This window comes from Azolla caroliniana, unplaced genomic scaffold (genome assembly GCF_043228905.1).
Source record: "Azolla caroliniana isolate FFs.n. ecotype wild unplaced genomic scaffold, voAzoCaro1.0.p SCAF_11, whole genome shotgun sequence".
Taxonomy (NCBI): Eukaryota; Viridiplantae; Streptophyta; class Polypodiopsida; order Salviniales; family Salviniaceae; genus Azolla; species Azolla caroliniana.
The window spans coordinates 17989396-18060289 of record NW_028230446.1 but is presented as its reverse complement, the minus strand read 5'-3'; the positions used below and the strand labels follow the sequence as shown (position 1 = coordinate 18060289).

General features: G+C 36.7%; 8 protein-coding genes across 10 annotated transcripts in view; 6 read left to right on the top strand and 2 right to left on the bottom strand.

The window, feature by feature from the left end:
• The window catches only part of LOC147858221 (Nucleic acid-binding proteins superfamily), an 8860-nt gene extending 4975 nt beyond the window's left edge, over positions 1-3885 (top strand). The window contains exons 6-13 of one of the 2 annotated variants that reach the window (XM_087327883.1): positions 1-80; positions 166-298; positions 381-515; positions 1765-1937; positions 2016-2090; positions 2185-2323; positions 2643-2924; positions 3421-3876. The exon at positions 1-80 is cut by the window's left edge and continues 61 nt beyond it. In XM_087327883.1, coding sequence (XP_087184009.1) covers positions 1-80; positions 166-298; positions 381-515; positions 1765-1937; positions 2016-2090; positions 2185-2323; positions 2643-2924; positions 3421-3567 — 1164 coding nt within the window. In that variant the 3' untranslated portion in view covers positions 3568-3876. Of the gene's footprint in view, positions 81-165; positions 299-380; positions 516-1764; positions 1938-2015; positions 2091-2184; positions 2324-2642; positions 2925-3420 lie in introns of both variants that reach the window. The other variant, XM_087327884.1, reaches the window with a different exon arrangement.
• A 791-nt stretch (positions 3886-4676) lies between these two features.
• On the bottom strand, positions 4677-12317 carry LOC147858220 (putative hexosyltransferase MUCI70). Its single transcript, XM_087327885.1, has 9 exons — positions 11899-12317; positions 8016-8150; positions 7708-7906; positions 7515-7624; positions 7260-7444; positions 5998-6101; positions 5630-5823; positions 5348-5547; positions 4677-5255 (listed from the first exon to the last, which is right to left on the bottom strand). The coding sequence occupies exons 1-9, from the start codon at positions 12146-12148 to the stop codon at positions 4938-4940; spliced, it is 1695 nt and encodes a 564-aa protein (XP_087184011.1). The 5' UTR covers positions 12149-12317; the 3' UTR covers positions 4677-4937.
• Positions 12318-15385: 3068 nt separating this feature from the next.
• Positions 15386-20520, bottom strand: LOC147858219 (cysteine proteinase inhibitor 12-like). Its single transcript, XM_087327891.1, has 4 exons — positions 20267-20520; positions 16032-16245; positions 15802-15950; positions 15386-15710 (listed from the first exon to the last, which is right to left on the bottom strand). Exons 1-4 carry the CDS (start codon positions 20471-20473, stop codon positions 15576-15578), a joined length of 705 nt encoding a protein of 234 aa, XP_087184017.1. The 5' UTR covers positions 20474-20520; the 3' UTR covers positions 15386-15575.
• Positions 20521-25158: 4638 nt separating this feature from the next.
• On the top strand, positions 25159-28362 carry LOC147858218 (uncharacterized). Its single transcript, XM_087327877.1, has one exon. It carries the CDS (start codon positions 25256-25258, stop codon positions 28028-28030), a length of 2775 nt encoding a protein of 924 aa, XP_087184003.1. The 5' UTR covers positions 25159-25255; the 3' UTR covers positions 28031-28362.
• Positions 28363-30497: 2135 nt separating this feature from the next.
• LOC147858217 (elongation factor G-2, mitochondrial-like) lies at positions 30498-40525 on the top strand. Of its 2 annotated transcripts, XM_087327881.1 has the most exons (20): positions 30498-30982; positions 32748-32969; positions 33424-33545; positions 33633-33783; positions 33861-33932; positions 35957-36052; positions 36865-36953; positions 37038-37104; positions 37254-37292; positions 37371-37431; positions 37514-37623; positions 37904-37978; positions 38057-38125; positions 38198-38319; positions 38429-38554; positions 38646-38766; positions 38860-38960; positions 39492-39552; positions 39631-39684; positions 40224-40525. In XM_087327881.1, exons 1-20 carry the CDS (start codon positions 30602-30604, stop codon positions 40320-40322), a joined length of 2238 nt encoding a protein of 745 aa, XP_087184007.1. In that variant the 5' UTR covers positions 30498-30601; the 3' UTR covers positions 40323-40525. The 2 variants fall into 2 exon arrangements, with proteins under 2 accessions (XP_087184007.1, XP_087184008.1); XM_087327882.1 differs by lacking the exons at positions 30498-30982; positions 32748-32969 and adding an exon at positions 33133-33144.
• A 2417-nt stretch (positions 40526-42942) lies between these two features.
• On the top strand, positions 42943-44403 carry LOC147858216 (2Fe-2S ferredoxin-like superfamily protein). The gene is made up of 2 exons (XM_087327892.1): positions 42943-43565; positions 44107-44403. Exon 1 carries the CDS (start codon positions 43043-43045, stop codon positions 43538-43540), a length of 498 nt encoding a protein of 165 aa, XP_087184018.1. The 5' UTR covers positions 42943-43042; the 3' UTR covers positions 43541-43565; positions 44107-44403.
• Positions 44404-48173: 3770 nt separating this feature from the next.
• On the top strand, positions 48174-52999 carry LOC147858215 (pentatricopeptide repeat-containing protein At2g39620-like). The gene has a single exon (XM_087327876.1). It carries the CDS (start codon positions 48508-48510, stop codon positions 52633-52635), a length of 4128 nt encoding a protein of 1375 aa, XP_087184002.1. The 5' UTR covers positions 48174-48507; the 3' UTR covers positions 52636-52999.
• A 6968-nt stretch (positions 53000-59967) lies between these two features.
• FHA2 (SMAD/FHA domain-containing protein) lies at positions 59968-63888 on the top strand. The gene is made up of 3 exons (XM_087327348.1): positions 59968-61385; positions 62166-62320; positions 63429-63888. The coding sequence occupies exons 1-3, from the start codon at positions 60617-60619 to the stop codon at positions 63633-63635; spliced, it is 1131 nt and encodes a 376-aa protein (XP_087183474.1). The 5' UTR covers positions 59968-60616; the 3' UTR covers positions 63636-63888.
• The last annotated feature ends 7006 nt before the right edge of the window (positions 63889-70894 follow it).

Here is a 70894-nt window from a genome sequence, read left to right as displayed (position 1 = left end):
CTTTTGCTCTCTGATGAGAATAAAATGTGCATTCCGTTGGTTCTTTGGGATGATCAGATTGCTCTTGCTGGGGTTTTTAGGTTAGTTTTCTGAATATGTTACAAAGTGTCAAAGTATGGCATAATGTCTATCTGATAATATTATGGCTCTTCAACTGTATTCTAGTCCACAGAGTATGATTGCCTTGGAGAGGCCTTTCATTTCACAGCTTGACACTGGAGGTGCTCCTGAATTCATATTGGAGTATGGTAGTGCCTCATACTTATACACCGTGCCATTCATACACAATGAAGAGCAGGTTCACATTAATCTCATTTACTAATTTTATTCGTGGTTGCAATTTGGAAGTGTAAATTTTTCCTATTTTGAGTTTCTTTAAGGTTATTCTTGATACAACAAGCCAGAAGAAGCTGAAATTTTCAACAAAAGACACAGGCCAGGATTCGTCCCTGTCACAATTGATGCTGCCAACTGACGCACAGGGGGCAGTTGATTATTACCATTTCCCATTTCGAGTATGGTGACTTTTTCTGTGCGTTGCTTATGGTTAATCTTTAAGGAACCAAAATGGTTTTAAAATCCATTTATTGGATTCACATAATGGTATCAGAGAAGCCAATCTGCTTTTATGATCTTAGAAAATACCCATTGTAGCTCTTCGAATATGCATTCTATGCACTGTATTGAAATGCATGCTTTAGTCTTAGTTGGCAGAATCATTTTAAGGTGAAGTAACCTGACCATGGGGATAATGATGTCTTTTTGACATTGTCATATTGCGTTAAAGTCTACTTAGAATTACGGATTCCCAATGTATTTTCTATGATTATTGAATACTTCATGAATGCAATTTATATCATATTCTTGATATTAAGATGAATTCTCTTTGCATTCCTCCCATTACCCACCTTGGTGAAAATGTTCAAACTTGTAGCTCTGGCCATAATTTCCCTATATTAAACTCATGGTGAAAGATGCTGAATATCTCTGTTCTGCTGAAAGGGTAGTTGCAAATAGCCTGTATGAATGCAGGTATTATAACTCCAAGCGTTATAATTTTAGCTCTTGTAAGGTTTAGGCCCAAATAGGGTTTTGTCTCAAAGGAATAGAAATTTTAGTGTAACTTGTTTTCAGTGTTGCTAAGATGAATTTCTTGTTGTCTGTCTATATTTACATAGCGTGACATATGTGGCGAACAAATGTCGCTTCTATTTAATTTATTTATTGCTGTATTAATTGTTCCTTGTCTGCTGCCATTGGGTGTTTCTTTTTGTATCTTTTTCCAAATGTTCATCGAGTATCTAGACTCTGCAATAGTTTGTTTCCTTTTTTAAGATATCATCAAAGTCTGAACGAGCCCTACCAATGATTCCCTGGAAGTATCTCATCTGAAATAATTTTGAGGTATAACTGTTTGCAATTATAAGAGGGAAAGAGCAATGAGGGTGTGAGATGAGGATGGGGGAGAATCCAATAAATCAGACTTGTGATTATGTGGATCAAATAATGTTTTGATTTAGGCGTCAGACTAAAATTCTGTAAATTTTTGCATAGGTGGAACATTGAAACTGCTTTAATAAATAGCTGCCATGAAAATTAGCCAAAGAAGTCCCATATCAAAAAGCCTACTAATGTTGGTGGAGAATGTGGACAATTTCGTTGATGATACTCATCTTTTTTAAATGTAGATTATGTAGCTGTTTGTTTCAGATGCTTGGCCGAAAATGTTATGATACTCCTCTTGCTTACATTTGGCATATTTAGTTGCTTGTTTCAGATGTTCGGCCAAAAATGTCCAATATTTCCCTGTATGGTGTTGTGAAATCATTTGAAAGAATAGAAGATGATAAAGAATCCTCCCAATCAAGCCTGTGGAAGATGAGTCTACAAGATCATTTGGGAGTTATTGTCATACAGTTGTGCTTCTCTAAAGAATGGTGAAGCAAATAACAAGTTTGTGCTATGAATGATACACACTTTTACTTTCTGAGTAACTGGAGTTATTGCTTATGCAGGAAAGGTGAACATTTAGATATAGGACACACTGTGTTTATTTCAGGACTCACATCCCATATTGGTCCCACTAATCAGTAATAATATATGTTTCAATGTATTTTATAGTGAACAAAGAGAAGTATACTTGAACTGATTTTTGCAACATTTTCTGAACATTCTTTCTTGCAGGATAGAGTGTGTTTGGAAAGATAAGGATGAAATGGCTTGTCTTGTGAACTTGACACAGTTACCCGCATTGTTGAGAACTCCTTGCCTTTATCAACTTCTTTCCTTGCGTGAGCTATCCATAGACTACCTTGGAGTACAGGTAATTCTATCATAATTTGAACGTTTCTGTATGTTCTTAATTAAGATCCAATTGAAAGCAGCTCATTTACATCAAATTATAGTAGATTTCTGTTATTGGAGATTGAATTTCCTCACAGGAATAATGTGCCATCACTACTATGTATTGTGAAATCTATGATCTAGCCCTATGACATTCTTTTTAGATTAGCCCAAGGTTAAACTGTAAGAGACCTCGTATCTTTTAAGTAGTAGAGATTTCTTTTTGTGCCATGCTAAAAGTTCGACTATCATAACAAGAAACAAAATACTTGTATGTCGGATGCATTTTCTGCTGGTAGGTATGCAGAGTGAGGGTTAGGAATCTCAAGATTGATCAAGTGAGGTCGAGGCCAATCCATGGACGGTGCGGACATTATGTTGAGAAAAGTATATCCAGCAACTACACATGCAAATATTGTGCTTCTATAACTGATGAAGAGATAGTTTCTAGTGTATGTATAGTGCTAGAGCTCTATGATAAGCACAATGATATAGATGGGCAATGTGTTGCTTCATGTTCTGGACAATCTGCAACTGATATGTTACAGGCATCTGCCGAGGATTTCTTGAGCTGGCCTGAGGTTAGTTGAGTAAATTTGTATTCATGTATTCATTGTCTATTCGTGCTAGTCCAGGTGCTAGGTACAGATGCATGTATTTCAGTTTGCATCCAAGTAAGCAAGCATAGAATGCATGTATTTCAGTTCACATCCAAGTAAGAAAGCATAGATGCATGCATTAAGTTGTGTTCAAGCTAGTTAATATAGATGAATGTGTTCAGTTTGTATGAAGCAATACGTGCATGTTTTCTGCTTGTTTTCAACTTTTATTCAAGCTTATGAGGAGAGATGCATGTATTATCTATTATTCGCCTGGTAACATATATGAAACTCTTTATAATACTCCATGTTCTTTTTGCTTGTTTCCAAAATTCGAAAGTTTAATTTGAGAAATGTTTTCCCCTATCGGTTTTTTCTCGTATCATTGTTCTACTAGTTATGTATGATATGTAATAGAAGAAACTGTTATATTCCTAGGTACAAAGTCTGATGGTTTTTCTTTACTACGTTTATTTAGGATGAGCAAGCATTGTATTTGTACAGCCTCCATAAGGAAGAGTACATGGTGGTGATTTATGCGGGAACTGATTCATCGATGCATGACCATTTCTCACAGCTTCTTGATACTCCTTGGAAAATAGGGCAAGCTTTAAAATGTGAATAGTGCTTGGAAGTGGAAGAACATCTTGAGGATTGATGCTATGCTAAATTTGGGATCCAATTTGACGTGTTTTGTGACGTTTGTGTGATATATTTACATTTAATGTCCAAAAATCATGGTTTTTGAATGTAAAACCGTTCACAGGAGACCAATTTGATATTGGAATGGGGCTGATTTAACAGTCAAATTTGTTCAAAGTATGTTAGACACAAAACATCCGTTCATTGATTTCTGTACATTTGTCAATGATGAGAACAATGCCAACAGTATTACGAATTCAGAAATGGTTTATCTAAAACTTTTTTATCTTTGGAATGAGAAATTAAGATTCTAAGCTTTTTTGGAACATGAAACTACTCTAAAACCTCTTCCTTGAAGAAGAAATTGTGCAACATATCTTAATCTAGTATAACCATGACACCTGCCCTATGGTCACATGCATAACTCAAGCTTAGCTTACATACTAACCAGGAAAGGGACCTAGTCCCTGGTAATGGATCTGTTTATTGAATCTGTCTGAGACTCATCTGTTTGGATGACTTCTTATATGACCAAACCTCCTAGTTGTATTTCCATCTTAGATATACGTATAGGATTCTTCTCTGTGTTAATAGGATGCCAGGAACCAGAAGGTTTTGTTTGAATGAATCACATACAAAGCTTACACCACTCGCTAACCAAATGAACAGTTTTAGAGCTTATAATTCCCTTTGTGAGGAAAGTAGAGTACTTTCCTCTTACAGTAGGATTTCCATCTAATTTTACTTGGGATCTATTTTGTAAAGTTTTGTGAGCTGATTAGATCTATTTTTATGTGGTAGTGTCTATCTTGTAAATTTTTGCAACTATGTTCTATGGTTTTGTGATGGAAGGGAAATGTCATCAATTCATGTATAAAAAACTCTTCAAATTGAACAAGGTCATCTATACATTTTGTCAATTTTATGTACATTCTAGAATTTTCTGGGGTGCAAATGAGTAGACAGTTGTTATTCATCCATCTGATTACTCTTACGACTTTCATCCTAACCTGATTTAGACACAGGTTTAAATGCATATTCTCAAATCAAGATGGCCATTAAGTAAACATACAAAACATTAAAAGAAGATAAGACAAAAGAATGCAAAAATGATGCAAGTTAAGGCATTTTACAACTTTCTCGTTTTAACAGTCAACTCTGGCAGCTCTTGCATGCATTAGCACATGGCTTCTAGTGTGTACATTTAAAGAATGCCATTCTCTATTTAGATGTAGAGATGTTAAAAAAACGGCCTCTTTTTTCCCCCATTAGATGATCAGAACCAGTAAATGCCAATTCAGCAGGGTCCTAGATCAATAGTTTTTTTGTAAATTAACATCAGAAATGCTGTAACTATTCTTGATTCCTTCGCCTCTGTTTTCGCCTAATCCTACGCCTACGTGATCTTGGGGTAGCTGATACACTCTTAGTGTCTTTGAAAACACGTGTTTCTTCACCTTGTGTTTCCTTAGCTTGTGTTTCCTTAACGGGTATATTGTTAACTTGTGTATCTTGAGTTCGTGCATCTTTAATTCCTATAATTGGGGATTTTGGGATGGTAAACACACTACTTGCACCTTCAATGGACACATTTGGAGTTCTCACAACCATATCAGGAACAAAGTGAGTCTGGACAAATTTGGAGGCATTCAGAACATGTCTATGATATCCCTGCACATAATGTAATACTTGGTTAAGCTATTTCAAAAGCCAAAAATATCATGAATGTACACCGAAAAATAACTCATAATCAAATTACTGACCTGTACAACAAAATTTCTCCTCTCACAGTCGAGGAACATACTAAAATTAAAGGGAGCCTTCTCCAACACTTTATCACGTACCATTGCAAAGCTTAGCTGATCCCTCGAAGTAAAACGATCCACTTCATTGAACCAAAGGCATGTGAACAAGTTTGTAATGGGTATATGCTCTTTTATAATAACACAACCCTCAGGAACATCTGGATCAAGGCACAAATCTTATATATATCATCATTACTGAGGACTAGTCAACTAAAATTTGCAGGAGATAGAAGAACAAACCACTACGGAATTTGGGATGTTTCTTTTGGCAGTAGGAAATAAGGCCTTCAGTTTGATGATAAAAGTTCACTTGGGCATCAATGGATGCATTGTCATACTTTTTTGCAGCCTTATTTGCTTGGGCTTCCTCAAAAACATCAAAGCGTTTGTAATGCTCTGATATTGCAAAACTAGCATTCTTTCTCCAAAGGAATCTGAAACAATCAAACCATTTGGTACTTCACATGGTAAGAGTGCCCAAATGTGCATGAATAACAAGAATTCTCTTTTATAGAAGAATTTAAGTAATTTAAACATCTAATAGGAAATTTAAAGAATGTCAACAGAAAAGAAATTTGTGCACGTATTTAGAAAACAGGATGATGAACCTTTCCAAGATCTGGTATGGATCAACAATAAGCTCCAGCTTCCCGTCAATCCACAAGGAAAACCTTGCATTTGGAAAGAGCCTATGCAGCAACAACTTTGGGATCTGTAAGAAGAAACTTCAACAATTAGATATACAAAACTCAATAGTAAAGTTGTAAATGAGTAGCATTCAGGTAAAGCACAACATTCTTATTCTCTCATGGAATTTCGCTAATTGCCATATTAAATCTTAAAGTCCATATTCCTCCCTAAGAATGCCGTTTATACATAACACATGAAGTTTTCGTCTTAACTTCCACGTTTCTTACTTTTTCAAAGAAATTGTGCCACTATCTTATTTCAAGGGGACCCTAGTGGAAAAACCTAAAATCATCATGTCATTACCTACATCATTGCAGAACTCCAAAGCTTGGCATACTTTACTAATTACTCCTAATTCAAAATGATGATCAGAGTTAACTGTTTATGAGACAAAGAAAGTTTATAACTTATATTGATGGAACTTGTCTATGATAGATTATCAAATTCAACTAGATCCTTAGCCACTACTAACAGAACATTATTATTAAAGCTCTTACCACTGTCATCTCAGGTAGTTGTTTAGCAACTACTCTAGAAAAGATATTATTGAAGCTCTTACAGCTGCCTTTCTATTAGTTGATTGTATAAACACATATATTTCTGTTTACATAGTTCCTTCATCTAAGTGACTTTGGACCCAGTAGAGGGTAGTTAAACGTAGATCAATAAAATTTACCTAGCGATCCAATGTAGAAGCTTAAACTTTCTAAAAATTTGTATAACCTGGTACAGTAGTTCCATCTAAGTGACATAGGACCCTGTGGAAGGTGGTTAAACGTAGATACACAATGAGATATAGCGAGAATCCTGTTGCTAAAGCTTTTACATTTCAAATAACATAAAACGTTTCGACCAAATGACTAGGTAGATTGGGCTTTAGACGTAGCAATGGAAAGAGCATGTTATTGGTGTAACACAGTGACAAGACCCCAACATCATTCTTCAGATAAAATGATGTTTTTCTCTGGACTAGAATCTGTGAAATTGATCAAATTTCGACTTTTTGAGTATTTGCAGTGAAGTTCTTGGTTTTTCTTGATAGCAAATTTAGTGGTGAGACACAAACAATGATTCTTGTGTTATAAAATACACGGCATAATATGCCCCCAAGTTCCAACAATGACCAACCTAATGAAAACAAAATTGTTCAAACAAAAAGAAAAAGTTTACAATTGGTTACCTTCCCATTCCTCCTTGCATCTTCATATGGTAGATTCCTGACTACCACCACTCTCCAGAGCCCACCATTCACTTCATCTGTATCCAAATAATCCCAGCTTTCTTCATCAACAAACATAAAGAAGCAAACAGTCTTCTTAGAGTGCTCATTGATATTTCTTGGTTGACGCAGCAGATCATAATTCCCTATTAAAAATGAACGAATATGGTCAGCTGAGAAGAAGAAAAAAAAAATGCAAGAAGTTCAAGAGCTTACCAAAGATAGCTGATGCAACAACTATGCCCCTGCATTTCTCCATATCCAATAAATCCGGTTCTTCAATATCAAATCCTGATCCAAGTCCAGGCCTATCTCCTTGTGCAAATCTGAAAATGCATTACAAAAATCTCAAGCGAGCTGGGTTTAAATAACTGAAATTAAGCAACTTAAGCGGTTGAAAATACCCTACCCACAGTGAACATTCATGTTTTCCTGTATTTGAAATGATTTTTCACGGTCCTCCCAAGATGGTTGACCACCAAAGCTTGTTCTGAAGAATCCTTTGTTTACAAAATAGGATATTTCTTTGACAGCAGATGATGATGACATGTTAGCTATGGGCATCTTTGACAGTGCTTTCTCAACCGGAAGATAACAAACTGGGCATGCTGCAAAAATCAACTCAGAGATGAAAACTCAATTCAGCAAAGAATATCAAGGCTTTTAAAATCAAAACAGAGAAATTACCAGAAAATAAGACTTGAGTTCAGTACTCACGACGTGGCCCAGGCTTAGCTGGGGGAGGAGGAAGGGTGAAACTTTCACAAGGATGACTTTGAGGGATCGGATAATCAGAGCTAAACAAAGGCCATAATGCTCGCCTTGGAGTACATGGAATCCACGGTCTATATTCTGTTAAAAAACCTCTCTCTCTCTCTCTCTCTCTCTCTCTCTCTCTCTCTCTCTCTCTCTCTCTCATCGATGACAAACATATGTTACAAATGACATAGTGTGATTTTATATGCATGAGCCAAGCCATTATACGAGGGGTTATATTGTGTTGTTACTTCCTCTTTATACCATGTATAACTCACAAAATCTTCTAAGTTCAATACTTGTGAGTTCGTGTCCTTGACAGTAAGTCTAGAACCTTTTGCTAGTTTCCATGATCGACTCTCAAAGATGGTGCAAGAATGGTTCCAGTCACATGGCATCAGTATAAACGTACTACCCCATTCCAATATAGCTTGGAGTATCCAAAACTGAACATGATTGAAGTGGAAAAACTGATATCATTAAATTGGAATATTAAAGGACAAGGATCAGCCCCACATCTCTTGGCAGGAAGATGGCCCACTAAAATGGCACTCTCTTTACACAAGTCATTGGATGGATTTATTATTAGTCCTTATATGGATACACATCTATCTCATGCACTTGGTAGTGTGATAGGGAAGCTCAGCACCTCTTTAGAAATTAAGATAGGCAAAGATGCATGCAAACGAATGGAAGAATGAATATGCCAATTGTGCCATCAGGGAATGGAATCAGTTTTTTTTTAACAGTATACCAACATTGAGCAGAATCAAGCTTCTTACTCTCAAATGTTATCGGTGTACCATCTTGATATAAGACAGCACCCATAGCATAATCACTTGCGTCAGTTTCAACCTGAAAAGGTTTTGACGGATTTGGTAAAGGGAGTGAAGAAGACGTGCACACATGGTTCTTGAGTTACTTAAAGCCGAGGTCTAGTGTAGGGAAAACTGGCAACGAAAAGAGCTCGGGTCCGCTACACAATTTCAAGGAACACGAAGACCAACAGTGCTTGGGATTTTTCTTACAAGAAATCAAGAGACGTATAGAGTGAAGGATAACAATAAACCACAACAAGTCATTACTAAAGGACAATCACAACTTTATCGCCACATTACTCATGCTGCAATTTAAATCAAGAACTACACAAGTGGATTCCCAACCAATGCACTCAAAAGAGATTATAGTCATGCAACAGCAGTGTGTCATACAAATAGGCCACAACCATCTGGAACATGGCTTCATCACCCTTGTCATTGACAAATAAAGGCTACTACACCCGGCACCGAAGATGCTTTCCTCACTTCTGAGATCTCTCCATCTTGAAGATTTATCAAAGAAAATTTTTCCACCTATATAAGTTTAGAATCTTACATTCTTAAATATATAAATTCTTTAGTACCATATGTTTAATTGTATTAATTTTGGTTTGTTGTTCTCAAAGACAAGAAAACATTGTCAGATGTAACTTCTGGTTTGTTCTTATCTGCCATTTTGGCCTCTTAAAATATGTACAAATAAAGGCTACTACCACCCAGCACCATAGGTGCTTTCCTCGCTTCGGAGATCTCACCATCTTGAAGATTTATCAAAGAAAAAAATTTCAGCCTATATAAGTTTAGAATCTTACATTCTTAGAAATATAAATTCTTTAGTGCCATATGTTTAATAATATTAATTTTGGTTTGCTGTTCTCAAAGACAAGAAAACATTGTCAGATATAACTTCTGTTTGGTCTTATCTTCCATTTTGGCCTCTTAAAAGATGTTAATTAAGCTTTCTTTCTTTCTAAATTGTCTAAATTCCTTTTTGGCTTTTCTCTTGTTGTCTCCATCGTGCTTTCCGTTTTTCCCTATGCTCTGGTATGTTTGTTATGCTGCAAATTTACTCACAGCTGCATGCATATCTCTCAGAGATCAGCAGATGCTGACAATTGTAACAAGTATGGGAGATCTTTTGGAAATAGGATCAGCAAATAGATCTACTATTTTTAATGGTCTAGACATATATCTATTAAATAGTGGTTGTACTTACTTTCAGCACAGGCATGGCAGACTCTGAGGATTATAGTCTGGCTCCCATCATGGTAGTGCCTTGTATGCATGAGCTCTCAGAGTCACCCAAACTGATTGGTGTAGCATGGATCATGCAGTGTAATCTCTCAATACATGCACTAGGACGACTAGAGAGAATATGTTCACAATCTCAGTTCCAAAAGCCACATAAAGTTGTGACCCAATACTCTTGTTACTCCTAGAACTTCACAGAGTACAAATTTGAGGGTGTAGTTTTCATCATCATCACAGATCTGGACCCTACTGAGTGGATATTGATGACGGGACTGTTCTATTCACAATCTCTAGAACAATTTGAGCTAAAGCATATGTATCCCATGAGATTGCTGCACTACCAATGGTCATAGAGGCTCTAGTCAGGTCAGTGTAGTTTCTCTGCAGTTCATGCTGGTATTCCCTACTTGCAGGTGGTTTGAGTTCCATGGTTTCAGCATTCACAAACTACCTCACTTCTGGAACTCCTTGGATACACTATCTCTCCCACTAACTTGGTCAGAGATTAGCAAAGTCATCAGACGTGAACTCATTCAACTAGAGACTAGGACATGGATCAAACCTGGGCAGGAATTAAATACAAAGATAGCATTCCATCGTCACCATTTCCTCCACATCACTGAGGATGGATTTTATAAAATTCTTGGACATATGGACACCCGTGTCATGGATAGAGTTGTATGTGTTTATAGTTATGCATGAACTGTGAAGCCACATGGGCAGAGAACGGGGATTGTAGAACTATGGACAGTATTCAGAAGAGAAGTATCTACTTTTCATCACATATTTGCACTAGCAGTTATCATTGAAGAGAATAGTCCCCACCATAAACGAATTACTGTTGCTCTCGATAGTTCCTATAGCAAGATTGATTAAACATCAAGAAAGGAAGAACAAGGGAATGAACGTAGGGCTTCTCCCGTCATTGGTCTGGCTCAAAAAATGGAGTTCAGTTGATCTGCATACCAACCAACCACAATCAAGTCAAAACTCAAAACTTGTGCTCATGGAGGTTTTCCTTTTGGGAGAGGTTGGCAAGTAAGAAGGGGAGAAACTAAGGTAAAGATTACCTCACTGAAATCAATAGTAGATTGACCTACCTTGACAGCAAGAATGGCCTAATTCAAGTGATCATACTCACCAAAAAATGGTGCAAAGTCTTCCCCAAAAGCTCAGATACAGCATCAAGGAAAAGGATCTGGACTCCCTGAAGGTTGGAATGATAAAGTGATAGATACTTCTCAACAATTTATTGAAATTGTCTAAACTCTTGATGCCATATATGTGCATTATAAGTACTGGCCATTTTCCCTGATCATCTAACATCTTGAAGTGATTCTCATTTACGTTCAATGTCTGAATATTCATGTAGTGATAGCATATGCATAGTCGGGGTGTTGACCAGTTACCTTAATCATCTAACATATCGATGTGATTTTCATTTACCTTAATTGTCTAAAATCTTGAGGTAGTGATTGCATGTGCAGTTGGTAATTGACTATTTAGCCAAATCCTCTAAAATTTTAATGTGATTATGTACACATTAAAAGGATTGGCATAATCTATGATCAAGCTACGATAACTGATCCATTGTTAAGAAGTGACTATCCACCCTAATTCACTAAATCTTTGATGAGGAGTGGCAATTCACCCTGATCATGTATATGTATATGTATAGTAGAACTAATTTAAACAAAATCTACACAAAACCCAAAAGAAAGAAAACAAAAATATCTGGAAAGAAACGAAGTGATTGCATCAGCATGTGGACCTACCTGATTTGGGAGTCTGATTAGTAGACAAATTTATTGTAATATGAATCAGGTATAAAATCGAGAGAGCTGAGATGAAAACAAAAGTCCCAATACACCGCCGCGGACCGAGAAAGATCCTGAGGAATCGGAATCGTTGATCTCTGGATGTCGCCAAACCTCTACTTCTCTGCATCTTTCTGGAAGTGGTCTTGTTCTGAACAGAGGAGGAGGAGGAACCATGTCCGAGATCAGCGGGGTTAAGAGATCTCATGGCACTAAAACAACAAATCGTGCTATCTCGGATTCTCCCATCTCTCACTTGTTCCGGGTGTGCTTTGCGTATTTCTTATACTTTTCCTGAAGTGTCTCCGTAAAAACAGATCTCTCTCTCTCTCACCCTCTCTGTCTCTCTCTGCGTTTCTCTCTCATCAAATTTCCCGGCATTTCCTAAAGTCAAAACTTTATACTAAAAGATTTTGCAGTGTTTCCTGCTTCATCGATCTAATTTAATTTCCATAGCATTTCAATTCCTCAAAAGGTTCCTCGGCTTCTCTCCATCCTTCTTCAGATGCTGCCTTCTTTTCCAAGAGTACAAAGTTAAAAACAGTCTCAGTTTTCCCACGGTCCAGCCGAGAACACCTTGTAAAACGGTAGTGAATTGTCTCTACTTGTCAGAAAGATCGGCTTCTTAGTTTGCTTAATTGTGTGCTCTTTCGTTTTCGTGCATCGGTGAGGGGATTACGATAGATCACCCACGATAAAGACACGTCAATTGTTGAATGAGACATTTGAATCAACAACAACTTCCTTGCAGGTCGAGAATGGAGATGGTTTCTTAGTTGTTTAGTCTTGCTCTTCCTTCCTCGCTGCGTGTTAAAAAAAGGGGGGTGGGGATAGGACGAATCAACCATGATGGAGACACAATAGTTGTTGGATGAAATGTCCGAATTTGCTACGAAAGTTCGGTGTCATTCGTGAGAAAGGAGAGCAGACAATTGTGAAAGGGAATAAAAGAAGTAGCGCAATAATAGGAAAAAATAAAGTTGGCAAGGAGCAGGGCAAATAAATTTGATTGCAATACTCTTACAAAAAGAATCACTCAAGGAACATGAATTATCACGTACCATTCCACCCAATCCTAAACTTATCATTTTAGAAAGTGAATCCATTAAGATTAATTGATCATTTCGTTTTTACAGATGAAAATCATTTAGAATTTACCATAATTGTAATTGCATGCTTTTTCATGAACTTTTCATTGACGATTAGTCCTCTCTCTGCTTTACACATTAATTTGTAATTCCAATCCATTTATTCTCAACACAAGATCCGATAGGTCACCCATTAATGATTTGTTTTTGTTATTAGAACCTTCTTCCAAAAACTATGCATTTGGCATGGTCTAAGTGGCCCTTTGCAAATCAAAGTTTACTCAAACCAATGTACAACAACGCTTGTTCCTATTTGCGCTTATTAATCATCTTGCCTTTTAAGCACTATGATGCACTACAACCCTTGTTGACTCTTGCATTAAATTAATTCAGGTTCTAAATTTTTCTGCCATTAACTATTACGCTATTGGACATAATGCCAATTTTTAGTGCAATAAAAAAACATAGACATTCATTTGAGAGAGAAATTAATACAAGGCTCACTTTTATGAGCATTGCATTTGGTTATTCTTATTCCTTTGCATGTACATTTATCTTATTCTTGAGAAAATAAAGGTCTCTAAAAAGGTTGGCATCGACAATGAGGCCCACACATATTACAACCATGATATTGTATGATAACTTACCAAAGCCATGTGAGTTCGACTAATATGAAACTGATCAATGATAATGCCATCTTATTATTATTCTATGTGGCATGACCTATGGACCCATAAATTTTAAGACAAGAGTCCTCTCAATTAATGGAGAGTGTATAACAATGCCATTGTTATAGCTTATGCATTTTCACACTTATGTGAAGGTATTATCTTTTATATGTCCCACAAACTCTCTTCTTTATAGCACATGCCAAGCTTGTGTTCGTGTCAATAAACCAGAAGCACAATGGACCCTCCATGAACTCCTATGAGCCTTTAACCACGAGTGAAATGGGTAGAGTCAAGTGGGCTAAGAGTATAAAATAGCTCTCCAAATAATCAAGGCATGTACAAAATTACAACCACGATTATATTGAATAATGTTGTATGGTGACATGTCATTGGCAGAAAATGTTTATGAATGTCGTGGTAAAAAATCATTGAGTCGTACGGAGAAAATCAAAGCACTATGGAGATCACAAAAATTTCACTTGACCTCATATTCATACACCATCAATTGACAAATAGGATAAGTTAGAAACTATATTTTGTACACAATATGAAAAAGTGTTCTAACAAGTCTATGGAAACAACTTACACATCTAGAATTAAAACTTATAAATAAATTATAGTCTATAATTTCTTGGTTATGAGGATTGAATGTTAAGTTTAAATAAACTACTGAAGATAGAATTTTCGTATATGCATACACATAAGCTACCTTTCTTGCTATTGTCTATAGGATATACTTTTTACCACAATACACTTACCATAGTTAATAGATAACCAACTTAGTCTATCAATACAAATCCCAACTATCAAACATCTCTTGTTATACCATGTATTACTTTTCAAAAACTATGTGCTACATCAATGTTTTGAACCCATCACCACGCAATCTCCAAGCAATTAACAAAACCATATTGATTATGACTTGATTGCATTGTTTTTTCTCAATCAATCTCAATAGGTGTAATGGCAATCATTATGACATGTCTACAATACACAAAATATGATATACCATTTGTAAACAAAATGAACATTTTTATGATTCTCATAGTATTTTCTTGCATATGAGAGAGAGAGAGGGGAAATTGTATATTAATGTCTTGAAAAGGCCAAGGTGTCCTAGTAGACCAAATATTTCATTCATTTAAATATGACATTAGTCTCCCTGAAGAGAGCTATAATAAATTGCACCTAAACAATGTACCCTCAACTAGGTTGTAACTTGACACTAAAGTAAAATGATGCAATAACAATGGGCATGAATAATTCAGGGGTACCATGTGCAATAATAAAACACGTATCTACAGTACATCGAATGTGAGTAGATCAGCCAATGAGAACTCTCATAGGATGGTGTCATATATGTCATTGAAGATCTTTATAGTCACCTACCTAGGGGTCATCTCAATCTTGGGCATGCTACGCCTTGCCAAATAAATTGCTCAATTAAGCATTATTCTTACCAGACCATGGATCTTGATTTCATCCAGTCCATGGATCTTTTAGACAACCTTCTAAAGAAATGTATCATCTACCTTTGTACAACCTTTTTTGAGCAATCTTCTTTAAGAGAATCTTTCTAAATGTATCATTCAGTTGTACCCAATAGACATTGGAGCTCTATCATCACACGTACTCAAAACTGCTCTTTGAATGAAACAATCATTTGAGAATAATATAAAACATGCATTTGAAAATGATGTAGAACTTGCATAAGAACAAAAGAAACATTATCCAGTAGCATGAGGTTTTAAGTACTTTATCAAGGATATTTTAAAAAACAAACACTGTACATATCCAAGTTAATATCGACAATGATCTCATACAAGCATTCATTTCTTCTGTTACAGATTTTGATAAGAAAATCATTATCCATCTCTCAATGATGTTGGTGAACATCTTTTACAGTCCATGCACCTTGTACTGTACGCCAGAGATCTGCCATGAAATGTTCTTCCTTTGTTCCTCTTTGGACTTTGAAGAGTAAACTGAAATTGGTGCTCTCATCATTCATCTATAATGATAAAAAATTCATATTTCTTCAATATATATCAAGCGTGTAATTCTTCAATACACAATTCCATTCATGATAGATTAGATCAAACCTCAGCTTGTGCAGACAATACTTCCTTGAGCTCATATGGAATCAGTGAATTGGACCTTTGCTGAATGATCTTCAAAGCCTCCTTGGCTGCCTCTTTAACAGAAGGATCATTACAAGAAACAGACTGCAGTCCCAGTCCTCGAGGTTCCTCTATTTCAAAGAGCCTTACGTGTTTAGAATATAAAGAAAGATGAAGAGGAATATATGCTTATTCAATAGAAATCTATTTACCTATATGTGCTCCTAGGTCAGCTGACGTAAAAGAGTTCTCAACCCTATTAAATTCCTCAAGTGACTTGAAATTTAGCCACGGTTTCACCCAGATCTTTGCTTCATAAAGGTTTGTTTGCCCTCCAGATGAAGCTTTCAGCTTCAGGTGGTACATTAACCCTGACACAACATGATGGTTTGCTGACACAATGCCCACAAATTCCAGGTCTGAATTCTGATATTACGAATAGAGAAGTTCATTAAATGATCTGAATCGTAAAAAAAACATGGTTTCTATACTAGAAAATTGACAATAGCTCTAAAGAGTGAATGAAACTAAAGGAACCAATGTTGAGACATTAAACAAACTGTACTTATTACATTATTATGCAATTTGGCAAAGAAAATCAAAACAACTGTGCACGAGGGGGCAAAGGAGGGACTAGATTCATCGACAAGTACAACAATGATTTCATGCTCCAAAAGAATGTTGAAGCTGGTTATTAAATCAACTATATTATGTACTAGCACGTTAAGACTAGAGAGGAAATACCACTTGCCAAAATTACAGCAAGGTCACACAAACATTTTGCTTAATCGAGTTTTGGAATTTCATGGTTCATGGTTCAAGACATAAGAATACCTGAAGTTTTGTCTGCATATACATGCATATATTCATACATGTGCAGATGTAATAATAATGTAGGTATCATTATCATGTTTGATTTTGTTCAAATGTCAAATATAACACATAAGCTTTTCTGTTCACACCTTTAATAATTTGATGTTTGATTTCCAAACCTCAGCTAGACTGACTTGACTGTGAAATCCACATGCCAACATGTAATTGTACATGGACACTAGACTAAAGCTGGCCCAATATCTGATACCATGCTTAAGCGACAAGCCTGGTTCATGTGCAAATTCAATCATGTAGGAAAGCACAGTTATAAAAAAGTATCTAACTCTACGGTCTCTTATTAGCAGCTGCTTACTACACTTGTGGGATATGTCTTGACTTATAAATTCTCTCCTACATTTTCTGAAAATTCTCCAGAGTTTACTGTAAGTCCTCATCTAACTTCTAGCCCTAATCAGAAAATCCATTTAGAGAAATGTGTAGATATGATAGGTGTATCTTTATCATCCTTGTACCACCAATCAGTCACATCTCCCCCTTCTCCAATATTGTGTTCCCAGAATTTCTGGCAACACCTATCACAATAGGTGGGGGTTCCCAGACAAAGACTTTGAAGGAATCAGAAAGGTAGTTCGATTATGCGAATAATCCTCTGAAAGATTTTGATATGTGTGTGGCTCGTAACAACAAGTCTGGTTCACTGAATAGAAGATATTTTGTTGAAGAGAGAAAAAGATATATTTTTGTTTTCAACAAAAAGAGTAGTTATCTTGCTGGATAGCAGTTTGGTTATTAACACCCAGAGGACAAGAAAGTAGATATCTGCTTGAGTATATATATTTGAGAGTTTTCACTGTCCTATCTTTCTTTTTAGTGTTTCCTCTGCTCATCAGGGAGGGGAATCTGCACACTATGTTTGCCACTGTAGTGTTTTTTATGAATAAGAGGGAGATACCATTGCCTCTTTAAACAAGGCTTTGGCCCCAGTAGACAAGGTAATGGAATATGAGGACCAATGGTGCTTGGGGCTTTTCCTGCTAGAACTCAAGAGACACAAGGAAAAGTTGTTGAAGGACAACAATACAACCACACAAGCTCATTAACAGAGAACAAACACAACTTTCTTTAACCCCATCATTCCTTACATGTACCGATAACAAGATTCTTTAGAAACTTTTTTGTTAGTTACTTTTTTACTTGGTAATACTTTGGTTTTTTTTTTTTCCAAAAAGGTAATACTTTGTTTTTATCTTTCTTCTTTCTTTATGCAGTTGTATTAGTCTTGCAGTCTTAATATTATCCAGATGCAGGAGTTTCCACCCTTTATTTGTCTTCTCAATTCATTTTATTTGTGTGACGATCTTATTTCTGATCAGCTCATTCAGTTTCTGATTTTCCTAGTAAATTCATAAATTTGACCTAGTTGTTCCTCTTATTTCCTGTCTGCCTTTCTGTTCTCCACACAGCTTTATCCCCTTTTTCTGGTTTTTGCAGTGCCTTAACTTTTCCTTCTCCTTCTTCCCAAATTCTACCAATTTGTCCACAACCTATTTGGCATAGCAATTACACATAGTCCATGAAGTTCAGGAATTTCTCAACAATGCAATCAACTCTACAAATATTGCTAAAACATCCATTTAAAAAGAAAGTGATGAAAAGATGTATGTTTTCTTGTTCTACAGGTTTCTGGCACCCTTACCTAACGCATGCTTAGCACCTATGGATGTGACTCAGCACCCTCAATGAGGACAAATCATATGCAGTACCTAACACATGCTTATCGCCTATGGATGTGACTCAGCATCCTCAATGAGGAAAAACCTATGCATTCAGTAAGGTATGAGAACTCTGGAACGTCCAAAATTTACACTACAATATCAATCAACGGTCTATCTTGAAAATGAAAGAATTAGCACAGCATCCCAGTCAGTGGAAAAGTCGACACTGAGCGATTCCCAGAACAGTATGACAGATACTACAAGTCACTAGTTACTACCCATCATATATGTCAAGTAGCGATCATCCCTATGACTTGGAAGTGTTGGTGGACAATATCAAATAATGACCTTTGCTTATGTTATGGCACAATAGATATTTTAATACGTGTTCCGAAATATTCCATTAAGTAATAGATAAGCATGAGATGAGAAGAAACACAGTAATATGATCATGCATCATATGTCATTATTCATGTAAACTTCAGAAGTAAACAAGCCATTTTTTATGCAAATTGATTAGTCACTGTGATATGTTCATGAATGTTTGATAGGTCAGCCACATTCATCGTTTTTCATGCAAACTTGCATCTCACATGTCAACCACATGACATTGGACGAAAGGACACAAAACAAGACTTCTGAGCATTTCCATCGAGCATAAATAATGTAGATGCGTAGAATACATAGGATAGTGATAAAAAAGGCAAGATATGGTCATATGAAATCCTTATATTTATTGTACCTTAACTCAGAATCCTTAGATCCACTATAGTGGCTAGTAATTACTCGACAATTCATAAGAATTGTAGGATAGAGTTTCTAGGTTTTCCCAATCCTATTCATGTGAATGATTAGCACAAGAGTTTCATGTACTTGATAATCAAGGAATAAAGTACAAAACGTTTTCCAATTCCTTGATTGCAGAATAATTCCATATACTTACTAGCTACGCATTCCTTGAATCACACCTTCGATATCATCTAATAATTCAAAAGAAACCTAAGTAACGATAGTAGGCTTTACAATCTTTGAACCTGAATGTATACTACAGTACTACAGAGATAAACAAATGCACAGGAATAATATGCAAATACTACTAATCTCAGATGAATTTCTTCCATGCTTTTTGTCACATGAACACAGAATATCAGCACAAGCTACTACTAATCTCGTAGAACATTCTCCCCCTTTTTTCTCATACACAGACATTATATAGGAGCAGCACAGGAATTTTCTATGGTTAATCATTTCCTTAGACAAATTTCCTCCATTTCATTTGCACACACAACATTGGAAGGAATCAAAGCACATGAATTTCCTACAGTAACTCAGAAGTTTATTTTCATTTTTTTTTGTCAAACAACAATCATAAAGAGTGAAACAACAAAGATTCCACATTTATATCTAATTTTAGACGAATTTCTTCCTTTTTCCCATACGAAAACATTACGAGCAAAAGAACAATAGTTTCCATATAGTTACTACTATATTTCTTTCATATAAAGCACAATGACTACTAGCATCAGACATACATAAGGATAAGAAGCAAAAGCACAGAGAACATTGGACAATAGCTACAAATCTCAGATGAATTTATTTCCAGTTTCTATCTCATACAAAACAAAAGTATTTACTGCCAATCTCAGATGAATTTTTTTCCAATTTTTTTCTTATAACAAACATCGTAATGATTCAAATCACGAGAATCGCCTATAGTTACTACTAATTTCGGACAAACCTCATCCATTCCTTTCCCATACGAAACTAGTTACAACGAACCTCAAAAAGAATTCCTTACCTGTCCATGTCTTTCTTATACACAAATCATCACGAAGGATTAAAAAAAAGACAGATTTTCCTCATGAAATTACATCAATCCCGATCAATAAAACGCACACCTGTCTGCTGTTGTGCTGATCGATGGCAAATTTAGCAAGATCGTGCAGATCATCGCGAGAAGCTTCAGAAGGAGAAGATTCGTGATGATCTCCAACCACGCTCATGATGTGTGCAGCAGAAGGAGAAGCGACAAGCAGGATGAGAAGAAGAGTAAGAAGCAGCGAAGAAGAAACAGCGCAGAACGTCTTCAAAGCTTCCATTGCCATACAATAAAAGAAAGAGAGAGAGAGAGAGAGAGAGAGTGTGTGTGTGTGTGTGTGTGTGTGCGCGTGCGCGCGTAAGAGAGAGAAATTGTAGATGAAAGTTCTTTTATAGGAAGTTTTTTTTCCTTAGTCGCTCACTCTCTCTCTTTCTCTCTCTGGCGACACCAGCTCTTGGTATAGCATCGTGGTGAGTTGGCTCCGTGCGAACGGCATAGACATTAATAACCTACCTCCCCTTAAGTACAACCATGGGATTGATCAAACTTCAATCTCTCACGAAGATCGTAATAAAGTTATACGCCAAGAAATATGGCAAATTTACACTCAATACAAATGGATCACCCCACGAGAACCACTCCCATCTAAAATGGTGTACTATAAGGAACACTTCTTGCGCTTCTCTACGCTAGGCTTTATTACACGACCAAGATATTTAGATACATTCTTATCAAATGCACTAAGGGTGGCCATTGGACAACTTAGGATATCATCTCACCAACTTGAGATTGAGAATGGTCGGGCTAATAGAGTCCCTAGAGAGGAAAGGTTATGTAGGTTATGCCACATAGAGATAGAGGATGAGTATCACTTCACATGCAAATGCCCAACTTATGCCGAGATACGAGCGGAATACCAAGACATACTAGGACCCTCTCCCACCCTCTCCAAACTATTAGATACCCCGAATGTAAAGAGACTAGGTAGATATATCTTAGACCTAAAACAACATAGGGAGAATAAATTACAAAGTGCTAACGATAACCCTCTTAGTATTCATCACCATGTAACTAGTGTAATTTTTCAGGAACAAGGGGAGACGATGAATGTGGATACACTTACGCCGCTCGGCCTCTCCCTTGAGGAAGCAGAAATGCAAAGAACAACGAAACGCCCTCGAATGTTGGGCTTCAAAACAAGTCAACGTGGAGTAGACAAGATTAAGAAGATAAGGGAACGTGAGCTACGTCGACTAGAAGCTATGGTTGGGGTACCGCTTACATGGGGACCACGGGCCACATCCACATCGCAACCCTTTGACCTTCCGCTTCTCTTCGAGAGACTTGGATGGAAATGAAAATAACAATTGTATAACACCATTTTCATTGTAGTAGAACATGTTTCTATATAAAACATGTTTGTTATTTTTTAGAACTATTTAGCTTAAACTCTATTTTTCATCTTATTTTTATTTTTACTTCGATGAATGGGTAAATATCCCATTTTTGTTGTAAACCATTTGTCTCATGGGCCAATTTTGGCCTTAGAAGACGTTAATATATCTTTCTTTCTCTCTCTCTCTGTGGACGCTGTCGTAGTGTATTTCGTACACTATGTGAAAAAGTAAAAATAATATAACCGATTTAATTACATATAAATAAATAAAATAAGAATATTAAGATATTTATCACCAATAAATAAAATAAGAATATCAAGATATTTATCACGTGCATAGGGCAAGATTTGAACCATGTACCTCCACGTAGCCAAACTTCAACTTTACCATTATGCTACCTTATCTTTAGTGTTCTATAAATAGATTTAATAACTATAAGTGCTTTATTTGCGCCTACCTTTATTAAAAGGTAAATCATGCATTTTTAGAGTGCGTGAATAGAAAAACGCAAGCAACTAAAAAGTGACTCATGCACATCTAGCGTGCATGAGCACTATATTTAGCAAATAAAAGCAAGGATTAGAAAAGCATCACATGCACATTTAGTGTGCATGAACATATTAGAAAAAAAGCATGTAGCTATGCTTAGTCTCTTCCATCACTATATAAGGATGGGGAGCACAATGTAATAGTGTGTGAAATATTTGGAAATTGGATATATTTCCGAAAACACCAACCGATTAATATAATCGTGGGATTCACGAAAATAATATAATCTATACTTGTGGGATTCACAAGTTTCTTATATTTTTCTTTCAATCTAAATACATATTACTACCTAAATATTGACTAAATATACTAAACTCGTGGGATTCACGAGATTCTTATCTTATAACTCTTTATACCTATTCTTTACTAGCCTTATTTGTATTTTTCTTTCTCCTAGTCCAAAACCTCGGTGGTTCCCACCCGACTCACGCAAACGATCCGGAGCCGAAAGGCACGACAACGCTAAAAAATATCTGATCCCTCTTTCTCTCATAGCTCATCAGCTTTTCCCTAAATTCCCACAATACCCTCCTTTTCAAAAATTAGATCAGATTTCAGAAATACCTTCAAGTTTGATGCCAAGAGTGATTTGGTTCCGGTTCCCATATTTTAATAGAGATGAATAAATAGCATTGACATACACATGTAGCGAGTGCAACTATCATTGAAAGAGAGCTTGTTATATACATGCATATATATAAGGTTAGATATACATTATTACATATTATCCAAGCAAAATCGTGCATTTTGTCATCCAAAAGATATCCACTGATTTAACTAATGATCATTCAGTTTTAAGAAATACCTTTGATGCCAAGAGTGATTTGGTTCTGGTTCCCATCCTTTAATAGAGATGAATAAATAGCATTGACATACACATGTAGCGAGTGCAACAATCATTGAAAGAGACCTTGTTATATACATGCATATATATAAGGTTAGATATTATTACATATTATCCAAGCAAAATTGTGCATTTTGTCGTCCAAAAGATATCCAGTTATTTAACTAATGATCATTGCAATTTAAAATCGGTTGTTAGTTATTGCATTACCTCTAACTGTATTCTAGGGTCAGATCACATGGAAATATGTATGATAAATATTACAGTAACCAAAAGGACAAAGACTCTTCAATAATAATAAACATATTGGTTTCGTTATTTGTAAACAAATTGTATTAGAGTTTGGCCACAATATACAATACCAAACCAATTGCCATTTCTAAGGTTCATATAAACCATGAAGAAACGATAACTGGGAATGCAACAAGAGAACCATAAAATTTAACAAACAAACACATCAATCTCATCTTAAGGACCAAGGTAGTTAAACCAATAGACCGTGAAACATGATCCATTTCACCCTTTGAAACAACATACGAGCAAGAAGCTTATGAAAGATGAAATCAACATGCAATATATGGAAATGCCATCTCCTTTTCGAGATGGCCTTTAGTCTATTCGAGTCAACGCCAATCACATGTTTTGTTCGGCCTATTGCCTACTACCATGGACATTTAAGCTTACTAATCAATGTCCTAAGCACCAACAACATGAATTTCCCCAATCCCAAATGGGGAATATAGGTAAATTGTACGTAGAAAACCGAAAAAAAATCTTCCAAAGCAAGCATTCACATGTGGCGGAGCAAAAATTTGATATGCTCGGGTTGCTTCGATTGTGTCCGTCCATCACATGACTCGTGTGTTCCTAATGCGTGTCCATAGGAACCCAAACCAAAGTAACGTGGACATGCACAAACATACGTAGGATGCACACATATGAGCCAATCCATACGCACATATATGTACACACGTAGACACAATCCCTACACACACTCCTCAAATACATACATACATGCCCATTAGGAACACACGAGTCATGTGATGGACGGACACAATCGAAGCAACCCGAGCATATCAAAATTTTGCGTGTCCATAGGAACCCAAACCAAAGTAACGTGGACATGCACATACATACGTAGGATGCACACATACGAGCCAATCCATACGCACATATATATGTACACACGTAGACACAGTCCCTACATACACTCCTCAAATACATACATACATGCCCATGATACATACCCATGGAAAACGACTACTATTCAAAAGGGAAGGAAAACTCCATCCCCTGCCTTGTTCTCCAAGGCGCCTCCGGCACAGAGAGAGAGAGAGAGGTAGCGCTCGCACCCAAAAAAAAAAGAGCTCTCGCTACCAATTCTGAGTACCTGTTTGCTTCTTCTTCTTCTTCTTCTTCTTCTCCAATTGGATTAAAGAACTCGCAGCACAGAAAAGAAACGAAGCTCTATCCGTCTCGTAGCTTCATATCCAATTCTTTGGATGTAGCATTAGGACCTTTAAAAGTTCCTTTCAAACATGTGGATGCCTCCATGGAGCTCAGGTAGCTCCATGAAGCCCAAATGTGGGTGCCTTCACATATAGCAAATTCCATGTAAGTATGTGTCCCTTCATTATATATGTATGGCAGATAAAAATTATAACACAAAAGCGTCTCTGCTTATAGTACATTTGAATTCCCTCTTAATTCAAGGAAAATGAATATGACATGATTTTGGAGCTTGGGTTTGATCCATCCTTCTTTTCTGACTAAAGGCTATTGAATAAGTTCTCAGTATACACTGCTTGTTACCCCTATATGTATGTGTGCATGTGTGCATGTATATTCCTTGATATATACATATGTATGTATTTATTTCTATATCTATATATATGTATTGATGTGTGTATACATGTTTGTGTGTACACTTATGTAGGTATGAATTTATATCTATATGTATATGTATATGCTAATATGCATATACACATATCTGTGCTACGTATGTATGATAAGCATTTTTTTGGAGAAACCAGCTCCTTGATACTGTCACAGAATTCAATGGCTTAATGTAATTCCAACCCAACAATGTATACATATGTGTGTGTGTCTATGTGTATACGCACACATATAGGTATATGGTCGTCATAATTGCACCAATTTTTCAGTAATTTAATTACATTTTTCTGAATCTGGATTAGGTTATTCGTTAATCTTTACTAGATGTAAGAAAACTCATTGCATACTTTGGTGCAGAACCAACTAGCTCCACGTACAAAATATGTTGCGGTTGAAGCAAATACTGCCTTTTTACAATACTGCCAGGGCATGGGTGGCATTGGGTTCATATAAAGATTACTTTGCTATTGGCAAGGGACTGGTTGCAAATTCCTCTGATTCCGATGACACAAATGACGAAAAGAAACTCTTTGTATGTAGATCCAATTTATCTTGCAAAACAGACAATGTAAGAGAGGGAAAAAGTGTTTTCAAAGATGGAGCTTTGTGTAACGTTTCAAAAGTAAATATGGTGAATGACAAAATTTTGGATAAAAAACATGGCTTACCCAGCGAAAAATCAAAGAATCCATCACATATTGATGCTACACAAGAAGCATGTCATAAGGATTCCAACTTTATCAGTGGTTTTACTGAGCTACCAATTGGCTCAATGCTTACAAAACTAAAATCTAGAGCTACAGGGGTATTGAGTTTTTCACCTAGAATAGAAGTCGAACCAGAAATAGTAGGGACCTATGAGAGTACAACTGAAACTCTAAAGAAATTAGGGTTTGCATTTGCGAGCAAAATTTTGTATTCTGGAGGTGGAGCTTCTTTCATGGTGCAAAGAACTAGCCAGCCAAGCCTCCCTAAAGAAAAGACAGCAGCACCTGCAGTAAAAGTCCATGACACCATCAACACTACAAGAAAAGAAGTGAATGGACATGTAAAGAATGAACAAATTCATGAAGATGTTGCTCAAAACAGTTCCATATGCCGTGGATCTACTTTGAAGGGTATTGAGCCTTCTAGTTATGTTGGCTTGTCTAATTCTAGTATAAATTCAGACACACAAGTGTTGCAACAATGTTGTCAAGAAAGAACATATATATCCAAGAAAAGGAATGATATTGAAGTTAAGCACGGATCAAAAGTATTTTCAAATAGCTCTCTTTTGCTAGATGATAATTTTGGAAGCCAGGGCTGGCAGGTTTGTTCTAAAATACTTAAACCTAGACCTTCCAAAGGTGCATCATATCATCAAACCCCAAAGAATACTGTTAACTGTGAAGTACGTAATGTTAACTGCCAGGTGAAAAAGGTTGGGCAGCAATATGGTTATGATGGTGATTGGAGAGAGCCAATCGACTGTGTTTGTAATATCTTGTGGCACCTGAAATGGAGTAATCAAACTGAGTTTGCCCTGTCAGAGTTGAACCGAAAGTTGAGTCCTTATCAGGTAAATGAAATACTAAAAAGCCAGAAAGATGCAAGCATATCATCCAGCTTTTTTGCATGGGCGAAGAAGCAAAAAGGCTTCCGACATGATGTCCACACTTATACAACAATGGTGGGCATATTAGGACGAGCTCGAGACTTCGAGGGTATTTTAGAACTAATGGAAGAGATGAAGAAAGATGGTTGCAAGCCTAGCATTGTCACGTTCAATAGACTAATTCATTGCTATGGTAGGGCAAATCGAATGGATGAAGCCCTACGAATATTTCATGGTATGAAAGATTTCGGTTGTGTTCCTGATAAGGTCACCTATTGCACCTTGATTGATTTACATGCCAAATCTGGGTCTCTTGATGTGGCTATGAACATGTACAATCAAATGCAAGAGGCTGGTTTACAGCCAGATACATTTACTTACAGTGTGATCATCAATTGCCTGGGCAAAGCTGGTGAACTATCATCTGCTCAGAAGGTTCTGAATGAGATGATAGGTAAAGGATGTACTCCAACTTTGGTCACGTACAACATCTTAATTGATCTTCATGCAAAATCTGGGAAACACAAAATGGCCTTGAAATTATATGATGACATGCTAGGGATGGGCTATCATCCAGATCGAGTTACATACAGCATTATAATGGAGGTACTACGACATTCAGGTCATCTTCATGAGGTTGAGTATGTATTCTCTCAAATGGAAGAAGCTGGATGGGCACCTGATGCTACTGTTTATGGACTTTTGGTTGATATGTGGGGCAAAGTCGGCAATTCAATGAAAGCATGTGGATGGTATAATAAAATGCTAACTTCAGGAGTTAAGCCGAATGTACCTACATTCAATTCGTTGCTCGGTGCCTTTCTAAGAGAAAAATCATACGATGCTGGAATGCAACTTATTGCAGATATGGCGAACCAAGGTTTGGCACCTTCACTTCAGACTTATACACTCCTTCTGAGTTGTTATACAATGTCGGAAAGAAAGGATGAGAGTGACAAAATTTGGAGCATGATTGCTAGCGTAAGGCATCCGGCGCATGCATTTTTATGCACCTTACATCAAGGGGTATGTGTAAGGGAGGGAGAAGACAACATAAGGGAATGTACCTTGCTCTTCTTTGAGATGATTAGCAATGAGAATCAAGAAAGCAAGAGAAGTGTTGTAGATGCAATCATTAGCTATTTGCATAAAGCCCAAATGAGAAACGAAGCCGCAATTGTGTGGGAGATTGCAGCCGAGAAGAGAGTGTATCCCACTGCAGTGACGAGGAAGGCAGCCAAGTATTGGGCAATCAATTTGCATTGTATGTCAATGGGAACGGCCATAGTGGCATTGAGTAGAACTTTGGCAAGCTTGAAACAAAGGATGCTTGACACTGGGGTGACACCAGATAGAATAGACATAATCACTGGATGGGGGAAGAGAAGTAGAGTTGTTGGATCCTCCCTTGTTAAACAAGCTGTTGAAGACACGCTCAATGCCTTGAGCTCCCCTTTCCATGTTGAGAATAGCAATATGGGGTGCTTTGTTGGAATTGGCCAAGCCCTTGTAGATTGGCTCTATGTGTCTGACATGGACAAGGTGCATATGCTCACTTAACAACATATCCTGCTCATCCTGGGGTATGAGCTTGATGCATGTAACTATTCCCTGTGGGGGAGGGAATTTAATATTTTTGGAAGAATAGAGATGTGTGCATGCACCCACCCTTGCTTTAATGTTTGGGACAATCTCTAATGTAGGATTCTTTAGATTTCACCTTGCTAATCTGCTCCTCTGTTTTTGTATAGCTCTATCTAAGAAGCCACCTCTAGTTTCAGAGAAAACCCCATAGCCCCTTTTTGTAGAGTTTAGTGTGTAAGCCTTGGAAGCTCTATTTGTAAAATATCCCTCGTTATCAATGGAAATCTTGTGCCTTTTTGAGAGCTAAACCTTTGGAAGCTCTATTGTAAGAAGCCTCGAGTTAAATTTGTTGAGGTTAAGTGTTTTGAAACTCACAAAATAGCTTAGGCACGTGATAATATCACATCATTTAAAGGATACATAGCAAAAGGCAGATAAGCAAACACATCAATTCGTGCTTTTTAGGCAAGAGGGCTTGTACATATACCCTTCATGTTTTAAACTAATTTGATAAAATACATAAGTGATATTGTTTTGACTTGTGTCAATATTTAGCACTTCGGGTGACATAAAAAACACTTAAGACACATTTTAGGAGGAGTTGGAGGGTCGAAAATCCTTATTTTGTATTTGATCATACATAGCATGCAATGATTCATCTACTTATAAATTATTGCCCAGTTTTCCATTTGTAAAGGGCCATTTTTCCATTCTTGTTGTAACAAATCAAGGCTTGCATGTATTGCCTTGCATAGTAGAATAAGATACGTATTGGAAATTTGGTTCGAGGGAACCACCCAAATGCTTACATGACAAATATTATATGATTCAACTTAGGAATCCCTCACATATGAACTATCTAGCTTCTGCATCTCTTCGAGTTTAGGCTACTATCTCATTGATCACTTATTATATTTCAGCGGTAGTCTACACCTTGGCAAATATAAATGAACTTTATGCTTTTGGGTAAGTACAATCTTTCATTTACGAAATAAGTATCTTCTTTCTATTTGTGAGCTTAATCAAGTAAAAATAATGAATAACAAATCTCCAATTATATACAATTCAATTGAGAATACACAACATTGCATATAGTATATTAAAGATACTCATATGAACATAAGGGTTAAAACTTGAATATATCCCCTCCAATTTGCATATTTCTCGGTTGTTGGAACCATAATTTACCTCCTAATATCTAACTAGAGTGATCAGATTTGTTTAATTAGCCCCCCCCCTTTCATATTGAATAGTTATTTTCTAACTATCAAAATATAAGCCATATAATCAATTAGCACCTCAAAATGAACTTGTCATTCTATTTCACATTGTTTTTCAAACACAAAAATCTCATTGGACATATGATATTATGACACTTGTGAGATGATGAATAATTTTGGATCAAGGAAATAATATACTTATTTTATTCTTTATTTGTGAACATTGTTGTAATGCCCTTCACACATTGGCTCATTTTTTTGTTCAAAAAGTGAAGAAATATAAGAGTTGGAGAGGTTAAAAGTAGTCAAGACAATCTTGATAACTTGAAGAAGCATGAAAGGATACATTAGAGCTTCATGTTTTAGAGTTGTAAGCTAAATTATAACATCTTTTAGATTTATAACAAAGGCATTAATATTATCAAGGATATAGTTAGTGTTGATGATAATTTATTATACCTCCCAAATTCTAGAAGGCGCAACTACTTTTTCACGAGATTCATAATTAACACAAAGTGAACTATATTTCTCAACCTCTTTTGATAGAGGGAGCATGAATTGAGAATCGATCATTGTTCAATGGCTCTCCTTTTACTATCTCTATTAAAAAAGCTTGCTCGACTTTGTTACTAGCTCAATGCATTCTACAATGAGGAATGACCCTTATAGAAGAAATCAATCAGATGGAAATGAAGGATTAAGGTATATGTAGGAAAAATCATGACTACTGACACGATGACTTATCCTCTATTGATGTTTAGTTTTGATACTACAAAAGAAGAAGAAGCCAAGACACGATAGGGAGGATGTGTATTGTATGTCAACTATGGGTACAATCATCTACACCTATCTGTATTAGGCCATGTTGAATGAATGCCACGATAGAGTGTGACCCAATGCTATAAGAGATACTTTGAGAAATAGTGTGATAATTCGAGTATTGGCCATTGTTAGAGGAAATACAACGAGCAACCTTTACGCTAATTTGACTAGGAGCTTGCGAAGTAATCATCGTATGCATTGAATCAATGCCCCCATAGATCTTAGGGTATGGAGGAATTCTACACGAGATACTTTGAGCAATTGTGTGGTACTTCGAGTACATGGCAATGTTAGGGGAGATACACCGAACAATCTTAATGCTAATCTGACTAGAAGCTTGGGAAGTAATCAATCATCTCATGCATTGGACCTACACTCCCATGGTTCTTAGGCCAAAAGCTTAAACCTCACTCGTGCCTCGTTTCATTTATTGGTCAAACCGAAACCCTAACCCTAACCCTAGCAGCAGAAGGAGAGGCTCAGGCACAGTCGATCGCTGGCGAGGATGCGTTCTTCTGCAGCTCGCCTCCTCGCTCCTGCGAGAGCCTTATTCTCTCTCAGTTATGCTCCCGAAACGCCACTTTCCTCCCCCACGTGGACGTTTCTTACTCGCCGTTTCTCAGGCCTCGCTCGACCTAAAGAAGACGAGGATTTATGGCGGGAACGCATGGAGAAAATCAGAAACATTGGTATCTCAGCCCATATAGATTCAGGGAAGACAACTCTCACAGAGAGGATTCTGTTCTATACAGGAAGAATCCATGAAATTCATGAAGTGAGAGGGAAAGATGGAGTTGGAGCGAAGATGGATTCTATGGACCTCGAGCGAGAGCGAGGTATCACCATTCAGTCCGCTGCCACCCATTGTGTATGGGGTGATCATCAGGTTAGCTCTCACTCAATCCATGAGTTTTTGATCATTTTATATTCCGATTGGCATTGTAAAATCACACTCGTAATATTTTCTTCTGACTATGGTAATCATCTAGTCTCAGTCCATGAATTTAGTCTACTTTGTAAGCTTTTTGTTATAACTTTTAATTACCATCTATTGGAAAGGTAATATCATCAGATAAATCTGTGAACGTTTGGATTCTTTTGCAAATTTTTTGTTTCTAATTTATATATTTGAAATCGGAATCATTAGGAAGGCTAATATCATAAAGTTAGTCACCGTATATGCCTTCTGACTTTCTTTTTGTTGGTCTCAGTCCATGAACTTTTGGTCTCTTTTGTAAGCTTGTTCTAAACTTGCTTTGCAAAGTGACTTTCTAAGTTTTATTCTAACTATTCCAATAAATTTCCATGAAAAATTCATCTCGTTTCTATGTTTTCTGTTCTGTTCATGCATTGCACAAAAGATTCTAAGCTTTTGTTCTAACTATTGCAATCATTAAAATTTTTGTAAAATTTTGTCTCATACGTCTGTAAAATTTTATCTCTTTTGTAAGTTTTCAATGCAAAATCAGTCTTTTAAGGTTATTGTACTGCTTTTGCATTTGAAAAGTTTTGTGAGCTTCTGATCTAATATTGCAATCATTTAGTCTCAGTCCATGAACTATTGTCTCATTTGTAAGTTTTTTCTTACTACTGCAAATTCACTTGGATGGTGAACTTTGAAAATTTCCTTTTTTCTATTTTTTGTTCTAACTTTACATAGAAAAATCACTTGGATGAAATTCAATCTGTTCTTCTTTGTTAGCTTTTCTTCTACATTTCTATTGGAATTACTTGGATGAATGAACCTTGGTAACTGTTCCTTAAGTCTCTTGTTCCAACTATTGCAATCACTTGGATGATGAACTTTGGTACCTATTCCTTTTTTGCAAGCATTTTGTTAGAATTATTGCAATCACTCTGATGATGAATTTCGTTCTCTGATTCTCTTTCTCATGTATTGGTGCTACCTATTGCAATCACTTGGATTATTAACATTGGTATCTGTTTCTTCTTTTATAAGCATTTTCTTCTAATTTTTCACTGCAATTACATCGACAACTTTATCCTGTGCTTCTTTTGTAAGCTTTTATTTTGACTTTGTATTGTGATCACTTCACGTGTAATTTGAGAATCAGAGTACAAGTAGGCAGAGGTTCTTCATGTTGATGGGTCCGTTATGCCACCTATGCATAAGGAATCAGGAAACTTTGATGTTGAACATTGTGGTTTCTTCTTTTGTAACTTTTTTGTGTTGGCAATGGACCTAGATTTCCATTAAGTTTTTTGATCTCTAACCTTGCATTGCAATCACTTGAATGTTGAACACTGGTTACTTTGTTCTAAGTATCGCCATCTCTTAGACAGTAAGAACCTTCGTCTCCATTTTTTTTTTTTTCATCTCACTTTTTCTTGCAATCAGTGTCTTTGTCCTATGTATTGCGATCTCTTGCTAGATGATGAAGTTTGCTCTTTATTCCTTCTGTTATAAGATTTTATTCTAGCTATTGCAATCTCTTTCTGGATGATGAAGTTTGCTCTTTTTTCCTTCTGTTATAAGATTTTATTCTAGCTATTGCAATCACGTAGATGCTGAAAAATCGTTTTTAAGCTTTTGTTCTAACTATTGCAAGTCTTTGAATGATGATTTTTATTTCTCTCATTTTCTTCTTTTGTGAGTTTTTTTTTCCTAACCATTGCAAATTAATTGGAAGATTAATATCATCGACACCCCTGGACATGTTGATTTTACCATCGAAGTGGAGAGAGCACTGAGAGTTTTGGACAGCGCCATTCTTGTGCTTTGTGGCGTTGGTGGAGTTCAAAGCCAGTCAATTACAGTGGATCGTCAAATGAGACGATATGAAATTCCTCGCCTTGCTTTCATTAATAAGCTGGACCGAACTGGTGCAGATCCTTGGAGAGTGATTGAACAAGTAAGTTGAAAAATCACCTGAAAGAATCGTAGCATCTGTATGCTTAATTAGATAAGAATGTAATGGCATACCATCCAAAGTAGATATTAAAAAATGGAGATCCTTTGTATAAAACATGTGATGCAGTCAGTGTTATGCAATACTATTCTGTCTTACATGGAGAGTGATTGAACAAGTAAGTTGAAAGATCACCTGAAAGAATCGTAGCATCTGTGTGCTTAATTAGATAAGAATGTAATGGCATACCATCCAAAGTAGATATTAAAAAATGGAGATCCTTTTTATAAAACATGAGATGCAGTCAGTGTTAAGCAATACTATTCTGTCTTACTGATGATCACATCTGAATCTCATCAATATTTGTAGCATTATATTTCCATTCCATGAAATTTAAATATAATATTGCACTAGCATAAAAAATACCCAATTTGATCTATGAGTTTGTTGTCTGCAGTTGAGAAAGAAGCTTCGCCACAATTGTGCTGCTTTGCAGATACCAATTGGGCTTGAAAATGAATTTCAGGGATTGGTGGACCTTATACAAAATAAGGCTATGTACTTTTCAGGAGCACATGGGTGAATTTCTGCATTGGCTTGTTTGCTTGATCTTTGCTTGTAAAGAGGTTGGCAACTAATACTAGTTTTTGCAAATGAAATTTGTAGAGAAATCATCACTCCAGCAGAAATTCCCGCAGATCTTGCGTCATTTGCTGCAGATAAAAGGCGTGAGCTCATTGAAGCAATTTCAGAGGCTGATGATGAGTTAGCAGAAAAGTTTTTGGCTGATGAACCTATTACTGCTAGTGAATTGATGGTAAAATTCTATATATCACCAAAAACATGTTCGCAGTTCAGGTTACTTGTGATTTATTTTGACGTTAACTTTTGCAGGCAGCAATACGCCGTTCTGTCATCTCATTGAAGTTCTTTCCTGTCTTTATGGGCAGTGCTTACAAGAACAAGGCAGGTTATTCTCCTATATTTTGGTTTGTCCATTGTTTATGCTTACTTTAAAATGAAATATATTTATGAATCTTATTGTTGGTTTCAAGTTTCCAATCAAACATGTAGGAGGAAGCTTTTTTAATGTTGGACATTTTTCAAGAGTGGCTTAACCTTGAGAGTTTTTTTGGATGAGAAGTTTGTACATGTTTTTCTTTAAAGGTTTCAACTTTGAAGGTGAACTTCTGCACCATACTATGTCAAAACCTTCAGGTTATAGGAAGTATTGGATATCTAACTCAATGCTCTAGTCCATACACGTTCTGAACAATAGCATGTATCCACTTATTGATCATTTGTCTGGTTTGCTCCCTACCTAGTCAGCATTGGTGTATCAAACTATCCAATTGGCGTATCTGCATCTTAAAATAGCCCATAATCAAAAATAGATTGGATATACTGAATTGCTCTCCTCACATCATCCAGATGGGATTGCAGGGATTTTTGCTTCGTTGTTAGCTCTGCTGGTATATGTACATACACTGTACACCCAAATACCTTGCATTGAGACATGTCTGGTTTGTGGCCATAAAACTTCTCTTCTGGAGTGATATCATTTACTCTGGCCATAATACCATCATTGCTCTTGCCAGTTCGGCAATGCAACGTTCTTTTCTCTCAGATGCTCCATTCTGTTGCTGTGTATACCAGCATGTAAACTGTTGTCTTATTCTAAGCTAACTTAGAAAATCTGTAACCAAATGACTTTGCATCTTGTATGTGACCAAATGTTGAGTCCTGAATGCTCCTGCTCAGCCAATGGATCACATTGCTCGAACGTTGCACCCATTCTTTATATGCCTCCTCTTGTGCCAGTGCTGGCGTCTCTTCTGAAAATTTAGGCATCAAAGTTGTTTGCCTTGTATATAATCTCAGTGTCATTTCCCATTCAGAAATGTCTGCATTCGGAATTTTCCAGGCGTGAAAGTTAATTGATCTAACTTATCTGTAACTATTAAGTTACCTGTATCTGGACTGCTTGTATGGATGGTTCTAACCAGGAAATTGGTCTACTCTGTAGATTTGGTTGTCTTAATTAAATTCTGCTCCTGCAGCAGATTCCTTCACATGTTTCTTTAATGAGTAGCCCAATTCTATCGATTTTTTCTCAGTCTTTCTCTGCACCTTTGCGTCTCTTATATTGGCTGATTCACCAACCAGTTCAAGGAAACCGTCGCAGCATCTGCAATGACCAAGATCTTCACCTGCAGATGTCTGCATACACCTCCCAAACTTGTTTAATACTGAGTAGCAAATGTGACTCAATCACCTGCATGAGTTCTTCCACAACCTTTTCATTTCCACAACTTTTATGGTTGGATCTTCACCAAATCAGGCTTTGATACTGTGTAGGAAGTTTTTGGTATCTAGCTCAATGCTCGGATGCCACACAAAACCAGATACTAAACACAACAAAGGCTTTCATGATGTGGAGGAAAATCAAGAAACATACACAAAACCAGATACTAAACACAAAGAATGCTTTCATGACGTGTAGAAGACCCAAAACCAATAACTCACTTATGGATGTTCTAAAAACAACAAAGTTGAAGTACTGTGGAATACTGAGTATAAGTCTTAACAGTTTTACTGTATTAAATGTTCACACACGTTTTAACTTTCAAAACTTTGGGCTGATCATTAGCCCTGTTTCTGTGTGTGCCGAGTTTGTAGCTCAACACATGTAAACCTCCTACTTTATGGATCATTACAGAGACTATTCAACAGTGAATACAGGTAGAAAAACATTAGCATTTATGCTTCTATTCTTTATCAGTGAATGGAAGAACAGTTCTGTATTCTTGCTGGATAGTTGTGAAAGAATACTTATTAGGTTGAATTGATTATATAAAACTTGTATGGAATATTTTTGAAATAGATTATATGGTTGGAATCCATGAATTCAAACTTATTTTATTGGACGTTTAACCTTTTAGCATTGCTATGGAATTTGACGTCTTGTACTGTTTATTTGTGAATTTCAGGGTGTGCAACTTTTGTTAAATGGTGTGGTTGACTTCCTTCCATGCCCAATTGAAGTGAAAAATTTTGCACTTGATCAGAAAAAGAAGGAAGAGAAGGTTGGTTCCTAGGTGCTAAGCATATGATTCATATGGTTTAAATTTCTTAGATTTCTTTCAAAGTCATTCAAAAATCTCTTGTTGGATTTTCAGAGTCCAATACCATATTTAATAAAGCCAGAATTTCAACTGTAGGTGAAAGTGGAACTAGATTCTCATGCCTGCTTTTTCATATCCACCTTAACTATTGGCAAATAACGTCTCTTGGATTGTATATTCTGTTTTCCCATAATTGCAAATCTTAGCCTGTATGCAAGTGATATGTGGAAGTCTCATGAAGATCTAGAAATGTGATTTTTGTTTTGTTTGCTACCTTGATGCTGTGATAAACTTTGAGGTTCCTGTTTCATTTGTGTTGGATTCATTTTACTACTTGTTTTGAACTAAGATTTCTTTAAGTCAGTAATGTTTTAGTGTCTTACAGCTTCCGTCTTCATTTCTTTTCCTCCCTGTTGTGCTTTATATTTTACACTCTAGAGATGTCAACGTATTGTCTCTCACCCTACTTTCCAAATTTCTAATTTTGAAACATACTCTATAAACCGTATAAATAAAATCTAAGGGAATGTTAGGTCCTGTCTGGTGTCCAATAGAGGGTTACATAACGACGAATTTCAATAGTGTTACTACTAGTTTTGAGGAAATTCCTCAAAGAGATTGTGAGAATGCTTAAACCTTGGGAAAAGCTTTTGCATTCATTTTGATATATAAACCGGTAGAAAACTCCAGTTAGGTACTTCTTTTATTGTTATGTAGTATTAATACTCTTTTGTAATTTGTAATGCAACCCACATTCAAATGATTTATTGTAGGTGGATTTAACTGGATCACCTACAAAACCACTTGTTGCCCTTGCATTTAAGCTTGAAGAAGGACGATTTGGACAGCTAACGTATCTGCGGTATTTATTATGCTTACATGCAAATATTTTCTATACGTCCTTGCCCACAACCATAAAATTTATCTGGATTATATTTTGGTACAGTATTTATGAGGGTGTTATTCGGAAAGGTGAGATGATTGTGAACTCAAACACTGGGAAGAAGGTGAAGGTAGGTTTCATGATTTTATGCATTCTCAGGGATTTGAAATCTTTGAGTAAGAAAAACCTCAGAAAGTGAAAGGCAGGAATTATAGCTTTCGTACTTGCAGATAAAGACTTGTTCTTTTAAGTAAAATTAATGCATAGAAAATATTTCAGGTTCCCAGACTGGTAAGGATGCATGCAGATGATATGGAAGTAAGCTTACTTTCCACCACTTCCTGGTTTCCATTATCTTTTGAAGAAATTATTTAGAAATCATTTATCATATCTCAGGACATTCAAGAGGCTGGTACTGGTGAAATTGTGGCTGTATTCGGTATAGACTGTTCATCAGGTAATATACCTTTCTGGGTTATCAAGTTTGGGTATGTTATCCATGATTGTTGGAACAAAACATGGATGCTGTTATGTTACAGGTGACACATTTACGGATGGTTCTGTAAAGTACACAATGACTTCTATGAATGTTCCAGAGCCAGTTATGTCATTAGCAATCAATCCATCCAACCGAGATTCAACTGCAAACGTAAGTAGTTTTTCAACCTTATTCCTTCTTGCACTGGGATTTGTATTATGACATTGTAATTGCAGAAGGTTTGTTTCACTATTTCATTTCTGCCTGGCTCATCTTCATGTAGCTTATTAGACTGGGCTACACTTATTTGAGTATAAAAATTGTATCTAGTTGCTTCACTTATTGTCATAGTTGAGAATTTGTTTGCACCCAGCTGTAGACCGTACTGTGTAACAATCTGATATGGTGGATTGTTTGCTTTCCTGAAATGTTTTTATGGATTTTTGATCAGTTTTCAAAGGCCCTGAATAGGTTTCAAAGGGAAGATCCGACATTTCGTGTGAGCTTAGATCCTGAGAGTGGACAGGTATAGTTTTGATTTATTTTTATGATAATCACAATAGTTGAAGTGAAACACTGAATATATTTAGAAAATTTTTCTCAGACAATTGTGTCAGGCATGGGAGAGCTACATCTAGATATTTATGTTGAGCGCATGCGGCGTGAATATAAGGTATGCTGAGATTTTGGCTATGCCAATTTCTGAACGAGTTAACACGTTTGATTCTAGAAATTTGGGATTTAGGTTGAATCGACAGTCGGCAAACCTCAAGTGAACTTCAGGGAGACTATTACCCAACGTGCAGAGTTTGACTATCTTCATAAAAAACAAAGTGGTGGTCAGGGTCAGTATGGACGAGTTATAGGGTATTTTCTCATAGCATTTTGGTTTTTATTTGAATTATGTAGGATTTTGAATATAGCAGACAGCAGGCACGATAATTTTAAGCACTATATGCTCTATATCTTGTTGAAGGTACATTGAACCATTGCCCGAGGACTATGGAAAGAAGTTTGAGTTTGATAACCAGATGATTGGGCAAGCTATACCATCCAATTATATACCTGCGATTGAAAAAGGTTTTATAGAAGCAGCAAACTCGTAAGACATCTGACTTTATGATTACTAAAACACGTTTTCATTGAAGTCATATATCCTGGAAGTAATTCTATAACTTCTTATTGAAACATAGAGGTTCACTTATTGGCTTCCCCGTGGAGCGACTGCGTGTAGTTTTACTCGATGGTTCATCACATACAGTGGATTCTAGTGAACTTGCCTTCAAATTGGCAGCTCTTTATGCGTTCCGTCAGGTATGACTGGTTAAATATAAAATATTGCAAAATATTTCATTGTGCAATCTCTCATTCTGACACATGAAACCTGAGTATGCTTGTCAACAATAGTGTTATGATGCAGCCAACCCCACCATATTGGAGCCTGTCATGACTGTAGAATTGAAAGCGCCTGTGGAATTCCAAGGCAGTGTCACTGGTGATCTAAATAAGTATGTTGCTCTCTTAGAATGTTTTGCACTTCTATAAAGACCTGTTCTTCACTTTTATTTTACATATGACTTGTTTGTGTAGTGATGTCTAAGAGCCTCTGATCAAGATCGCTCTTCGAGTTTGTATTTATAATATTGTTCTTCTTCCTCTTTTTTTAGTGGTGTTTTTGTTGGCTTCCTTTCTTTCTGCTTATGAGCATATGTACTATTTCTATGTTTTGAATGTATGCAATAATGCCCGTTTTGCATTGAAATCAATCATGTCCTGTTTGTTAGCCAAACAGAGACATATCTTGCTTGCCCAGCTTTCCTTATTAAAGGTGATTGGTGTTGCCAGGCCTCAAAACAAGAATCTCATATATGTGAACTTATCTCACATATCTGGTGCACTTATTGACTATTTTCTTTCCTTTTCCTTGGATTTATGAATATTTTTTCAATGATTATAAATTGTATGCACTTGTTGCCTGTTTCTGAGTTAAGGATAGTTCACATTTTTAAGTTTATTTAAAAGTTTCTATTTGATTACAGGCGCAAAGGAATTATTGTTGGCAGTGCACAGGAAGGAGATGACTGTGTCATAACAGCCCAGGTAATATACTGTTCTTGGTTCATCTCTCAACAAATACATTCAAACATCAATGCAGAAAGAGAATTGTGGTCATTACAGGTTCCATTGAACAACATGTTTGGTTACTCTACTGCATTAAGGTCAATGACACAGGTACTTAACTCTTTGTCCACTATTTCCCAAGTATCAATTAACTGCATTGATCCGTCTGTACCAACCCATTGATCCATCTCTTCTAATGCAAATGAAAATATGATCAAAATTATGAGGCACACATTTCGGTATCTTGATTCTAGTTCCATTTCAATGTTGGACGTCTAGCCGGAAGTCAAGTTAGGTTATAAATATGGAGCTCTTTTTACTGATAGCTGTGATGATCCAGTTTCAATTGCATAATTGCATAGACTGTGATAGACACCGTAATTGTGTGTAGTCATTTCTAGTTGTAGAATCCTTACAATGTCATGAGATCATCAGTGGAATTAATGTAAAGACTATCCTCGTTACAATTTTCATGCTTACATGGTGCTCAGAATGTTTCTCTCTTATTGGAGTGATTCCATGTCTTTATTGGAGTTTTTTAGTGTTCCTGTTGCTAACATCAGTGATTGAGGCTTCATATAGTGTTTTCTTCACCTTATTAACTGCAAATGCCTGTATTTGAATGTATTGAATCGTCATGTTTTATGCAGGGCAAAGGAGAGTTCACTATGGAGTATATGCAGCATGCTCCTGTTCCTAAGGATACTCAACAAAAACTAGTATTAGAGCTGAAGAAGACCAAATCTTAGGAATAATATCCTGCTACATTTATTCATTGGAATGTAAGTAGATAATCATTGTATTGGTTCCTGAATGTACGTCCCTTGTAATAATATCTAGTCTAAATCCACTGGGATGTACAAACTTACATTCAAATTTTGACATGAACAATAAATATTGCACTGTTATTGAATATTCTCTCATTTGATTCAAAATTCAAGAAGGGTTCAAAGTCTACTTTCTAGAGTTTTGCATCTCAGAATTGTTCTGTGACATCGTTCATGACAATCTTGATTACTCTTTATTAATGGCTATGTTGATTTACACCTGTGCCTCATGCTGGTTGTTTGGTTGGATTGGTGTTCTTAGACTTGAATATAAATATTCTTGGAATTTTCTAATGGAAGGTATGCAAGTTTCAACTACTTAACGTAAAGAGGCAGTGAGCCACATGAGCCACACAATGTTGAGCAAGGTTGGGTAGCGAGTAATCCTGCTATATATGGTGGGATGTTGGAAATGGAATGAATGCATGTGGAGTGGACTCTTTACCTTGTTAATGGCTTAAATTGGTTTGTGTAGAAGAATGCTCTGCCACTGAATGGACTCTTCCATAGTGAGGGTTTGTAATGAGTGGGAATCTGCCAAATAGTTTGGGCCGAATCGCAAATAAAGGAAAACAGAATCTCTGCTTGCATATATGGATGTTTCTGCTGTTCCAGGACGAGATGGGCTCGATGCACTCAGGGGTAATTTTGCCTATAGACTTTTCTATTTTGGTAGGCTTCCACATACTCCATCTGGTTGCAATCATCCATGCACTTGTCCAGTATAATGTGTGGTGTCTGTGTGAGTGATCATTGTAGGCGGAGGGAGGTAGAAGTCTCTGTTAGGAGGTTTGACGTCACTGTGTGGGATGTGACCTGTCAGCAATAGCTATCCACAGACCACAATGTAACAAATAAGTATGGGTTTTCAACCATCCATAGATTAGAAATAATTGTGGAATCTCAAACCAAGTGTGTTTATGATAGAGGTTCTTGCAGTATGTAGCAATACAAGATCCCACCTGGACTAATTGTATAAAACACCTGGACTAATTGTTTATGCACCATTTACTCAATAACATAGCTTTCCTCAATAACATGATTGTGTTTAGATTAAGTAAATTTAAGCCACCACAAAGTTTAGGGATGCAAAATTTTGCATGTGACAAAAGCTATAAAACGTGCTTAAGATGTTTACAACACCAAATCTCTTGATTGTAACATGTGTTTTAAATAAAATGCAAAGATTGGACTTTTGGCAACAAGACCATACAACTCAAGAGCACCCTTACTATTTGCATACTTTGGGTATCATTGTGAAGTATAAAGTACGAGTGAATTGCATATGCATGAGCCACCAAATCCCTATTATAGCACATGTAATTGAGTTGATGTCATAAGACTATGCATATAGAATAATAATGGATGTTTGGCAGCTCTAAAGAGTGATTCACTAACGATGTCCATGAATTGATTATTTCTCCAATGAATATGCATGCAACAAATCTATAATCATACAACCAACATATAATTGTTGATATTTTAGTGTCTACATGGGAGTTTCTTCCAAGAAGACATATCCTCATGTGAAGTTATATCTTTGCACAGAAGACAATTCTTTGAGTGTGGATTGATGTCTACTCTTTTGAAGGAGACAAGTGTAGGAATGAGTGTCAATTGTTCCTAAACATGATACCTTAGTTTTAACCACAAAGAGAACAAATCTTAACTACTCTCCACACTAAGCACATAAAGAAATATAGTTAATAAACCTTGCTACTTAATCAAAAAGAGCAAGAAAGGACCAAACACACCTTGATGAGATATGATCAATCACCAAAATTGAATACAAGTATATTTAATTGAACAAGAAAGGACCAAACACACTTAGATGAGATATTATCAATCACCAAAATTGAATACAAGTACACTTAATTGATTAGGATGGATGCCTTTATATAAATAAGCCTATGTTGATTCTATTCACATGTACATAAGCAATCGACCTATAATTCAAAAGCATAAAGGATATGAGTCCCCCAATCTAGAAATGCATCTTTGCATAGTTTAATCAAACCTTGTTTCTGTGAATTAGGCACTTGCCAATCTTCCCAAGCTCTATTCTCCATATACAAGAATGGAGTCCTTCAAGTTACTTCCATAATGTGATAAGCAATTCAGCACTTGATGCCATGCTATCCCATCTAGATACTTTTTGACCGTTCGACCCATGTAAAAAAGTACTCACTCCTTTGCGGTAATAGTGTCTATGTGCAAGGGCATCTTGTTCAATAAGAATGGGTCTGGGGACACGAGACCAGAAGACACTACATTCTGCCGTCTTCTCTCGCTCTCTCTCTCTCTCTCTCAGTGTCTACGTTATGGAAAGGAAGGAACACACCTCCAAATGATGTGTCAATAATAATGCTTTGGGTGGGTGGTGTCTTTGGTTCCTTTAGAAGCATTTCCTTTCGTTCATGGATGAATATGTATGTATGAAGAAGAAGGGGGAGGGCTACATATGGAATTTCGATAAACAGGAGACCTAGCCCTACAATTTCGTTTCCTGTCTCTTCTTCCTTTCTCTGCGTCTTCCTTCCTCTCTCCGCACAGAGAAGAAGGAAGAAGAAGAAGAAGAAGAAGAAGAAGAAGAAGAAGAAAGACGAAGGAAAACAGAAGATCACCACACAGTTCTCCAAGCCATGGCGGCGATCGCTCGGTTTGCTGGCCGCCGTCTCCCCGGAATCGCTCCCTCGTTCCGCCCCTCTCCCACTCGCTTCGCTTCTTCCTCTTCCTCTTCCTCTTCTCTATCCCCATCGCTCCCAAACGTTTCTCGTCTGGTTTCTGAGCGAATTGTAGAACTAACCGCGATCGATGTGGACGGAGTTCGACATCCTGTTAAAGGAATGACTGACCACACTCTCCTTCGAGCTCTCATGAACCATCGCTTGGTCGATCCAGAATCTCATAGGCTCGACGACATTGCCGCCTGCACTGCAGAGTGTCGTGTCATGGTAGCTTCAGAATGGCTCGAGAAGCTTCCTCCTCGCTCTGATGAAGAGTATGATACGCTCGTTGCTTCTGCTGGGAGAGGAAAAGTGGATCGCCATGAGCGTTTGGCTTGTCAGATTGTCCTCACTACAGATCTGCGAGGTATGGTCGTTGCTGTTCCTGAGCCTAAGCCTTGGAGAATCCCTTAAATTCAACAAACCTCACCTTTTTTGGGTTTGTTCTCTTTGTTCGCTCCTTTCGCTTTGCTTTCCTTTCAATCGTGATTCTTATAGTAGAAATGAATTTTCTGAACAATTTTTCTTATCTTTTTCTGTAATTTCGTTATTTGATCTTATTTTCACTCTTAAGCAAAAGAGAGAACAGAAAACACAAACTTATCCTTTTTCAAACAAATAAGGGAGAAAATTTTGCTTCTATGATTGATTAGGGCATGCGAACTGCGAAGCATCATATTCCTGTTGCTGGACTTATTTCTTGACTGTTTTTGTAAATTTCTGCTGATTTTGGGCAAACAAACTCATCTTTTTCTAATTTCTAACAAATAATAAAAATTTGTGATGAAGCTCGTCTTGCATTTTCAGTTAAGACATGGCAAGTGCAATGCAACTCAATTGTTGTCTTTTGATTCTATTATAGAATTGGATTTATCAACACATGTTGTTTTGTTTCAGTTTGTGTAATCTCTTTTGATTTTGTTCTTAAGAAAGAGAGAACTTTGTTTTGTTCTGAAAAATTACTCCTTTCTTTATCCTAGGTCCATTTTGCTCTTACAAAAGAGAAAGAGAACCACACAGAACCTACTGATATATTTTCAAATAAGTAAAAATGTGCTCCCATGATGAAGCTTTTTTTAGTCTAGGAAAACAAACGTGGTACGCATATGATTTTTCACCTGTTTCTTGTTATAGAGTTGAACAGTGAAAATGAATTCATCCGGTTTGTAATTCTGATACTTTTCCCACAAATAATGAAAATGCTCTTGTGTAATGAAGAATTTCTTGTGCTTATGGCATGTTTAGTGCCAAGCTTCTGAATTATCTTGTTCAAATAAGGGAATGTGCCTTTCTGTGAGAATGGTGCCCATCGTTAGGATGGTTCTTTTATGAAGTAATAACTATTCTTATTTTATTTTATATTATATTTTACTTATTACCCTGTAACTCTTGAAATTGGACAAGATTACAGTTTATGGATAATCTAAAACAGCTGAGGTCCCATGCTCCCTAGACCTTCTGAACCAGCTTGGGATCAACATCTAGTCAGTCCCATAAGCATTGGATCTGATGTATCTGATGGTGTCTGCATCCAACTGTTGAGCCGTTTTAGGTTCCTACTTAAGGGCACTTAAAAGTTTTTAGTGTGTCTACCATAGTGGGGATTCTGTGAAAGCTCCAGATACCAGTTTCAATAGCTGACATTGGCATAAACCAGGTTTTTGAGCCGTTACAGATTGTGTTCTCCTCGGTTTTGAATAAAGAATATATTGAAGGGTGCAAATCTTATGGCTCAATAGGGTGTCAAATTCCTTGTTCACGAGCAATTTAACGTCTTGGATGTGAAATGAAGTCTTTACAAGTCCAAAATTTTAAGGCGATGTTTTATGTATCTAAAAATGTATTTCTTTGGATGTGAAAATGTAGCAGAATTGGTGTCCATCAGTGAACCCTTTTTTAAGTTCCATAATCCAGTCTAAATCACTTTATGTCAGCAGTAAAATGCTTTTCAAGCTGGTTGTTTTTAATTAGATTCAGTAGTTTGCACACAGTGAGTTATAAGTAGAATTTGTAAGTCCATGTCAATGCCTCTGTTTCAAGTATATATGCAAGGTGTAAGGTGTTGTACATTATGCATTACATGCAAAAGGTTGAATGGACATGTAACACATGTTTTTGTGATTCAACCATGGTTTATCATGATAGGATTTCATTGAATATGCGGAAGTCTCATAGGATCAGTCAGGTGTTAATAAATATCAATAACAATATGGTTGTTTGCTATTTCAAGACGTTTCCACTGTTATTTATTCCGAGAAGCGTTTTGATCCTATTATTGAATCTCTAGAGTTTTGTTAATGCCAATATCAATTACTAATATAATATATTGCAATATAAAAATATATTATGATAGAGGGGCAGGCAACTTGCATTGTGGACATGCTTATTTAGGGTGGATGCACTCAAATTTGTGGTCACCAAAACCTTCTTTTTATTAGTTCTCTCTCCAATGTTATTGTGCGTTTCATGAGATGTGCATTTGGAGGGACACTTTGTGGCACCCTTAATCTCTTTGGAGTACTAATGTGATTCCTAGTGCCTCTTTAGATGTCCCAATTTCTCCTTCTTTCATAACATAAATCGCAATGTCGTCGCTAAACATTTAGTGTTCCTTTTACACCATAGTAACAAAGTTAGGTAGTATGATACAATGGGAACCATTGTTGATTGTACCACTTTATGATGTACATGAAATGGCTAGTATTGTAGCTTTTGATACATAAATTTCTCCTCAATCTTGTGGCATATCTATTGGATAACCTAAAAGTATACAAATCATATCACAACAAAGTCTTATTGCTAACCTACTAAGATCATCCATATTCTTCTCCATACGTGCAAATAAGAACTTTAATATGCATGTTAATCTTCAAACCTCAAGCCACAATAAAGAGTTTTTGCACGCTTGTATGCTTTAGCAATATTGCTAATGCTTGTACAATGCATGTATCTCTTGATGGTAATGAAAGCACAACGAACTCATTTCTCGTCACCTTATTATGTATCATTATTTAATAATGCAGGTTGTGTTACAATTAGGAACTCACTAGGCAACCTTGTCTAATTGATTTGCATTTGAGATGAGTTTTGTAACACCTCAATTGAGCATGTGTGAGACTGATCCCTCCCCGAAAGTACATAACATCCACTTAGCAAAACTCAAATGGATCACAAAGTTACTCACAAACAAGCCAATTCACATTGTCATATGCTTTTCAAGATTGATTTGTACCATCACGTTGGAGTCCATTTCTAACATGTAATCAAAAGATAAGGAAATAAATTAAGAATGATGGAAAGAGTGTGTAGATCTACTGGAGCACCCCTTAGTGATGGTGAGAGACTTGACCCACATGCCCATCGATGTCCCATACCACCACGGATGGGATCATACCTAGGTAGCTATGAGGATCGCGAGATTGTCGATGCCAGACTCATTACACTACAAAGGTTGGATCTAGAACCACTGTTATGTACACATAACGTAGGTGAGGGTAGGTCACTAATGTTTACATAAGTGAAGGGTATGTTCACTAATGTTAGAAAGGGACTAATGTGATTCAATAGAAGGAATGATAGGTGCATGCACTATCATGATCTTGACAACCAATGAATGGAGAGTCTTTTAGAAAGGCACATATATATTCAAGGGGCTTAGGAAGAGGTATAAATATGAGGCTTAGCTACCCTCATAAGAACATTATGTCGAAAGGCTGTTGTCTTAAGACACCGATGGTGCAAGCTAGGATTTCGTCGCGATTATCTTGTTATCTCTTCCAAGGTATTAGTCATCCTAATATCCGGTTGTATGGGACGTCTGTGGTAGGTTGGCAATGTCTTAATCATAGCTCGGGGGGTGGAATGGGTTCTTCTACCCAATCTAATTACCTTATTTTATCGATTTCGGTCTATTGATTAGTAATAGACTCTAAACAACAACCCCTCTAAAGAGTTAGCTAGCATCTTTATGTAGTGCTAAGCCCCGGGTCCTTGGCATGTTCACACTCGACTACTTTATTCAAAGTGATCAAGTGACATGACACTATTTGTAGTCAGGGACATCAGTGTGCACGTGGGTCCATCTCTCATCATCACTAGGAGTAGCTCGAGCGGATCTAGCCCCTCTTTCTAATTTCTATCTTTTGCTTACATATTAGATATGGACTCAAACATATAACTGCATCATGACAAGACTCCTTCACATAATTTATGGCCGTTTGAGCAAATTTCATTGCTAAGTTGCATTTCACATTAGCAATTTATGTATTAATTCCTTAAAACTTTCGTTTGATTTGGGCTTAGTAACTCGTAAGGGAAACATCTTGAACCAACACTTTGCAACATTAGCTCAAACTACATTATCAAGTTGAAGGTAAGTAAAAACAACTTAAGTATACGTTATCAGAGTCAAAGGTCACTAGATTGATGTTATTGGATTACTTATTTGCTAATTTGTACATGTACTAATGTCATGTATCGTAGCTTTTTAGATTGAAACCAAGGCATTACATGAATTTTCCTAAGCTTGCATCGTTTTCATCTCTAAATGATATGTATTTGGAAGTTCGATGCAATGATATGTGATAGGCTCAACATGTATCCAATTTGATCTTGGATGGGTAAACATTGTTAGGACAGGAGATATGGCAAGACCAAGGTTTGAGTTTATCCCACCATGAGAGATCAGGTTCGTGGGTGACATGGGTCATTTCAATTTTCGACCTCTATAGGTAAGTATACATACACTTTGGAACCTAGACACCCTTCTCTTGAACCTAGAATGTGCACTCTAGATTGCTATTCTCTATGAGTAAAATTCTTGAACTTTGAGGATCACTTATCAACAACTCCAATACAAAAATATTTCACTTTGGTTGGAGCCTTGGCATAGGTCAATTTTTGACAATAATTAAAATCCATGGACGTGCTCTAATTTTTATTTTTTTTCTCAGAGAAATCAAAAGATGAAATACAAAGAAAAATGAGGAAAACCCCTTGGCAATCCACTATTTCAACTAGGGGGATATCATTCCATCCTAAGTAAGGTCTCTCTAACATAGGCTATGGCGATCCTCTTCTCCCCTGCATTTCACACAATTCGAAGAGCATCGACTGGACTCCTTCCATTTCAAATCTTTTTACATGGATACCATCCAGAATTCCTCATAGGAATAATAAAAAGTACCCTAAAACTGTGTCCTGCGATGGACACATATGTCATTGTGGTCATGCAAATTCGAGAAGAAGGTTTAGTTAGGGTTTAGGTTCTTAGGGGTTACCCTAAACCCTAATATATATTGAAAACCCCTAATCGTAAACCTTAATGAACATTTTGAGATTATCCATCCAAATTATTTGGTTACCATCATAAACATTTTGAGATGCCTGTTTTCTACTCATGTTCTGAAAACCTCATTTTCATTCTAAATAAATGTAGCAAGGATAAGAACATTATGCAACTTCTGAGACTGAAAAATCATATGCGAGCATGTGGATTAGAAGTTCATCCATCACTAGGACACTGCCTCATCTCTGTTTTAATGGAACTTGGAAGAGTTTTCTATGCTCACAAGGTGTTTGAGAGAATGCCATGTCGGAATGAATCACTGTGGAATTCTCTTATTATTGGTTATTTCAAACAGAAAGAATTCCTCCGTATCCTCATCATATATAAGATAATCAAAGAAGAGTGTCTGCACTTGGATGGATACACCTTTGTGATTTTGCTGAAGACTTGTGCCTTGCTGAAAGATATGGAAATAGGCCATGAATTGCATTCTCATGTTTCTTCTATGGGTCTGTTGGAAAGCAATGCATTTGTTTGTAGCACTTTGGTGGATATGTATGCAAAATGTGGGTGCATAACAAGAGCACAAGAAGTGTTTGATCAACTTTCAGTTCAGACAGTGGTCATATGGAATACGCTTATTACAGGTTATATAGAGTGTGGGGAAGGTGAGAAAGCATTGCATTGTTTCCAGCACATGCAATATGGAGGCATTCCTCCTGATGATGTTACATTTATTTGCATTCTGAAAGCATGTAGCAATTTAGGGTTGATGGATAAAGGTATGGAAGTATATGTGGAGATTGCAAAGAAAGGATTTGATAAAGAGGTAGTGGTTGGAAGTATGCTAGTTGATTTGTATGCGAAGTGTGGTTGTCTTACAGAAGCACAGATAATATTTGATAGGATTCCTGATCAAAATATAATTTTATGGAATGTTCTTATCACAGGATACCTGGAGTGTGGATATAATGAGCACGTATATCAATTCTTTAAGAAGATGCAAATAGAGGGTATCTCTTCAAACGCAATCACTCTTATTTGCATGTTAAAAACTTGTGCTAGATTAGAAGATATAGGAAAATGCCAAGAAGTACACAATGACATTGTGACAAAGGGCTTGGAAACTTGTCTTGAAGTTGGTACTGCCTTGGTTGAAATGTATTCAAAAATTTCTTGTATTGAGATTGCGAAGGAAATATTTGATAAGCTTCCACTTCGTGATGTAATCTCATGGAACACAATAATTGCAGGATGTACAGAGCAAGGCTGTAGCAGAGAAGCAGTTAATTATTTTGATAAGATGCAACATAATGGTCTGTGTCCTGACTGTTTCACCTTTGTTGTCATCTTGAAAGCGTGTGACAATGTAAAGGACTTTGCAAAGCTGCAAGAAATCGGTTCTGAGATAGTAATGAAAGGATTAGAAAAAGATCTTTATGTTGGGAGTACTTTAGTTGAAGTATATGCAAGATGTGATTTTCTTTTGGAAGCACGAGAAGTGTTTGAGAGGATTCCTTTTAGAGATTTAGTTACTTGGAATGTGTTAATCACAGGATATGTTGAACATGGTCGGAATGAAGAAGCATTGCAATGTTTTGAGAAGTTGAAGGATGGTGATAGCTTTATGGATGATGTGACCTTTGTTTCAGTCTTAAAAGCTTGTTGTAGCTTATGTGATATAATGAATGCACACAGAATACATACTGACATCATGAGGAGAGGATTTCTTGAAAGAGATGCCTTTTCTGGTAGTGCCTTGGTTGATGTGTATGCTAAATGTGGCTTCCTTGCAGAAGCTCGGAATGTATTTGATAAACTTCCATTGCGAGATGAGGTCTCATGGACTGTCATAATTGCTGCATATATAGAATATGATCAACTTGAGGATGCTTTTACCCTAGTTCAGCATATGAAAAATAGAGGTATCCCTTACAGTGCCATAACATTGGTTTGCATCCTGAAAGCCATTGGCTCTATGAATGCCACCAATCATGGGCGGGAAATACACACTGAAATTATTCAGAGAGGCATGCTTGAGGGAGACACTTTCATTACAAGTGCTTTGGTTGATATGTATTCAAAGTGTGGAGCCATTGCTGAAACACAAGATATGTTTGATAAGCTTCGAGTTCATGATGGAATGCTGTGGACAACATATATTGAACATTTGGAGTCCGAAGAGGCAATACAATGTTACGAAAAAATGCAGAACGCGTCAGTGCCTCCTCATAATCTTGCCACATTCATCTTCATCTTAAAGGCTTGTGCCAATGCAGGAGCCACAATCAAGGGTCAAGAATTACATGCCGAGATCATCAAGAAAGGATTAGACAATGAGCTTGTTCTTTCCAACACTTTGATATACATGTATGCAAAATGTAGCTTATTGGAAGAATCCCAAGCGGTTTATAAAACTTTACTGGTTGGAGATCAGTCATCTTCTTCAGCTTTAATCATAGGATGTGTGGAAAGTGGGCATGGTAAGGAGTCATTCTACTGGTATAACCAGTCGCAAAATACAAACTGCCCTGTTGGCTTTGGGACCTATATTTGCAGCCTCAAAGCATGTGGCAGCATTGGAGCAATCACTGAAGGGCAAATAATTCATGATGAAGTTACCAAAAAGGGACTAGAATCCGAGAATCTTGTTGGCAGCATATTTGACATGTATGTGAAATGTGGGCTTTTTGAGGAAGGACGTGATGTTTTTGACAGTCTTCCAGCTCACAACATCCTATCATGGAATACACTGATTTCAGGATATGTAGAACATGACTGTTTTGAAGAAGCAATAAACTGTATTGAAAAGATGCAACAGGAGTGTATTACACCAGATGCTATTACATTCATTTCTATACTGAAAATGTGTGGCAGCATAAGGTACATGGATAAGGGACAAGCAGTACATGCTGAGGTTGTCAAAAAAGGGCTGGAAACAGAACCCATTATTGGCAACATTTTGGTTGACATGTATTCTAAATGCTTCTCTCTTCCAGATGCGCAAGAGGTTTTCGATAAGATGCCAACTAGATCTGTTATCGCGTGTACTGCTCTGAGTTCAGGATATGTGGAATGCGGCCATTCTGAAGAGGCACTGGATTGTCTTCAACACATGCAAACTGAGGGAATCGCTATGAGCATTGCTGCATTTATTTGTGGCTTGAAGGCTTGTCGAGACATAGGATCTCGTGTAAAAGGAAAGGAACTACACATTGAGATCATTAAAAGAGGACTTTTAGAGATAGAAGTATTCATGGGAAGCATCTTGGTCGATATGTATGTAAACTGTGGTTTGCTTGCAGAAGCACAGGTAGTATTTGATAGACTTCCGGTCAGAGATGTGGTCTCATGGACTGCTCTTATTACTGGGTGTACAGAACATGGGTATAGTGAAGATGCTCTCCATTATCATGAAGAGATGAAACAAGAGGGGATCACCCAAGATGCTATCATACTTGTTTGCAGTTTGAAAGCTTGTACGAGCATAGGAGCCTTAGAAAAAGGTCAAGAAATACATGGAGAGATTCTGAAAAAGGGTTTAGAAAGAGATGACATTATCCGAGAAACATTGGTCGATTTATATGCCAAATGTGGATTACTTAGGACAGCTAAGGGAATATTTGACGGTCTGATGGTCAAAGATTTGGACCTATGGAATGTTCTCATCGCAGGATATGCCCAACTTGGTGATTGTGAAAATGTTTACTATGCTTTCGAGACGATGGTTGGAGAAGGTATAGAGCCAAGCTTGGTAACTTTTCTTCATGTTCTCAATGCTTGCAGTCATGCGGGTCTTGTGGCTGAGGGCCATATGGTTATGGAAGCTATGAATAGCCAGTGTAAGCTTAGGCCAATTCTTGACCATTACTCTTGTAAACCAACTCTTGAGCATTTCTGTTTTAAGGTCTTGCCAACCCTTGACCATTTCTCTTGCATTGTAGATATTCTTGGTCGTGCGGGATGCATCGATCATGTGTTGTATGTAATTAATGAAATGCCATTCCATCCTGATAATGTGGTATGGCTCACTCTTTTGGGAGCATGCAAGAAATGGGGCAATGTGGAGCATGGGAGGCTTGCTTTTGATCATGCAGTGGGACTGAAAGTAAAAAATGCTGCAGCTTATGTGTGTATGTCAAACATTTATGCGGTTGCCACCATGGAAATGGAATCTAGTCAATGGGAGCATTGTCTGATCAGTGACTTGGCCATGCCATAAGTGACTGAAACATTAGGAATGAAACCGATGCCTGTGTCTAAGGACGTTGAAAACGATCTTTTTGAATGCTAAAGAAAATGTATATTAGGTACAATACGTGAAAAATGTACATTAGCATATGGTGATGCCGTCAAAACTACAATCCATAAATAGTCATTGATGATGGTTGGGCCTGATTAATGGTATGCATGATTCAAGAGACTCCACAATGAGGAAAACTACGGAGACATGTTTAGAAAATCATGTAATTGTCAATAATCATGAAATTAGCAACATCTGTAGAATTATGTAATTGTCAACCTCCATAATGCTGGTAAAAATAACATGTGCTAGAATCAATACAATCATACCCTCACATTTTTTCCACCAATGAACCACAATAATAACATTTGAGAAAAAAAATCAAATGTAGCATGTAATGCTACCTTGCAACTTAATACTTTGTCTACATTGTATGCCAAAGAAGTTTGAAGCATGTCTAAATATTCTCTTGGTCAAAAGAGAAAAAAATACAAACGATTTTTATTAATCTTCTATTATTGCTTTCCATTGCCCTAATGCAAGATCCTTTCATAATGGGACTCACATGTCCCAACATAGGAAGATATCCACCTAGGAAAAGAAGATTGCCATTTATTGGAAACCACTAGTCTTGTTTGTTTCCCCTAATGACTCTCTATACATTACATTAAAAATAATTAAAGGGTATTTCTAGGGAAACCCCATGTGGAGGTGGTAATTTGCCAATATTGATACTAATACGTATAATCCATTTTCTAACATAATCTTATTCATGCTTACAAAAAATCAAGATAGGTTTAGGAGGAAATACTCTAGATTCATTTTGTTGTTATTTGTACAGGAACTTGGCGATATTCGGCGAGATGGTTGATGTGAACTGAATGAAGATTTTTTTGTGATAAGGATGAGTGAAGATGGTGTGGGGGCCATCATTTGGGTGATATCCGTCGTCGACATGGCTGATGTTATAAGGACCGCTTTGCTTCAGGAAGTCGTCCTTATAGATAGAAAAGGGGAATATATATATATATATATATATATCGTCTAAATTTGTGGAAGAGATGGATGATGTTAATGGAGGATGAAGCATTTCTAGGGAGTGAAAGGGAGAATTGCTTATGTGTTTATTAATTTTCAGATTTGGAGAGTGTTTTCCTCTTTTCTTTGTTGTAGATGATGGGGAAGAAAACTGTGAAAATCTATATCATTTTGGTTCCAGGCTCTACATGTTGTTGTCATCGGCATACATGTTTCGACAACAAACATTGGAATTCATCGGCAAAGTTTTGTTCAGATTGCAGGGAGTTCTAAAGGTGGCTGATTTTGTATGCATGTTAAGAGACATGTAATCTGTTTTTGTGAACGTTGGAAGCATGGTTGAGGCATGCTTTGGAGAAGCTGGATAATCAAAATGAGCAGTCATTCATTGTTCTTTAGCAAGCATTATGTGAGATATAGAATGACATATGATGCTATCAAATTGCATCAAAATAGAAGGAATGTTGAGCAATATATGTGGCACAAACTCTAGTGATAAAGGACAAAAATCCATATTCAACTTGTAAAATATTTTTTCCCAACTCATCTTTATAAGACGATGGTTAAGGAAACAAATCTATGTACTCCAAAGTAGAGGAAAAACTAATGGAAGGATATTTTGGTTTTGGTAAAAAAAAACTTGTAAAAAGATGGGGTTTTTTGAACCCACTGTTGTTGAGATTGCTGAAGCTACACAAGTATTCAATAGTTTTCTAGTTAATTATGTTGCAATTTTCTTTGTAATAGTGGACTATTTTGTATATTGTATTGGGCCACTTTATGTTAATACCAATGGAGGATATTTTTATGGGTAAAAATCAAGATAGGTTTCATATGTAGAGACAGATTCTTCATTTGCATTAAAATACTTGTAACTATCAATATGGTTTTGTAAATAACTAGATAAAATAGTTTTATGTAATGGAATTGATTAAAATGTGTGTGTGTGTGTGTGTGTGTTGAAACTTGAGAAAGAAAGAAAGATATATTAACGTCTTCTAAGACCAAAATTGACCCATGAGACAATTGGTTTACAACAAAAATGGGGTATTTACCCATTCATCGAAAGTAAAATAATATATATATATATATATATATAGTGGCCATAGATAGATAGATATTTTTAGTGACATGTAGGACCTAAGTACAAGAGAACTTGATGTGTGTCTCCTTCCTAAGAAGGGATATTCATACTTTGAATCACTAAGTCTCGAAGTGTGAATAAAGCATACACATATGAGCTCAACCTTCTAGGTGTTCTCTTTAATGTGATACTTAAGTCATCACCCCCTCTTAACATATCATCATAGCTTTCACGAATTGCACTATATGCAAAGTATGTAAAAAGCAAGTGATACTCATACTTAACTAGCCCTTCCTTGCATACCTTACATGCTTTTATATTTGGCTCACTTGATTCCATAATTCAACTTCAATACCTGGGTTGTGTGATCGAGTGCGAAGGAGTGTTAGGGCTCTACGCGAGTTAATGAGGTAAGGTTGAATAAGATTGATAGGACTTCTTACCTTATATAGAGCCCAACATTCACGATTGATGTTTGCAATGTAATATTCTAATTTTTTCCTTTTAGCATCTTCCCACTTCTTCCTTAGTGGGTCCATTAATCTTTCCTCGATAACCAAATATTCATAGCATCACTTGAAAGGTCTAGGAGATCTTCCACATCCCATCTTTTGAACCATTTTTTGATGTCAACTACTCAACTAAGAGAATATTGCTCTTGTGATTCTTTTGTGGTTTACATCCAACATTCCAAGATGTGGTAATCTTGACTTTTTTAATGTATCTATATACTCTATGTAGCGCCAACATCTTTATAGGTCAAACACCTGTTTCCATGAGCATAACTTGAGAGAGAGAGAGAGAGAGAGACCCCTTGATGCATTGTTGACCTCACATTGTATTTTGTCATCGGTTTTTGTTCTCTTTTCTTCTATGAAAAACTCTCTTGTTTGGGTTTGATGTGACATCAAGGATAAAACGACATGAATAGGGATTCCTCTCAATCCATAGGGAACATTGATATGGAAACAATCGCTCCAAAAGACCAATATTATGCTTGAATGAACCGTATTAAGTGAACCATTAGGGAGTTCCAAAAGGCAATTTATGGCATATTACTAATTAGTGATTTATGGGAGATTGACAATGTCTTGTTGTTTGATATAGTAAATGAGAATGAGAATGGACCAAGAGAATGCCTTGATGAGGATGTACTTGAAATGGATATTGATGAGGATGTACTTGAAAGGCGGTTTTGAGTCTTTTAATATATTCCATGATCCCGTTAGTATCTTATTTCGCCATATTCTATGATCCTTAAGTTTTTTTCGTGCTAGGGAACCCGCATTCAGAAATTGGATTAACATGATCATATTGCCGAATTGTGTTGACGTTATATATATGAATGTTGCTATGGGTATGACCATATAATATCACGTGGTAAGATTGTACCATAGTATTCCATACACGTGGATAAAGTGTGAGGGTTAACCGAGAGTGTAAAGAAGGGAAGAATTAATTTTAATCCTTGGGATTGAGACAACCCATTAAGGCCAAGTGTGAACTTGCCTAGGGGCCTTAGGTCTGGCCATAAATATGAGGCCCAGCTACCCTCATTTGATAACATATTCAACTACGTCAAGACTCTACTTAAGTGGTGATCAAACTCTTGTAAGCAAGTGTGTCAGTACAAGGTACAACTCGATGCCTCGGCAATGGTATGGACATTCCCAATAATAAATGGGAAAGTATCTCCATGGATTTTATTGTTAGCCTTCCTTGCACCCAAAAAGGCCATGATGTCATTCGGGTTGTGGTTGATCGACTAACTAAAACAACCAGATTTAATGCTACTAAAACCACGGTAACAGCTCCTGAATTGGCTTACCAATTCGTTGATGAGTTATTTCATTTTTACGAGTTACCAATGGATATCGTGAGTGATCAAGATCCAAAATTTACTAGCGATTTTTGGACGCAAGTCCTTAAGAAGTTAGAAACTACTTTGAGCATGAGCTCCACGAATCATCCTCAATCTGGTGGACAGACAAAACGGGTAAATCAAATTATTGAGGAGATGCTTCGAGCATATGTTGGTGCAAAGCCAACAAAATGGGAACGTTATCTCCCAATTTTGGAGTTTGCTTATAACAGGTCCAAGCATATATCGACAAGATATAGTCCTTTTATCTTGATGTATGGTTTTCAGCCATGAGCTCCGATTGATGTTAATATACATCATGATGAGTTGCAAAGTGCACAAAACTTTTCTTCGGGATATGCAAGATATGTTGCATATTGCATCAGATAATATAAAAACAGCTCAAGATAGAGCACGTTTTTATGCCGACCATAATAGGGAACCTCGTGTATTCAACCATGGATAGAAGGTATTTTTACGTGTACCTCACAATTCTAAGACATTGTCTACGGGTAAGTGCGTTAAGTTAGCCCCACGGTTTGTGGACCTTTTACAATCCTTAAACGCATTAGTTCATCAGCTTATCGTCTTGTTCTTCCTTACAACGTTGAAATCCATCCAATTTTTTATGTAAGTCGTATAAAAGAACTTCTTAGTTCTAGCAACAATACAATCACAACTGAAACTCTGGTTACTTCTAAAGAATTATCTTGTAAACCACATGTACCAGACAGAATTATCAATGTTAAAACGAAACATTTGCGTTCTAAACTAATCCGAGAATTTAAAATTAAATGGATGGATAAGTCTATACAAGATGGTAGATGGGAACGAGAAAACCCTCTTAAAACTAACTTCCCTAACTTTTCATCGCAAGAGTGCAATGTTTTAGTACCAAGTACAACTTGATGCCTCGGCGGTGGTATGGGACGCGGATCGAGGCTCGAGCCCGTCTCAATCCCTTCTCTTGGGGGTGGTCGTGTGGATCGTCACCCTTCTTTCTCTCTCTCCTTTCTTTTCAATCTATCTATTATATCCTTATCTCAGGTTTACATTAGGATCTAGCTCTAACAAATGCCCATGAGGGTTTTACGATGTCACATTTGGTTGCCTTAAACATCAAGGTGCGTGCATTGTTAGATAAAGCTCAAATGTTCTTTGGTGCATGTAATGTAATGGCTTCCTAACATGGTTTCTTTTCAAAGATGCATAGTAGCCAACATAAGAATAAGTAGCATCAACAGATGTAAACGCAATCAATTGTACGTTGTAACCACATAATAGTTTATTAATGACAATGATATAACTTCAAGTTAACATTTACAATGTTTGGTAATGTGCTCAATAAATGATATTCATAATTTTAGTTATCCTAAAATAATAATAAGAGCTTTTCTTTCTTAATGCTTGCACTACAAGTAATTTATATTACTATTGAATTTACATCATAACTCTCCAAATCATCTTTGAGGATTTGGGTTCATTCTTTCTACTCATCAAAATGTCATGGAAACAAAATAAGGATAAAGTATGTGTATGTTTATACATGTTTCAGAAAATTGTTTCGTTTGCATCATGTGACACAAATTTATGACTCTATGCTTATATGATGAAAGGTTGATTGATGCCTTGCTAAAAATATGATCCTTTCTTAAGGTTTGCTAGTGTAAAAGGAATTTTCATGTTCGGGGATTGGTGGCTTGATGGCTTGGGGGGTATCTATTCCTCTAATGGTTGCGCATTGGATTGTGCAAATCATTTTGTGTGTGTTAAGGATGGTATCAAGGTAGATGAGTTATCTACTTTCCTAGAAACATTCATATTGTTGTTATGGATTGAACATGTTCATGCGAGCATTATACTCAAAAAAACCATTTATGACCTATAGGCTATAACCATTTTAAGCTTTATGGCATAATCTACAAATAAACAAATCATTATATAAAAGCTATTAAAGTATCAAATACACTCTCTTCTTCTTCTTCTTCTTCTTCTTTCGTAATTAGCTTACCCTAGTGGTAAGTCGATAACACTACAAGCATTGTGTGTGTCTTGGGTTTAAAACCCAATTTCCTCACCTCTCTATTATATACTTCATATATCTCTCTATTTCACTAGATGCCACTGTGGAATGTAAGGGTTGAACCCATGACCACCTAGTCTCCATTGGGCAACCTTACCAACTGAGCTACATCCATTTGAGTTCAAATACACTCTCTCATCAATGTAGTTTGTGTTATCTTGTTGAAATCAAATATACTCATCAAGCATGTATCAAGTTAAGCACAACACATTTATCCTGCAAGTTTTTCGACTTGGATGATAGGTTATTTTTATTTGGGAATGCCAAAGGCGTCTTTGTCAAGGCATGATGGAAGTGAAAGGTTGTTGGTTCCCCAATCAAGACATCCGAGGACAATTCCTCCTCGTGGCCATAAGCCGACAAGATTTTGTGTTCATGGTAATCAGCAACCACCTACTAACAACAACTAAACATTTGTTCCAGATTTCCAGGCTGTAATTCGACATCAAATGACAAGTTGTCATGGCCAGAAGTTGGTGAGATTTCGTACTCATGGTGACTAACAGTTACTTGCAATATTAAGTGACATTTGTTTATGATCTTCGAGCCGTAATTTGATGTACGATGACACAAGTCCTGCTCATGGCCTTAAGCCGACAAGAATAATTTGTGTTCATGGTGGCTAACAAGGCACTTGTAACAAACAATAAGTAAACATTTGTTCTGGATTTCCGGGTTGTAATTTGACATCTAATGACAAGTTGTCATGGCCATAAGTTGTCGAGGATTTTGTTGTGTCCCTGGTGACCGACAACCATCTACAACAGGAAGTGACATTTGTTCGAGATCTTCAGGCCATAATTTGACATCTGATTACACAAAGTCCGCCTCGTGGCCATAAGCGGAAGAGCACCTGTAACAAACAAGAAGTAAACATTTGTTCTTGATTTCCGGGGTTACATGTAACTTGACATAATCTAAGGACAAGTTGTCATGGCCATATAAGTTGGGCGAGATTTCGCTCTGTACATGGTGACCGGCAATCATGTACAACAAGAAGTGACATTTGTTCTGTCTCGGTGGGTTACAAAGACACATATATGTAGGGCAAGACGAGACAACCCAAGAAAGGCCAACCTACATATATAATAATATATGTATTATGTATTAGAAGGTGCCTTTCCTACATGTATAATATAATATATGTATTAGAAGGGTATTTGGTTGTAGAGTTTCCAAAACTCAGGGCTATTTGTGGAAATAGTTTGAAAGCAAGAATGGTTCCCTGCTCTCTCAGAGTCCTGAGCAACTTAGCCTTCTTCAACCAAAGACTGTTGAAAATAATACCTCTTAATGGCTGATCACAAAAGCGGAAGAAGCGGAAGGAGCAGGAGCAGGAGCAGGAGAAGAGGCAGAAGCAGAAGCAGAAGCAGAGAAAGGAGCTCTCCTTATCTTTCTTTCTCACCCTCAATTGCTCTCATAAAACTGGGCTTTAAGATCCATTGAATGTAACCATGGCTCCTTCTGCATAACCCATCTCCCCCCCCCCCCCCCCCTTTGTCAGCTCTGTGTGTTTGTATGTGTGAGAGAGATTTCAAAAGAAGAAGAAAAAAATCCCAGGTATGGTTAAGGCTAGGTTTTCAGGGCTTTAATATTTTAGAGTTTCAGTTTCAAGGTTTCAAATTTTACGTCAAATTAGGGTTACAGTGTTGATTTTTAATTCTAGGCTTTTTTAGGATTAGAGTTTCAGGAATTTTAGAATTAGGTTCTCATGGCTTAAAAATTTTGGCTAGGGGTTTCCAGGCTTTAACGTTCTAGATTAGGGTTTCACGATCTTCAAGTTCCGGTTAGGAACTCATGATTTTTAAGTTTAAGCTGAAAGTGTCGGGTTAGCTAGTCTTAGGGTTACAGTCAGGGTTTTAGGGTTTTAGGGTCAGGCTGCTCCGACAAAGATATGGCTGGAGAGCTGGAAGCAGGGTTTGCAAAGCTACAAGGTGAGGATTTTGAGTATTTTATGCAAACGTATTCCATTATACTCGGACGCAACAGCAAGAAATCATCAGTAGATGTGGATCTGGCTGGCCTTGGTGGCGGAATGAATATATCGAGACAACATGCCCGCATCTACTATGATTTTGATAGGAAGAGATTCTCTCTTGAAGTTCTTGGAAAGAATGGTTGCCATGTTCAAGGATCTCTGTACCACCCAGGTGGCCCTCATGTTAAACTTGATTCTCAATACTTGCTTCAAATCGGTGATAAGAAGTTCTATTTCCTTTTGCCTTTGAGAAGCATAATCAAGCAACCCTCTTCTACTCCTCCCCCACACCCGCACCCTCCCCCATCGTCACATTTGCATAGTAATAATAATTACCATACTAGCCCCCTTGTTATGACACCTAATATTGCCCCTACCCCTATACCCCTCCCCATGTCTGGCTCTATTCCTTTGCCTATGCATTTGCCTCCATCTGGGTCTTCTTCTAGGAAGAGACAACATCCCAAATCCTCTATTGGCCAAGCGTCCCCTTTGATTATGAAGAATGACGACATGTTTTTTCAACCCAGTGCTTCTAAGAAGGTGAAAGGTCAGAACAAAAAGCATGAAACTATGGAGATGAAGCCCACAATACCAACTTGGCAAGGCATTATATCTCATGATTCTTCAACATCATATATGATGCCCAATACCCATGCTAGGCAAGGCATGCTGTTCCATACAGGTAAAAAGTACTCTCTCCCTATTGATATGCATAAGATCTGAGTTATTAACCTCTTTGGTAAAACAATTTCATAACTAAGCTGGCTTAGTTTCCTCTTTACGCATGGAAATAACAGAAAATTGTGAGTAAAATGTCAAAACTTTATAGTAATTCGCCAGGAAATTTAACATAGAACTGTTTTGATATACATTGCCATTATCTTCACTTTTTTATTAATTCTCCCACAGCAATCATTATGCTAGGTTCCTTTCACATTGAGAAACGTTTAAAATACATGCTAGTCTAGATCTTCACAGCATTTTCTTAATATGAAAGGTATCTATGTGTATAAAATTCACAAGTTCTTTTGTGTAGAGAAATATACAGAATTTAATCACTGTAGGCAAAGGGCATAAATTCTAAAATGCATGGTTTTTTCCCTATTTTAATCCCTTAAAAATATGTGATACATTTGTTTCTCACGACCCTATGATCTAAAATATGGCCTATGATTGGATATTATCCTCAAGTTTTCTTATCATGCATAAAATAACAGGGAATTATGGTAAAACCACAAAGTTATAGGAATTTAGCAAACAATGTATAAAATTTCAAAGATTTTGTTCCCTTTGTAAACATTTATAAGCAATAAACAAGCAATATCCTGGGAGAAAGTACCTTCATGAGTTTTAATGAGTGAACCACCTTTTCACAAACATGGTATCTTGTGTCATAATTTCAGCATAAGCATCTAAACATGGTGATTCTAATGGTAATTCAGTCATTTTTGTAATGTTTCAGAACCCAAAGTGGAAGTGAGAAGACCTCCAGATGCAGGCACAGAGGCTTCACCCATGCAAGCTGAAGAAAAAGAGGTGGTTTCGGCTGTTGCAACTGTCCTCTCTGACCTTTGTGGGCCAGGAGAGTGGATGCCCATGTTAAATCTTCATTCAGAGGTATGATTTCTTCTATGCATGTTTAGAAATGTTTTAAGTGTTATCTTCAGAGTGCTCATTATAACTGCAACTTGTCTCTTGCAAGGACATTGACAACTATACAATAACTAATCCTGAACCCTAAACCTTAACCTTTGTCAACTTAAAGTATCATGATATATTTAGGCATTTTTAGTAAGATAACGAAAACGCAAGAGAAAAATAAGCATGGATACAATAATAAGAAATGAAAGGTAGATATGTGGAATGATTTCATGGTCATGATATTTGATCTGGTCTTTACTTACCATTATACTTTATCAGTTCTCAGTCCATCTCTTCTTTAGCTGTTGTAAATGAGTTGGCAACAATGCTGGAGCTGAGATATAAAGAGAAAGAGTAATGGCTTTCAAATTAGAAAGAAATACACTGACGTTTAGTTCTGATTGAGGATGATTGTCTTTGAGGCTAGTTAAACATGTTTCTAGTGTCCAAAAGTTGTTTCTCCTTTGAATTTCTATGACAGTTTCTAAGCATGAACCACAGAAGTTCATTGTATTAAAAGAATTCAGCCATTCAGCCGGGGCTTGCCACTATCCCATTCCAATGACAAGGTCTTTGATCATTGTTTTGCATGAGTCCTTGGCATGGCTGATAGCAATGTATCTCTTTATTTGTTGCCTGTTACAAGTGTTTACTGCCATCTCTTTTTGATGTGTCAAAGTTTCTTCCAGCACTTGATGGCATGATTTATTGTTTTCAGAATCGGAATCATTCTTTCAAATGTATCAGAGCAATATTCCTTTTAGGCTGCATAAGGGTCATGTCCATATGGTTTATGTAAAGGAAGCAATGGTTTGTTTGCTTAAAAGAAAAAAAATATCCTCATAATCGTGATACATATGGAGCAGCCTACACGAGGTTGTCCTTTGTGGCAGTTGGTGAAATGAAACAGTGATTTGTTTACTTAAAAAGGAAAAAAGCATCAAAGTTTTGTTTTCCTTTTTTGGCTTAGGGAAAAGGTATTAAGTAAATCTTATATGTACATTTGGGGCTCTTCCAAAGTTTGGATGGGTTATAACCATGGAATGGATTATAGATTTGAATAAAAGACATGTGTGCTTTGCAGCTCGTAGAGCACTATAGTAGCATATGGCCACCAGCAAGAGTCCGGAAGTTTCTAACTGCTGATGAGGTGGATGGTGACAACAAAGGCCGCCCTTGGGCTGGTCTCCTTGCCTTGCTAAGGAAGTTCCCGGAACATTTCGTTATCAATACAAGGATAAAGGGGCGCATGACATCAGAATTTGTTTCTTTAGTTTCTCTACTGTCGTAAAGCTTTGAAAGTGGTATTTATCACTCCAGAATGTTAAAACTTTTCGATTGCCACCATGCCTATCTTGGGGAAAACCTATAGATATTTTGTTGTATTATTCGCAAAGTTTTACTGGAAATTTTGTTTCCGACCAGACCTTGCCAGAATATCTTTCTTCTGTCCCACATTGATTGTAAGTTAGCAAAAACCACAATGGAATATTTTTTGTGTAATGATGAAGAGATTATCAACAACTAATTTTCTTTTATTGGTAGATCATTAGCTTTAATATGATTAGTAGTAAAATGGATCATTGGATGGAGTAACAAAAAAGTAGCAGCTGTATTGATTATTTGAAGAGTCTTTGCAATCTTGCTTCTCCATTGATATCTTAAAAACTTAACATGACCATCTATCATTTCAATCAAAGATTATGACTTGAAATTTGTGGATAATCTAAAATATATATAAAATTATGACTAGGAAGTTTCATTTTGTGATGTGAATTGAGGATTGCTTCTGCCCTACTTATGCTTGTTGTGATTTGAGATGTTTGAATGATTTTAATGGCTTGAATGTAGGCAAACAATCAAGGCATGTCGATGTTAGCTCATTGATCTATGTGTTCATAGATGATGAGGTGGCATGACTTGAGGATCTTGTGCAAGCTCCATGTGTTGATTGTTTCATATTAGGTGTAATGGTCCAATGGACATCTTTTCCATTTGATCTGATGTGTTTAAGCTTTAAATGTGTAAGATGAATGTGCTAGCTAAGGATTGTGTTAGCAGCTAGTGTTTGAAATTGCAATATCAATCTGTGACACAACTTATATATGGTCTAATTATCCTGAGTATTACCTGAATAATCAGCCAAAATCAATGGGTTCTTGAGTGTCTAATAAAAGTGTCACATAACTTGTATTGTTAGGATGATAGTTGGTTCTTAACAATCAACAAGGAGACAAACTATAGTTTGTCTGCCTTCAACCATTGATAGGGGGATGAGCAATAGTTTGTCCTTAGCACTCAATATGTTCCTACTTTTCGTAAAGTATACAATAGGAGATTAAGTTAAATGGTTTGTTGAATCTTGAGGGGAAATCATGTTCATGGGTGGCCGTCAATAATATTAAGTGGGGAGGTAGTATCATGATAGAGGAGCAAAAAATGTCCATAAATTCATTTGGGTAGAGTGAATGTTTTGTTTCTTAAACGAGTTGCCTACAATTAAGTTTTTCTTGCCTTGCTTACAAAATTCCGGTTTATATCTAAATGATTCGTCTACAACTAAGCATTCTGGCCAAAAATAATAATTATGCAATGTTTATAGAGCATTGAATTATTCATCATGCATAAAGCAAGCTGCCATCATAGCAAAAAATTCAATTGTATGATGTAGCATCCAAGTTGTTGGTATTGTGAGACCACTTTTTGCCGTGCAACAAACTTGTACATGAAATGTGCATACATTGTTTATAATAATCTAGCAACAGATTACAGTGTGGCATAGCTTGGATATGACACTCAAAAACATCATTTAGCTTGGGATAAGACATTCAAAAACCTATTCAAGACTGTAACATATGTACAAACAAACATGAATTACTATATGTTGAACACAAATGGCTACATATTCTAGGATTCAATTTTTTGAATGTCATTTCTTGAATGTGCATGGTGTTAAATGGATTAAATTTTCTCTTGGAAATATCCTTAGTTTCTTTTTATCACAGTTCAATGTATATTTGACCAAGTGTATTCTTACAAAAGGCATCTTTGTCTTTCTACATCCGTTCAGAATAGGCATAAACATGTGTCTCAACGCATTCTAGAACATTATATTGAATGCCCACACACATGAAAATTTGGTTGGCTATAGCCTACAATGCCAAAACTTGGTTGGCCCAAAGTTATTCATTTAGTCATAGAGGAGGATTGAAGGCTTATCAATGTATCTTGAAATGTCAAATCATTAGTTCCATCAGTTTGCCTTCATATGTAAAATCAATGGGGTTAATATAGTGTTATTCACATGTACAATTTTGGATTCACACAAAGCATGTACACAATCTTTCTTGAATGATTTTACTTGCCCAATAAAGAAGGGAAAGTGTATACTCTTAAGGTATTGTGCATATATATATATCGCTTGAAGGCATACAAGATCTACAACTGATCTCTTTTAATGATATATACACATGAGCACCAAGTGAAAAGACAGAACGAAAATCCTAGAGCTCACATTTACGCATAAAATGCCACCATTATGTTTTATAAATCACATGTATAAAATGAAACTCAAGGACATTCATGGCATATTGTAAAACAATAAATATAGGTATGAAAACAAATGGATGCATATAACTCTATCATTAATAAAGCAAGCTTTGGAGACAAAAGTTGCTTACTGTTGCTTGGCAATGGTAATGGATACATTGAATTATTGAAAACACTTCTTGATTGAGGGTAGATGATAAGGTAAAGTTGTTATTTGCCATATATAAGGAAAACAAATATCCAAGTTGGCTCGAAACCTCATATCCGTTGATACTTGGGCACCATTTACCATGATGTGGATACTACATTGACCTTATCTCTACAATGGCATACATTATAGAGAAGATATTGAATATCGTGCATGTGTCATATGCTTATACATAATAGGAAAAACAATAAAAAAATTCAATTGATTCACAATCAACCAACACATTGTGGCATGATGGGTTATTGAAACATTTGGTTCAAAAAAGTACATGGATATAGGCAATAAACATTAATCATGCTTTGCATAGGGAATGTTGATCCTTTTGACAATATAGTTCTAATATTTGGTATGCATATATCGACAATGTGGTAAAGTACACACATATTGTCAATGAATCATCGAGAGAGAGATATTTGCATATGGTCATTCATTTTAGAGCATTATATGCATTCTAATGTGTTGGGATCATGATAATGATCTCATGAATAATACTTAACCTTTAAGTGTTGTCATGCATGTTAAGGTATTGAGATCATGGTTATGATGTGAAGAGTTAATATAGAGTGACCAAATTCACAATGCTATCGAGGGATATAATTTTCATGAGGCCATGGGTTCAAAGTTATTGATTTACCATGACGGGCTCAATAGGAATTTGCATCTATTTGAATTTATTCAAATTATATGTATTTATTTGAATCTTTTGCAAACTGTACTACTTTGCAACCACTAGAGTTCCCATAAGCTCTTATTTTGGTTACCTTTAATAAACCCTTACACTAGGTAGTTGCACAAATAAATGTTCAAGCACCTATGTGTATTGCGGTTTTAACCTCAAATTGAGGTTTCCCATCAGTAATAGATATATTGCCAAAACAAAAAAATTTCATTGTGAAAGCTTGCACTCTCTTGTTTACCACTTCAATAGAGACACAATCAAGTTTTCCATAAAATCCCAAAATAACCAAATGTTGTTAGTTCAATAAAGCTTAGGCCCATGTAATTATTAACACAATGCAATACCTCCCAAAGTATCCACTCGCCATGAGGCAAAACAAGGTTCCTCAAACCGCCATTAGGGACACAACAAAGAACACTTCTAGGAAACTTATGATGTTATGTCTAGTCTATGAAGGATTTAAGGGTACATAATATATGTTATGCAACCACGGAATCATCTCTCCTACGCTAGGGCAAGGCAATGCGCTACGATATATGGTTTCAAAACATGCATGCACGGTATGGAATTACTTGAACAAGGTGAAGCCATCATGTGCCAAACATAATGTGTGCTTATAAACGTTAATTAAGCACCACACACACACACACACATACACATACATACGAATATACATGCATGCATACATACATTTGCATGTGCATGCTCATAGATACATAAATTCACATACACGTACAATGCATTTTTATTTACACCCATCACATTGAGCAAGGTTAAGGTTGCTCACTTAAAAGGGAGCCTTCATTTCTCCTTGTAAGTGTATGAAAAGGTACCTATCATGTTTATTAATTACTATATCATTATTGTTATTATTATTGTGAGGAGTTTACCCAACACAAGATGAATGGATATGTGTGTGTTTGTTCATGTTTGGTGAGAACAGCGTACTATAGCATTTTTAACCCTTAAGGAAAACTCATTTTTGAATTGTTTTGGGGTTGCTTTGAACACACATGAATCTTGCTTTTGCCACCACTCAACGTGTATCAAGGAAAACAAAAGCAGCCATGGAAGCCAATCAAAGGGCAAAAACATGATTATAGGAGTGATTAGCACTGATGAAGCTGCAGGGGGCATTAAATATTACTTCCCCTTGGTGGTGTGCATTGAGACTTGAGAAAAGCCCGGTAACTGTGATAATAATATGGATATGCTTTCCAATGATGGTGATGATGATTATGGAGATGGAGATGGTATATTGCAATGAAGTATTAGATTGGGATCATTATCAAATGAAGATGAAACCAATGAAGAAATCCCATGATCAAACAATAAGGCCCTCTACTACCATAACTAATAGTGTGCACAACAAACACACAAGTTACAAGCAATATACAAAGGGAGGATTGTTACTCAGCAAGCCAAGTGATACTACTAGCTCATGTAGATCAACACAACAAGTGCTTTCATGTGCCCACAACATAAGTGCATGTCTAGCTCTAATTCCAGTTGAAGAGGAGACCACCCGACAACAAGGACGAGAAGTATCATCATGGCTTGCATGTTGTAATGTCATATCCTCGCCTTGGAACCGTCATGCGAAGCTCATGATGTGTAAGAACATAAGGGAGGACCATTACCACTGCGGTGCATGTGGCCATGCATGTGCCTATGGTCTCGCGTGTTGCGATGGCGAGTGTGTCGACCTCAATGTCGACAACTCCAACTGTGGGAAGTGCGGACATCGTTGCATGGACTATGAATACCAATGTTCTTATGGCATGTGCGACTATGCGCTAGGTTCCTACTATGATGAGAGTATCCTTACCCCATCCTGATCCCACATGAAACCCTCTCATTCATCAACAAGATAGATGGACATCATGGCCCCCCACACTACTAGTATCCTACACACATAGCTAACTTTTCTCAATCATCTTGGCACAACTATCTATCGGCTCACAGATGGAGCGTGAATTCTATGGTTTTTGCAGCCATGTGCCCCCATGATGATGCCAATGCATGCTTATGTACTCTTCTGCAACAAGTCGAGGCTAGATGGATGAGCCCAATGCAACAACATGTATATCAAGGATTTTTATATGCCCACAATGCAGTGGTTGTTCATTCATGTCATGTTATTGCACAAGCTCGTGGCCTACCAAACCCATGATGTGGATGAGCAATTAAAGAGAGGAGAGTTTGCAATGCCATTTTCGTCGACCTCATCAACAATGTCGACCAGTGAGAGAGCTGAAAAGCTAGTCATGTGATGGCCTGAGGGAAATGAAAGTTAGAAGAAATCATATGTGCCACTTGCAGCTTACTTAATGCCACATTATGAGGGCCAAGCTCATTGGCATGAACATAAGGGATGGGTTTCACAATGGCACGATTGTCGACCCCAACATACACAAGACTTAGTTCGTTCAATTGTGGAAAGTGTGGCCACTAAATATTTTGCATGCTCCACCATGTTATTGAAGCAGGCATAACTACAATGAATATCTTATTAAAGCATCATGATTCATCACCCATTACCCTTATTAGCCCACGTACCTAGCTAGTGTGCTCCCAATGATACTCTTTACAATTAATTAACTCTTGATGATCCTATGACAATTAACAAGACCCAATTGAACATTAATCCCGAGATTTTTATATATATTCCAATTGTGAGTACTTTTCATGAACAATTGAGATCATTTACATAGACAAAAAAACATAAATAGCCTTTGATTACCTCAATATTCATGAAAATCTGTATAACAAATTCTTGCACTCATGTTTTTTGCATGCATGATTTTCTTAAATGCTTGGAGACAAGCCCTTTTTTGTGACGAGGGCTTAGAACCTTAAAGTTTTCATTTACGGAAAACCATAATACAATTTACTCTAAATGCAACAAAAGTTAGGAATGCATTTCTCATGTTTGGAGCTTATACTATATATTATGTTTGTCTATATAGAATCCCTAGCAACCTACCATAATCTACAAAATGCTTTGGTTCCTCCACCCTCTCTTACTATTATCACAATTAGGTATACCAACTTCTATTTAACCCGTATCCTTTTGCCATTGACAATGAAGTTTCAACATGTATTGAAAACCACAACATTCCACTTTCTTTGTTGGTAGTATTGACCTCATGAACTTCTAGCATTATTTTCAACCCATAGGTTCTAGAAAGTTATTTCTGAGGCCATAGCTCAATCCAAAAACAACCTCAAACAAAGCTTCATTTCACAATAGCTAGACGACTCCAACATCTACTTCACCCCTTTGATATGCAACAAATGTTCTAGAAGGACTGCCAAAGTGTTCAAGATCATCAAATTTGGCCTATTAACAAGTTCCGATCAAGAGTAGTTGCTAGTGATTGCACATTTTTTGGTCACAACAAAGATTTAGCTATTTTGTCCCTACAAAATCCCTCCTTACAACCATGTGGGCATGATGGATTTAATAAAAGCTCCATGAACACTCACATATCTATTATTGACATGGATTTACAAAAAGTTTATATATCTGGCTTTGGGTGTTAGCTTTAGACCCTAGCCTTTTTAAGATTGTGACAACAAGAAGTGCTCTTTTTATATCTTCATAATCCTAAATTTGTTCCGTTAGAATTTAGAACACTTTTTTCTGTCACAACATTCTGAAAGCATTTATTCCATCCATTAGTAATACTATTTATTGCAAACTATTTCGAGCATTAAATCTAACAGCAGCTGGCATTTATAGCAACTAGTGAAAACGTTTACTCAAAATCAAGATCATAGATAGGTTTGTGAACAAACCTTTGGCAAATGCCAACAATTATATAATTTTATCAAACAAAAAGGATTTATTGTTTTCAATTCAATTCGCAAGTTCAAATTTTCCCTCCTATATGAATTTCGTAGTGCAAAGCACCCTACAATTGTTTCAAAAACAATTGACTTCTCGTATGAAGTTGGCACAAGCCATTTATTCACAATACGAATATATAAATAATGTTGAGCATAAAAATCATCACATGCAAGTCCATCCACATGCTTCCTCACCCCTAGAGATGGTGATAGTAGTTGTTCCCCATTATTACTACATAATTGACCATCATTTTCTCTTTAT

What these genes read in the sequence shown, in the direction of transcription:
- LOC147858220 (XM_087327885.1), bottom strand. Translation starts at nt 12,148, where the DNA reads ATGAGATCTCTTAACCCCGCTGATCTCGGACATGGTTCCTCCTCCTCC. An exon ending in TAATCAGACTCCCAAATCAG is followed by an intron (nt 8,151 to 11,898) that starts GTAGGTCCACAT and finishes GTTTTTTAACAG; the next exon opens with AATATAGACCGTGGATTCCA. An exon ending in CCATACCAGATCTTGGAAAG is followed by an intron (nt 5,824 to 5,997) that starts GTTCATCATCCT and finishes TGATTGTTTCAG; the next exon opens with ATTCCTTTGGAGAAAGAATG.
- FHA2 (XM_087327348.1), top strand. Translation starts at nt 60,617, where the DNA reads ATGGCTGGAGAGCTGGAAGCAGGGTTTGCAAAGCTACAAGGTGAGGAT. An exon ending in AGGCATGCTGTTCCATACAG is followed by an intron (nt 61,386 to 62,165) that starts GTAAAAAGTACT and finishes GTAATGTTTCAG; the next exon opens with AACCCAAAGTGGAAGTGAGA. An exon ending in TGTTAAATCTTCATTCAGAG is followed by an intron (nt 62,321 to 63,428) that starts GTATGATTTCTT and finishes TGTGCTTTGCAG; the next exon opens with CTCGTAGAGCACTATAGTAG.
- LOC147858219 (XM_087327891.1), bottom strand. Translation starts at nt 20,473, where the DNA reads ATGGCAATGGAAGCTTTGAAGACGTTCTGCGCTGTTTCTTCTTCGCTG. An exon ending in ATCAGCACAACAGCAGACAG is followed by an intron (nt 16,246 to 20,266) that starts GTGTGCGTTTTA and finishes TCGTAATATCAG; the next exon opens with AATTCAGACCTGGAATTTGT. An exon ending in TGACCTAGGAGCACATATAG is followed by an intron (nt 15,951 to 16,031) that starts GTAAATAGATTT and finishes TCTTTGAAATAG; the next exon opens with AGGAACCTCGAGGACTGGGA.
- LOC147858217 (XM_087327881.1), top strand. Translation starts at nt 30,602, where the DNA reads ATGCGTTCTTCTGCAGCTCGCCTCCTCGCTCCTGCGAGAGCCTTATTC. An exon ending in ACACTGGGAAGAAGGTGAAG is followed by an intron (nt 37,105 to 37,253) that starts GTAGGTTTCATG and finishes AAAATATTTCAG; the next exon opens with GTTCCCAGACTGGTAAGGAT. An exon ending in TTTATAGAAGCAGCAAACTC is followed by an intron (nt 38,555 to 38,645) that starts GTAAGACATCTG and finishes ATTGAAACATAG; the next exon opens with AGGTTCACTTATTGGCTTCC.
- LOC147858216 (XM_087327892.1), top strand. Translation starts at nt 43,043, where the DNA reads ATGGCGGCGATCGCTCGGTTTGCTGGCCGCCGTCTCCCCGGAATCGCT.
- LOC147858215 (XM_087327876.1), top strand. Translation starts at nt 48,508, where the DNA reads ATGCCTGTTTTCTACTCATGTTCTGAAAACCTCATTTTCATTCTAAAT.
- LOC147858218 (XM_087327877.1), top strand. Translation starts at nt 25,256, where the DNA reads ATGTTGCGGTTGAAGCAAATACTGCCTTTTTACAATACTGCCAGGGCA.